Below are 57,352 nucleotides of genomic sequence, written 5' to 3'. Positions count from 1 at the left end.
AGCAAGACTGGCCTGTCTCCCAAGATCTGTGAGAGTGATGGGTCATCCTTCAGGATAGGTTGTAGATCCTTGATGATGCGCTGGAGAGGTTTTAGTTGGGGGCTGAAGGTGACGGCTAGTGGCGTTCTGTTATTTTCTTTGTTGGGCCTGTCCTGTGTATTAGGTGACTTCTGGGTACTCTTCTGGCTCTGTCAATCTGTTTCTTCACTTCAGCAGGTGGGTATTGTAGTTGTGAGAGTGCTTGATAGAGATCTTGTAGGTGTTTGTCTCTGTCTGAGGGGTTGGGGCAAATGCGGTTGTATCTTAGAGCTTGGCTGTAGACAATGGATCGTGTGGTGTACTCTGGATGAAAGCTGGAGGCAAGTAGGTAAGTATAGCGGTCAGTAGGTTTCCGGTATAGGGTGGTGGTTATGTGACCATTGCTTATTAGCACAGTAGTGTCCAGGAAGTGGATCTCTTGTGTGGACTGGTCCAGGCTGAGGTTGATGGTGGGATGGAAATTGTTGAAATCATGGTGGAATTCCTCAAGGGCTTCTTTTACATGGGTCCAGATGATGAAGATGTCATCAATGTAGCACAAGTAGAGTAGGGGCATTAGGGGATGAGAGCTGAGGAAGCGTTGTTCTAAGTCAGCCATAAAAATGTTGGAATACTGTGGGGCCATGCGGGTACCCATAGCAGTGCCGCTGACTTGAAGGTACACGTTGTTCCCAAATGTGAAATAGTTATGGGTGAGGACAAAGTCACAAAGTTCAGCCACCAGGTTTGCCATGACATTATTGGGGATAGTGTTCCTGACAGCTTGTAGTCCATCTTTGTGTGGAATGTTGGTGTAGAGGGCTTCTACATCCATAGTGGCCAGGATGGTGTTTTCAGGAAGATCACCGATGGATTGTAGTTTCCTCAGGAAGTCAGTGGTGTCTTGAAGATAGTTGGGAGTGCTGGTAGCGTAGGGCCTGTGGAGGGAATCTACATAGCCAGACAGACAATCCTGCTGTCAGGCTGCCAATGCCAGAGATGATGGGGAATCCAGGATTTCCAGGTTTATGGATCTTGGGTAGCAGATAGAATACCCCTGGTCGGGGTTCTAGGGGTGTGTCTGTGCAGATTTGTTCTTGTGCTTTTTCAGGAAGTTTCTTGAGCAGATGGTGTAGTTTCTTTTGGTAACCCTCAGTGGGATCAGAAGGTAATGGCTTGTAGAAAGTGGTGTTGGAGAGCTGCCTAGCAGCCTCTTGTTCATATTCTGACCTATTCATGATGAAGACAGCACCTCCTTTGTCAGCCTTTTTGATTATGATGTCAGAGTTGTTTCTGAGGCTGTGGATGGCATTGTGTTCTGCACGGCTGAGGTAATGGGGCAAGTGATATTGCTTTTCCACGATTTCAGCCCGTGCACATCGGCAGAAGCACTCTATATAGAAGTCCAGTCTGTTGTTTCGACCTCCAGGAGGAGTCCACCCATAATTCTTCTTTTTGTAGTGTTGGTAGGAAGGTCTCTGTGGGTTAGTATGTTGTTCAGAGGTGTGTTGGAAATATTCCTTGACGTGCACGGGCTGTAAAGTGCTGGAAATGGCCCACCTTGATTATCACTACAAAAGGTTCCACCCACCCCAAGCCCCGGCTCCCCTGCTGGTAATAGATCATCTTTCCTGGTCACTCTTGTTCCAGTCTGTATGGTAACACCCATTGTTTCATGTTCTCTGTGTATATAAAATCTCCCCACTATATTTTCCACTGTATGCATCCGATGAAGTGAGCTGTAGCTCACGAAAGCTTATGCTGTACTAAATTTGTTCGTCTCTGAGGTGCCACAAGTCCTCCTGTTCTTTTTAGGATTAGAGTGTTTACTTATAACGGCTGCAATGGTGTTTCAAAACTCACTACCATATGCTGTTTCACAGCATATACGACTAACTCTGAAGCCTGATTCACATTGGAAGCAGAGTAATAAAAACAGTAATGAAAAAATACAAACCTGAATAATTTGCCTTTTTCATTCTCCACCTAGGCAGAGACATTCAGCACATTCACTATGCCTGCAAAACACGGCTTGAGGAAACCTGCTGCATTTAGTTAAGTGAAACTGAACATTATCCATAAGCCCTAAAACCAAGAACTGGATAATGAGATGAAGTATGGTGACAGAAAACACTCACCTCCTCAAGACCAGGAACGGAAGCCAATCAATACTTTATTTGCAACAACCCAGAGGCCTCTCAGCAACTCAAGTGAATCAAAATTGAAAAGTCACACACATCCCAGTGAACACAATCTGTTTAGTTTTGCACAGGTCTAGCTGAGGACCCAAAAATGATGGAACTGAACAACATTACAAATATATTTGCAAAGTTCAAGATTTCATTTAGCATGTTTTACTGTACTCAGAGCTATACACAGAAGCTCAACCCCTTGAATGATTTGTAATAGTTAATGAGTGTCTCAATTATCTACTACTTGTACCTTGTTTTGAAGCTGTAAAGCACTGTAAATGCTAAAATTTAGGGATTGACTACACTAGAAAGTTTTGATGCTTTAACTATACTGATACAGCTAAAGCAGCAAAACCCTTCTTGCGTGGACATTGCTAGTTTAGACATAGCCTGAGTTTTTGCGCTCTCGGTTTCAACGGTGATAGCGAGCCAGTGAAAGAAAAGCGCTGGTTTGTGTACGCACTTACTTCCACAGGCGTCAGAGAGAGTTTACATTAGCAGCACTTCCATCCTGGATGAGAGCAGTGCTCTAGAGCAGCTATCCCACGGTGCAGCTCTCTCCAGTTTGATGATGGGTCTTGTGGGAAGGGGGGGGGTGTGTGTGATCACAGGGCACCCTGGGTCCCTGCACAGCCTCCTCTCCCCAAACACTGATCAGCTCCAGTAGCTCAGCATTGCTCCAAGCAGGGGATCCTTTGCTCCGTGGAGGAACCATTGTCACCTGGCCAGATGATAAGTGAGCACTTGCCAAGAAAACAGGAAGGGGAGTTTCAAAGTTGCTGGGGCTTTACAGGGGGCAGGGTGTATGTCTGTTTACTTGGCATCAGAGCAGCAGAGCTGCTGGCCAGAGTGGTCACCTCGGCACTGTGGGAGATCCTGCGGAAGCTAAAAACTCTGTAAACAGGAAGAACGTGTCTTCACTTGCACATCACTGCAAAGCATTACCGGTAAGAGCTGTACGCCTCTTGTGGAGGTGGTTTTCTTTTTGAAGTGAAACTTCTGAGTTTCACTGCAAAAAGTTATTGGCAAGTATAGACGCTCCCATGGTTTTTGCGCAAAAAAGGGATTTTTTTTCTGCTTTAAATGGCAAGTGTAGACATGTCCACAGTTATACTGATATAAGAGTGCTTATAGCACTATAGTTCATTCCAGTACAGGAACCAAAACAATTCTGGTACAATATAACTACATCCACACTGCGGCTTTTACTGGTATAACCATACTAACAAATAAATTATTAATATACATCTCTAACAGAGAGGTATATTGGTAAAACTTCTAAGTATAGACTAGCCTTTATTTCCCTTGGTGGGCTTGCAGTTCTTACTGCTGCAAAATTCTACATCACAGGACTATGTTGGCTACTGCTTGCCATTGCTTTTATTTTACTAGGTCAGACTGAACTGTTCTGGTGTGAAGAGGTACATGAAGGCCCACATGAGCCCCTTGGGCAACACATTGTGATAACAAGCCAACAAACAATCTGTTAGCTTTCAGAGCCATAAGTTCCGTTTCCTCGTCTGGGTCCTCAAGGATGTTGAGTTGCCAAAAGCCACAGGCCATGCAGCTGCCAAGAACCATCTTCACTTTGCTCTGAAACCCAGACAGGCCAGTAGGCATGTTGCTCCTGGCTACTGCCCTTTCCACAGTGCTCTGAAACTCCTGAGAGGTGAAGAGCAGAGTATGTGGGGCAGTTAATGCCCTTCAAGCATCTTGAACCTTCCACAGCTTCTTAGCCCTGGTCTACACTAGGACTTTAGGTTGAATTTAGCAGCGTTAAATCGATGTAAACCTGCACCTGTCCACACGATGAAGCCCTTTATTTCGACTTAAAGGGCTCTTAAAATCGATTTCCTTACTCCACCCCTGACAAGTGGATTAGCGCTTAAATCGGCCTTGCTGGGTTGAATTTGGGGTACTGTGGACACAATTTGACAGTATTGGCCTCCGGGAGCTATCCCAGAGTGCTCCATTGTGACTGCTCTGGACAGCACTCTCAACTCAGATGCACGATTGTTTGCCGTTCCTCTGACGCAGGGAGGGGCGACTGATGACACAGCTTACAGGGTTGGCTTACAGGGAGCTAAAATCAACAAAGGGGGTGGCTTTACATCAAGGAGTATTTCAGGCAGGACTTCACAGAGGGTTCCAATAAGAAATGGTGCACCTAAGTTATTGTTCTTATTGGAACAAGGAGGTTAGTCTGGCTCTGATTGATACATGGCTAGATTTACCTCATTGCACCTTCTCTGTGAGTGACTGCAGTGTGACCTAGAGGAATGAGTCCCCTAGACGGGGGAGAGGGGGTTTGCAAATGAGTACAAAACAAATCTGGTCTATTTCTTGTTTTGATACACTCCATCTACCTTTTACATCTTTGGCTGGCAGCAGACGGTGCAGAAGGACTGCATGCCATCCACATCTAATGGCTGCTCGGCAGAAGATGGTACAATAGGACTGCTAGCCATCCTCATCTCTTGCCTGCCCGGCAGAAGATGATGCAATAGGACTGCTAGCAATCCGTATCACCTGCCTGCTCACCATAAGATGGTTCGATAGGACTGACTGCAGGACTAAAGAGAATGACTTGATCAAGTCACTCCAAATTTAGTCCCTGCGCCCATGTCTGCCCAGGTGCTCCTGATCGACCTCACACAGGCAACCAGGAGCACTTCGGACATGACGATGATGGCTACCAGTCCTATTGCACCGTCTGCTGCCACAAGGCAATGGGTTGCTGCTGCTGTGTAGCAATGCAGTACCGCATCTGCCAGTACCCAGGAGACATACGGTGACGGTTACCTGAGTGGGCTCCATGCTTGCCGTGGTATGGCGTCTGCACAGGTAACTCAGGAAAAAAGGCACGAAACGGTTGTCTGCCCTTGCTTTCATGGAGGGAGGGAGGGAGGGAACGGGGGCCTGACGATATGTACCCAAAACCACCCGCGACAATGTTTTAGCCCCATCAGGCATTGGGATCTCAACCCAGAATTCCAATGGGCAGCAGAGACTGCGGGAACTGTGGGATAGCTACCCACAGTGCAACGCTCCAGAAATCGACTCTAGCCTCGGTACTGTGGACACACTCTGCCGAGTTAATGCACTTAGAGCATTTTCTGTGGGGACACACACACTCGAATATATAAAACCGATTTCTAAAAAAACGACTTCTATAAATTCAACCTAATTTCGTAGTGTAGACATACCCTTACACTCATTCTTCCACAGTTCTTGAGAGAGAGCCTTTCGCTTAGAGCAGCTCCTTTTCTCCATCCCACCTTGGCAGTGCCCTGTTTCACCCAGCCATGGGTTGCTTTTTTGTGGAGAAAGAAAATACATCTGCTCAGACAGCATACTGTGTTATCATTCCCCTCATCTTCCAGACCCCCAAATGACCGTCTGATGTTATGCATCCTTTCACACTACCTGGTGCCAGCAATGGTCCCTGCAGCTTTCAGTTAAGAGAAAGAGCCAGACAAACGGGATGAAGTTTTGAAAGTCAGTAGACAAAAGACAGACAGAGATAATCTCCTTATGGTTCTCCAGATTGCATTTAATGCCAAAAAGTCAGTCACTCTTCCAACAATGGGAGACAGACAGAAAGCAATGAGCCATTTCCTTTAGCTTCCCTCCAGAAGAGAATTCTTACGCAATCTCTCAATTCCATGCCTCCTCTAGCACCTTGACAGAAGTGGATCTGAGACTTGTACCTACACCAATCAAGACAATCACGTATGAGCTGGCAACCAGGCCTCAAGTCTTTACAAATGTGCAGCCTCAGATGCAAGGATCCTCAAGTGGTAAGACAGGAATTTGTTTTTAATCTTGACCTTGATAAAGAGAAAATATTTCCAAAGCGTAAGGGTTTTGTTGTTGTTGTTTGGGTTTTTTTGCAGCCTTCCCAGTAATCTTCTCCAAACGTCTGATTTTAAATGTATTTTTGTTACTTGCAAAGAAGTCCTACATGCTTGCTATGCAATCAGTTAACAGTGAGCAAAGAGGGTTCCTTTGGTAGGATTCTTCCCCGTAGGAAAGAAAGAGAGGTCTAAGGAGTTTAAAAGTAAATTTATTCATGCTACTGCATACAGACCAGACTCTACAGTTCTTTGACTCTCCAGATTCCAGAGAACACATAACTTGTGCTGCCTAATGTCACCACATAGGGCCATCCTAAATGCTGACCTGAACAAATCAGACATGAAAGGCACTACAATCCTATATGCCAACAGCTAGCCACACCAAAATCATGTTCATGTTAGCATTGCCTGTGTGCTAGAATAAGTGCATATAAAAGCCAGGTTCTCACAAACCAACTGGGGGAACTACAGTAAAATAGAGTCATGACTAATAAAATAAGGAAAGTTCTTTTACCAAAAATGTAAACAATTTCCTCTTGTGAAGGATATGGGAATTTAATAATGTTGCCGGCACCCAGTGCCGAGAGGCTGAACAACAGCTTGAGTTGGTTCGTTACCCGGTGTGCTGCACCCAATAATCACAACGGGGTGGAGAAGCAGAAAAGTTTATTTGAAGCTTCAAAAAGGTACAGGGAGATTTGAATCTCAAATCCTGTACAACAGAGCAGGAAGTTACACAGGCTTTTATACATCCTTTTTCCCAGCATACTTATCCAATAGCAAGCTGCCCCAAGTATCCAGCCAGCCAATCCAGTTCCCAGCTAGTTCCCTGATTCTCTGTATCATTTGTTAAACTATACATAAAGCTGCTTTATTCAGCATTGTTCTTCCATATCTGCCCTGTTTGGCCTTGCTTAGTTTCAGGCAGTCTGACTTCGCAGCATATTGTTGCAGATCCTCAGCATAACTGCTATGTGTGCCTCCAGGCAGGGGGGCCAAGGACACTTGGGCCTAGTACGCAGAGCTGCTGCGAGTGCCTCCAGGTGGGAGGGGGGGCCAAGGACACCTGGGCCTAGTACGAGGGGGCTTCATCGCCACTCGTGGTCTTCCATCCCCTCGAGTTACCTAGTGGCCATGCCCCAGTGTCCCCAACAATAAGCAGAAAACCACTTGAAGTTATAAGAGCAAGAAATATCTGTTTGTACTGATCATGGTAACTGAGTGAATTTTATAACCTTTTTTGAGGCATTTGATTTAGTACTACGTGTCATTCTGATTAAAAAATTTGCACTATAAAATACCAATACAGCACAAGCTAAACGGATGAAGAGTTGGTTAACTGACCAATCTGACAATAGTCAGGGGTGGAGGGGATGTTTCCACACATTCGTACTAAGTCTAACACTTTTCAACATTTTCATCAACGATCTGGAAGTAAATATAAAATCATTGCTAATAAAATCTGTGGAAGACACAAAGATTGATGGAGTCGTAAATGATGAGGACAGGGCAATCATAAAGAGTGATCTGGTTCACTTAGTAAGCTGGACTTATTCAAAGCAAATGTGTTCCAATAAAGTCAAATGCAAAGTTATGCATTTAGGAACAAGGAATGCAAGCTATACCTACAGAATGCAGAACTGTATCCCGGAACACAGTGATTCTGAAAATAATTTAGGGGTCACAATGGAAAAGCAACTCAACAGGTGCTCTCAGTGCAATGTTGAGGCAAAAAGGACATGCAATTCTTGAATGAGGAGAGAAGTGAAAAATTGTCAGGAGGTGATTTTACCTCTGTATATGGCACTGATGAGAACCAATACTGGAATACTGAGTCTAATTCTGATGTCTGCATTTTAAAAAGCATGTCGGAAAAACTGGAGAGGGAAAAGGAAAGAGCCACAAAATTATTTGAGGACTGGAAAAAATGCCATACAGTGAAATACCTTAAGAGCTCAATCTGTTTAGTTTATCAAAAAGATTGAGAGGTGACAGATTACAGTGTACACGAAGCTTCATGGGAAGAAAACACTGAATACTAAGTTTCAGAGTAACAGCCGTGTTAGTCTGTATTCGCAAAAAGAAAAGGAGTACTTGTGGCACCTTAGAGACTAACCAATTTATTTGAGCATAAGCTTTCGTGAGCTACAGCTCACTCGAGAGTGTAGCTCATGAAAGCTTATGCTCAAATAAATTGGTTAGTCTCTAGAGTGCCATAAGTACTCCTTTTCTTTTTGCTGAATACTAAGTGGTTCTTTAATCTCATGGAGAAAGGCATAACAAGAACCATGGCTAGAAGCTGAAGCCAGACAAATTCAAATTGGAAATAAGGCTCAAATGATTAAGTATTGGAACAAATTTCCAAGGGAAGTGATGAATTCTCCATCTCTTAATGCCCTTCTGAAAGATATACTTGAGTCAAACACAAGTTATCAGGTTCAGTACAGAGGAAACTAGGTGAAATGTAATGGCTTTAGCCTCGGTGAGTCTATGGTGGACATATGAGGAGCCATGAGTTTCCATCTTCCTTCCTATTCTTACAGTCATTCCTCACCCTACCTTTACTCCAATGTAAAAAAATTAACAAAACCCCAAAACATGTAAATTTGGTACCAATGCATTTGTATGTTATATCCTCTTCCCCTTCCCAGAATTAGTTCTGAATCAGACTAAGCTTCCAGGAACCAATTCTGAAGCACTTGGAGGAGAGGAAAGTGATCAGGAACAGTCAGCATGGATTCATCAAGGGCAAGTCATGCCAGACTCATCTAATTGCCTTCTATGACGAGATAACTGGCTCTGTGGATGAGGAGAAAGTAGTGGACGTGTTATTCCTTGACTTTAGCAAAGCTTTTGATACGATCTACCACAGTATTCTTGCCAGCAAGTTAAGGAGGTGTGGGCTGGATGAATGGACTATAAGGTGCATAGAAAGCTGGCTAGATCGTTGGGCTCAATGGGTAGTGATCAATAGCTCCATATCTAGTTGGCAGTCGGTATCAAGCGGAGTGCCCCAAGGGTCAGTCCTGGGGGCGGTTTTGTTCAATATCTTATTAATGATCGGGAGGATGGCATGGATTGCACCCTCCACAAGTTTGCAGATGACACTAAACTGGGAGGAGAGGTAGATACTGTGGAGGGTAGCGATAGGATACAGAGGGACCTAGACAAATTAGAGGATTGGGCCAAAAGAAATCTGATGAGGTTCAACAAGGACAAGTGCAGAGTCCTGCACTTAGGATGGAAAAATCCCATGCATTGCTACAGACTAGGGACCAAATGGCTAGGCAGCATTCTGCAGAAGAGGACCTAGGGGTTACAGTGGACGAGAAGCTGGATATGAGTCAACAGTCTGCCCTTGTTGCCAAGAAGGCTAACGGCATTTTGGGCTGTATAAGTAGGGGCATTGCCAGAAGATCGAGGGACGTGATCATTCCCCTCTATTCGGCATTGGTGAGGCCTCATCTGGAGTACTGTGTCCAGTTTTGGGCCCCACACTACAAGAAGGATGTGGAAAAATTGGAAAGTGTCCAGCGGAGGGCAACAAAAATGATTAGGGGACTGGAACACATGACTTATGAGGAGAGGCTGAGGGAACTGGGATTGTTTAGTTTGCAGAAGAGAAGAATGAGGGGTGATTTGATAGCTGCTTTCAACTACCTGAAAGGGGGTTCCAAAGAGGATGGATCTAGACTGTTCTCAGTGATAGAGGTTTTCAAGGTCAGGCTTGACAAAGCCCTGGCTGGATTGATTTAGTTGGGGATTGGTCCTGCTTTGAGCAGGGGGTTGGACTAGATGACCTCCTGAGGTCCCTTCCAACGCTGATATTCTATGATTCTATGATTCCAGGGACAGGGATTGTTTCATCTTTATTTGTAAGGCTCCAAGCACAAAGGGGCTCCCAAACCGAGTTGAAGCCTTTGAACTACTGTATATTGTAATATAAATGTTTACTAATAATCTAATGCAGCATGGCACAGACTCATTAAGCCAGGAGTAGAAGCTCCCATAGGAGCTTATTCCCATATTTGTAGCAGGTTACAAGATGTAACAGAGAACACTAGCAAACTAAAAACCTCACCTGAATCAAATGTAGCCCAGGACTTGAGTTACAGAAGCTGCAATGTTGTTTACACTATCAAGGCAAAAGAGAGTCAGCTGAACAGAGAGTTGTTTCACTTCTCTAGTGCCCGATTCTGTGAGATGGTGAGGGCACTTAATTCCCATGGACTGTGACAGAAGTTAAGGGGGTTCAGACTCTTTAGGATCTAGCCTGGATAATTTTATCACGGAGAAAGTTATCGTGGCTGATGATTCTTATGGAAAGATTTATTCATAATTATCAAATTATTTGATAATTCAGAATAAGAAACTATTCCTAATTGGTCAGAGTAAGTTCAAGAACCAGGGCACAATATCAAACCTAAGTGTGATTAACTAGAAAATGCAGGCGCTGCTATTTGTCACAGAGCAGTGAATATGCAGAAGTTAATACTATAAGGAACATAAAACCCAGTGGTATCAGTTTAAGAAATTGAGCTAATGCATTTCATAGGATTTGGAGTGGAAAGAACATAGTAAGGATAAAACAAAACGGATTTCCCTTATTTGGCCAGATCACTATCAAAAACTACGAAGTATTATTTATATTTGGTTGTGACCCACAAAATGACATGATATAGCAAAAACATCAGGCAAATCCTCCATTTAGGAATATATTCTTACTGGATTATTTCACAGCTGTTCATGAACGGTCATTCAATTTCCACATTATTCATTGGTTTCATGTTGGTACCATTTGATTAGCTATTCACACAAGTTTTTCACACAGGTGTTTGGGAAATGGCTGGTCTTTACACTGATTCCAATACCTTCATGCAAACAAAGGTATTTGTGCGGGAAGCCATTTGTTATTCTTCTATTTAGAAAGTTTCATTGACTGAATCAGGGAGCTGGAATGGCGTGACAAGTCACACCATGATTTATAGCCTGCAGCACATAAGGTAAAAATTTGTCATAAACTCAAAGTTATTCATCCAATTCAGGGTAAAATTCAGACAACTCACAGAGAAAAGTCAGGAAGCTCTGATAGCTACTGTTCCAAACATTACATGAAACAGACCTGTGCTCTTAGCATGGGAATTATGTATAAAAAGGGTTAATGTGCATTATGTGGGAGTTTTTCACAACAGCACAGTTAAGATTGTGTTACAGATTTCAGACTTTAAAACACTTAAATTTATGATTATGTGTGTTTGTGGGGAGGGGGTGGGTCTTTTTTGGGTCAACGAAATTCACCGCTATGCAGTGTCTACATTACTTCTGAGGTACCTCATCATCTGTGCATTATCTAGTAATGTATAGAAACAGGTTACTTTACTCGCCAGTAACATGAATAGGAAAATGGATAGAAAATTGCAGTGGGTCCATTGTAAGCAAAGCTCCCTCTTAAATGTAGCAGAGATAATCACCATGGTAACTTTTCAGTGCAGAAGCCATTAAACCACAGCGTGACCACTTATATCTGTATCTTTTTGCCTTAAGTGGCGTATTGTAGTATTATCTAGAAAAACTGAATAAAAGGATTAGTTACATGGTAAAAGCCTGTCACTTATTTAGTGGAGTTAGTACAGAATTTTTTGATGTTTTAAAGACAGACAGTTGCCAGGATATATCCTGTTGCAAGAAAGGGAAGTTTTAACAGAGGAATAGGATAGCGGACGCTCTTGGGTACCATATATTAATGTTAGTACTATGCCTAACTCAATATATGCACTTAGTTTCATGATTTCCAAATTAATCCAGGAATGGAAGCCCAGAACACAAGCAAGAAAGATTTTTTTGCTCACACTGTAGCTATATGAATAGCAAAAAAAATACACCTGACAAATTACCACAAAAACTTGCAACCTTTTGCCGTGGCTGTCTCAACTAAAGCAGATGTTATGGACCCGCGGTGGTTTTCATCACTGCTGAAGCTATCTGAAAAAGTCCGTGTATTCTACTACTTCTATTTATCTAGGCATCAGATTGCCGACTCATCGCCGCGGCACCTCCTGCTGGTCGTCCAGGAATTAGCTCAATTCCAGCCTCAGAGCGCCTCCTGCTGGCCGGTGTCTCTCCTGCCTCAGGCCCTGTATCCCTCCCAGACTTTAGTGCCCCTTTCCCTTGGGGTTCTGCCCACCACAGTACCCCCACACTCTGGGTCTCCCCTCCCAGGGGAACCCCCAACCCTCTAGGCCCACCTCACCTCAGTGGCTACTGCCACTCATCATCTAGCCCCCTTTCTTTGGTGCAAACTGCAGTCTGTGATGGCCACTCATCACTGGCAAGGGGGTTGGACCAGCTGCCTCTGCTTATCCCCAGGCTGCACCTCTGCAGCCCCAGGACCTGCTTAGGCCTTAAACAAGGTCTTAGCCTGGGGAGTTGCTAGACTGGAGCTCCCCAGCTCCTCTTGCCCTTCCCCAGCACTTTACACCGATTCCAATACCTTCATGCAAACAAGGGTATTTGCTCTGCCCCAGGTACCCTGTGCTCCCAGGCAGCTAGGTCCTTCTCACTCCATGACTGGAGTGAGACTGACCTGCCTTCTGGCCCCGCAGGTCTTTTATAGGGGCCGCCTGGCCCTGAGTGGCTACCTCCCAGCCTTTTCCTATTGGCTTTCAGCCCCAGCCCTCTGCCAGGGCTGGCTTTTAACCTTTTCATGGCTGGGGTGACTGCCCCACTACAGTCCCGCTCTAGAGTCAATACTGACTAAGCCGGAGCCTCCCCTTCAAGCACAAGTGCACCTGCACTGACCAAAGGGCGACATTCAGGACAGGCCACGCCAGGAAGCTGGTGCACACCTCAGAATCACAAATGAAGGGAGAACCTCAGCACTTTAAGTGAAACTTTAATAGCATCACTACTTCTATTTATCGGGGCATCTATGCTGCTCACACCAGCACAGTACCTGGGCATCTAACAAAAGGATTATCAGATCGCCAGTCTTAAGTTTGCCTCCAACTTCCACAACTCAACATAGTTCCTGAAAAATCTAAGCAAACATTTGCTTCCACCTTGTGCTGAATCAAATTAATAATAATAATAATAATAATAAAATAATAATAATAATACCCAACTAGTTGAGATATACATTAACAAATATTTTAGATGCAAGGTATGTGTGTGTAGTCTGTCAGTTCAACGATAACGTTTTCATGCTCTCTCTTTTCGTAGATTCTGGAGTGACTGACGTCCAAACCATGACATGCATGCTCATGAGCAAACGGGGCAGACAAAGTCATGGGTGAGCATCTTGGTAGTTATAGCAGTAGTATGACTGCTTTTCCCTTGCAGCTAACAATCGATTACTTGTGTCCTCTTCAAAGGCTTGGAAAGCTCTGAGTGTTGTGCATAGCCATGCTGATCTATGTAATGCAGCCTTCTCAAGATCATCCGGTTTTATTGCACCAAAGTGTATGCTGTTCTTGATGCTGTCCTTGGAGCGCTTTCTGGGGTGGCCTTGATTCTGGTGTCCTTGCACCAATTCTCCTTGTTTGACTCCATTTGAAATAGGAAAGGAGTCAGTGAGATCTCCATTTAAAAGTGCCTGGCCTTGCATCCCCTCATGAAAATAAATGAATGATCTTTACCAGTTTTGGTGGGCAACCAAGTTTTCTGAGAATCATTCATAATCCTTCTCTATCGACTGTATCAAATGCTTTTATCAGATCAATGAAAACACTGAAAAGACTCATGGTTTTGTTAAATACATTTTTCTTGTATTTGCCTGATACTGAAAAGCATGTCTATGGTGCTACAACCAGGGATCCAGGGTTTCCCTCTGTTCCCGGCGTGCCTGGGAGGCAGACACGACCGGGGCCACTGCCGTTTTTGCGTCCCCCCCCCCGCCCCCACGTGCCATCCCGGCCGCACACCCATGTTGAGCTCCCCAAAGCTCCCATTGGCTGTGGTTCCCAGCCAATGGGAGCTGCAGGGGATGGTGCCTGCAGGCTTGGGCAGCACACGGAGCCCTCTGCTCCCCACCCACCCCCAGAGGCTGCAGGGATGTGGTGCCGGCCACTCCCAACAGTGGCCTGGGACCAGGGCCTTAGCCCCACTGTGCCACTGGGCTGGCAATCCCGTGGGCCGGATTGAAAGCCCTAATAGCTTGGATCCAGCCCATGGGCCATAGTTTTCCCTCCCCTGGGTTAGACAAACACCTGGCAGGGATGGTCTAGATAATACTTAGTCCTGCCATGAGTGCAGGGGACTGGACTAAATGACTTCTCAAGGTCCCTTCCAGTCCTATGTGATGAGAATTTTGAACCAATTAGTGGTGAAATAGGCAAAGCAGGGAATAGATTTTACAATATGATTAATCTCCTTGAAAAATGAGAAATTTATGCAAATGAGATTTGCATTTTGCCTTGACTAATTACTGATTTTCCCCTGAGAAAACAAACCAATTTTACATGTTTTAAATTAGAAGTTTTAAATCAGAAGATTTAGTCTTTAAAATTAACTGCTTGTAGCTGACTGGGTACTTTAAGTAACCAGCAGTCAATTGGTGGAATTAATTAATTATAGCAGAGGGTCACGGTCAACCACTTTAGCAGAATTTAGGGACTGACTCATTTCCATGATCAATTTGTGTTTATGCAAATAACAGTATACACATGACAAGCATAGTTAAATCATGGTTCTAGGTAAAGTTCATCTGCATTAAGAGCTGGAGGCCCCCAGGGTCAATCAGCAGGGTAGATCAGAACCTTCACACAACTATTAATGATTCTTCTTGTAGAACTACAGACAGGGGGGTACAAGCCTAAAAGGTGGTTCGTCACAAGGCTTGAAAGTCTGGACAGCCTGTCAGATCTCTAAGACGGTTACAGGACAGTTACCTCCCCTAACCCATGAAAATTCAGTGTGCAGAGAGGACAACGGATTGACATGCTAAGGCCTCTTTATATGTGTAATTAGAGGATTCAGCAATGCAGGAAGACGGAAGAGCAAAGAGTAATAATTGTGCAAAGATGTAGCTGAGAAATTAGAGTTCAGGTCAGATCTCATTGAAAAGATTAAGTTTTTTCCCCCCTCACAAAGTTTTAGTTCTTAGGCACATATAAAAACTTGTATAAAATAGTTACTCAGAACTTAAGTTTCTCCTACCTCATCCAGGTTTAACTTACTGGCTCATGACTTGTTATTGAAGCCCTAACACCTGACATTGCAACCACTACACACTGTTATTAGTCCTACTCACATGAGAGCCCCCCCCCAAACTGAATGATAATACTAATAAATAAGGTTTACAGGATCTATGAGTTTAGGGCCAAAACTTACATTTGGCTTCCACTTTAGGTTCTGATTCTGCAATCCCTTGACTACAATGGTACATGCATGAGCTAATGAGGGTTGGCAGGAAGCGCCTACAAGATTGGGCACTTAAAACATGCATTCCACTGAAATGATGGGCTTGTTACAGAGTGCTGTAATTAGTCACTTCCAAGTTTGGAAGTCTAATGAGATTTATTTATACAGTAATTGAGGGAAGACTATTTGCTTCAGTTAATGCATCAATAAATTCCAGGCATAATTTAATGTATTCAGGCAATGGCTGTCTTGCTAATTTGATGGCACTGATAGCTCTCATTTCCCTACAGTCTGGTGTTTAATTCTCAGTGACCTTACTTAGCACTGAAGCTAGCTCAGTGACTGGATGGTGACACATTACTATCTTTTCTACAATAAAGCTGAATAGTGCATAAAAGGCTGTCGCTCAGTCCCAAACAATACTGGCTCTGTTCTTTCATCGAACAATCAACACTCAACAGTTGCAGACACTTGGAATTAGGCAAAAGCAGGGACATGATTTTACAAGTGGAATGAAAATATTTGACTAAAAATCAGTATCTAATTGTGACCGCTCTTGTTCAGTCAACGTTACATTTTTAGCAAAAAAAAAAAAAAAACATTAAGAAGATAGAAAGTATTTTTCAATGAAGTCCAGTTGACACTTTGAAACCAGTTTTACACTTTATGAAGTCACTAGTGTTTTTTAAAAAACCTGTATGTTACCAAGTGTTCAAGCAAACAGTCCATCTGGTTCTCCACTATCACATAATCCCTTTTCAGAGTGGTAGCCGTGTTAGTCTGATTCAGCAAAAATAACGAGGAGTCCTTGTGGCACCTGGACTCCTCATTATTTTTACATAATCCCTTATAATTCACCAGGCCCACAGCTCCCAACAACAAGCCTTTATTAATTGTTATTATTACTACATCCTTTCCATACCAATGTTGACACAAAGGGCAGACACTACTCTTCCATAACTAGAGTTCTTATGATAATTACTTTTAGCACTTGCTGCTTCTAAGCTAGTTCCTTGTTTCTCAAGTTCAGACTGATCTGATATTTGTATAGCCGTGCATAGAGTTAAGTCTGTGTTTTATTGTTGTTGCTGTGAAAGGTTCTTGTCTACAAGACCCGTAATTAACCTTTACAATTTTAGCTTTACAAAGTAGCCTTTACAATTAACTTTACAAAGTAACATTTACAAATTTGCAAATGACCACAAATATCAATTTTGGTAGAACTGTGTATTTCATGCTGGTGAAAGTTGTCATATTGAGGCTCTATTTCTCTTTCAGGGCTTTCCAGAGCAATAGGAGCAGGTGAAGGGAGGCAGAACCTTATCTCTTGCATCCTACAGATGGGATAACCAGGGGAGGCTGAGGGGATAGTTACTGGACGGGGAAGCATACTAGGGTTGCCAAAGGCCGGCATTAGCCCCATCAGCCCAAGTCCTCTTAGGCCAGCTGTGCTCTCTGGGGCAATGAAGATCACAACACCGCGGATCAGAGGTGGTGCTAGCCCAGTGGGGGCCCCATTCAAGAATATTATTGGGACCCCTCTGACCTTCACCCCCGCCCCCAATACACTAATTGCATTATTTCCACAAACCAAAAAATATGCTAACCCACCTGTTAAAATATCCACATTAAACAAGATGAATGGTATTTGGGGGGTAATACTACATCGGAGGCTCATTGAGCAGCTTGGGTCCCTAAGCCATTGCTTAGTCTGCTTATGTCTGGCACCACCATTGCTCAGGATGAAGGATGTGAGCTGGGGCAAAGTGTTCTCAGTCAAGTGGATGGGCTACAGATCCAACTTGCAGAGGAGATGAGAAGAATCCAGAGCCTGATCATCTTTAGGAACCTTGCAGAGCCATCCTGTCTGAGAAAGCCTTTCCACCATAAGTGACACTCATGATATGAGCAGCCCTTTTATTCCCCCCTCTCCAAAAAAAAAAACCCCAAATCTTAAAAACCTACCTCAAGCAGAGTTCCGACTCCATAAAGAGAGAAGTGCTGGAGACTCAGTGAAGGCACTGGGGAGCTAGCTCCTGATGCTGATTTTACATGGGAGAACCCAGATACTATGATGATGGGCAGCAGGATAAATCCTTAGACAGAGGAGAGATAAACAGATTAGCTCTGTCCTATCAACCCCAGGCAGCTCCCCAAAAGCCCCAGCTCTCCCAGCACCCCCACCTCCTGGGTTGGGCACTAAGTCTGACACTCCCCACCTCACCCCCCGACGCACACAGACACACACAGTTCCTCCATGTGGCTGAGTGAGAACCAGCATTGGGGTGGAGGGAAGGGGTAGAGAATAGGCACCGGTGGAGGCAGAGGCTGCAGGCTCAGCAGATGCCACAGCTGCCTGTGGTGGCCGCCAGGAGACACTACAGCTGGCATCCTGCTGCTGGTACCAAGCCCAGCTGGATGAATGACATCCAATCACAATGGGCCGTGGAGCTGCGAGTGACACTCTGCTGCCTCCCCCACGGTCCAGAATGTTGCGTAACTTAGATCGATTCCCCCCCACCCCCATGTAGACCAGGCCTTCCAGTGCTTCTGTGGCTGGCTGGTGCTTCCTTCTCTCCGCTTCTCTGGGCTTTCTGCCTCACCTTCACTACCACAAACCTTCACACAACAATACCCAGAGAAACCCCTCATCCTCCATGCGCACTGCATAGGACATTGTTTTGGGCAGTAACATTTGCCTGTGTACGGAGTGGAGGATGTTGTTGTTTCAGCTAGGTGGTTCCACGAAGGAGTTTAACTGTTTCTTAATCTATCCCAAATGAAGGGTGGCTGTTCTACCCATCAGTTTCAGTGAGAATTAACCCAAACCATAACACTACACAATAAATAGGCAAGTATTTTGCCCTGCATGTGTGGATATAGTAAGACTTGCCATCTGCCAATATCTCCTACAGTGCATAAGCAACTCAAAGGGTACACACTGCAGCTGGGAGCATGCCTTCTACCCCCCATGGACAGGCTCCAGCTAGCATGCTAAAAATAGTCATGTGGACATTACAGCTCAGGAAGCAGCTCTGGCTCTCAAGACAACCCATTCTCTTGGGTCTGAGTTTGGGTGGCTAGCCTGAGTCTGTGGCAGAATCGCAATGTCCACATTGCTCTTTTAAGTGCGCTAGCTCAAGCCAAGCTATCAGAAGTCTGTCTACCCAGTGTGGGAGCCGGAGGCTTGTTCCCAGCTGCTGTGTAAACATATCCAAACAAACAGCCAATGCAAAATACATTTATTTCAATTCCATAATCAGCTGTACTATTAATGAAACTTCATGCCAGTGTCTGATTAACTTAACAGTTTGAGAAAAGATGGACCAAGTTTGATGACTTCAGTAAAAAAATAAAATTACTGTCACTCAGAGGCAATACTGTCTCAGCTCTGCTGTCTTACCTCGCCCTTGTATGATAACCTCTTGCAATAATTGGTGGGAGGGGAAATCAATTCTACTGCCAATTGTCATTAATAAAAAGCTTGAAGGGTTGAAATCTCAGCAATTTTTCCTAATTTAAAACCCCTTTCTTAAAACTAGATTTTAAATTAAATAACCCCTTAGCAGGACTAGGGGGAATTTATCAAGGCTCTTTAATAGGGATTTATCTTTCCCAGAGAAAACAAGTAAGAGTATAACAGAGAGGACAATAGCTTGTCATTATATTACAAGTGTTTTTCCAAGAGTCTGGAGGCTTAAAGTGCTAATGTTCAGCCATCAATTTAACCACAGCCATCAATGTAAGAAGTGGTTTGTTAGGTACCTCATATTCCATGTAATTAGGAGATGTTACTCTTATTAACATTCACATACTAGGAAAATGATTCTGTACTTTTATTCACAGGCTGCCTGAATGCTACCAATATGATCTCAACTTTTACTACTTTTTAAACACAGGCATGCTGCTTTCCCCCTTCTTAATGTTGTATGCATTGTTATGACTGGGGGGCAGGGTATAGGTGCTGGAAGTAGGATTGCTGGGGGTGCTGCACTCCTTGGCTTGAAGTGGTTTCCATCATATACAAGATTTACAGTTTGGTTCAATGGCTCTCAGCACCCCCACTGTACAAAGTGTTCCAGCACCCCTCAAGTCCCCTCCAGCATGCCTTTTCTTGTTTTTAAAGCATCTTTCTCCAAAAGCTTTGTTCCTACTGCTAAAACAAACACATCTTTTGTTTTAAGACAGCTGTCTGATCTCCGAGTACCACTGGTCCGGCTCCCAGAGGAGAGAATCACAGATTTCCAAACTCATTTGGACCTGCAGGGTAAGAATTGTGGATGCCCCCGGACCAGTCTAGAAGTGGGAAATTGCAAAATTCCATTAAGATGGGCCTTATGCCTTTACATAACACCTGAGGAGATGCACTCAACCCAGAATGGGGTGCAGTTACCCCTGTAACTGTGACAGATGGGATGAAATCGAACAAAAAAACCTCTGAGGAATTATCAGAAAAATATCCGAGCAAAATCATCTTTTATTCTGAAGAGAAGCAGAAAGCCTCGCTCTTGGGTGATTTAAAATTAGAATGGACAAAGCCATTAAATACAAAAGGGAACAATCCAATAGAATAGACTACAGGACAAGTAACTTGAGGTCTTTTCCATGTCTGATTTACTCACCTTCAAAACATCCCTTGTATCAGGTATCCAGCTCCTAGGAAATGATTGCAAGGTTTAAATCTGCTGAACTGAAGACCCTTCATCCTAAAAACAAACATCAATTGCTTTAGCGCCCATTTAAAATTTCTCTTGTACAATAAATGCTAATATTAGCATCAACCACCTTTCATAATTAAGAAATCGTTTACTCTATTGTAGTGCTGCTAAGGAGCGCACCCCTTTACAGATTGCTCAGAAAAGCATTGTCGGATGGGGTCCTTCATGCTGAAACTCAAGATTTGTTACACACTTATGGAAATCAATGCATGGGAAAAACTGCACCACTCAAATTAAACACAGTCACTTTTTGAGGAGTTTCATTCACATAGCTGAACTGCCTCATAGCTGCTCAGGCATTTACCTCTCCTCATGTATACACTTGAGAATAAACTGCTTCTCAACTCCCTGTAACCTATATTGCTATTCTGATTCTAACAGTGTGCCCCAAAAGATAGCAGGACTATGCCATGGGCTGCCACTGTTAGTTGATCCTTCAGTGCAGTGGCGTTTTGCAGAACTCCATATCTGCTTCTCTGGCATAGATACTCCTTTGAGGGAAACTCATACTAATCCTGGACTCTTCCCATTGCTATTAAGGATAAGGAACAAGTTTCCCTGGTTCCGAATAACACCAATTAAATGTCACTGGGAACTTAATTCCTGATTGATCCAGAAAGGGAAGGGGATGCCAGCATTTCAGTGTGGGGTCACCAGGTTTCCCAATATGAGCTCAGTAATTCATTAGAGACAAGCCAGCAAAGCAAGTCAGTTCTAAACTGCAACAGTAACACGCCTAGAAACTAAGGGACCACATCCTTCTCCCAGTGAAATCAAGTTGCCATTAACTCCAGCACGAGCCTACCATGCTGGCACGTCTGTGTTGCATTGTGCAGGAGATCCTGTAGGTACTATCCATGGGGTGCAGGCAACGCTGGATCCTAACGGACAGAACAAAAATTTTAACCGCAATTTCCACTGCCTATATGGAGAACCAGAATTTGGTCCACCCAAGAAAAGGCGCTCCATGCTTCCAGACTTTTGTGACCCTGTTGCACTGAGGTCTGAATTTGTTTGCACTAGTAGCAGTTATGCCTATGCTCTATTTAGGTGTTTAGAATTTTGTGAGCATCCAAGAACTGTCAGAAGCCAGCTGCTCATTCTGGGTTTTTGCTGCACTTCTGCCAGGATGCAGCAAGGTCCAGCTAGTTTGTGCACTGGCATCAGGTAAATCCCTTCCCTTTTGATAGTGCAATTTAAGGGCTGGCAGAATCCAGGTTTTACAGCTATAAAATCCTGCTCTTACCTCTTTCTCTGTCCTTGCAACAGGTGTTCCCCAGCTCTACTCCTTGGGAGGGCCGTACAGATTTTCCCTGGGCAGCTGCTGATGGATCAGCCTCTTTAAATCAGAACTCATCTTTGCTGTCCTCCCCCTTCCTCACGTGCATGCCTGCTGGGGTGGAGGAGACCGGGGCTTCTCCTCTAAAGGAATCAGGGCCCGGGCAGCTCCCCGGTTAACTTAGCTCCATTGCTGTGAGCGCAGCTGGGGATGGGAGGGGGGGCGGCAGCTGGATAAGTGTGGGTGGAGAAGGGAGGCGTGGAGCAGAGGAGCTGGAGCAGCGCGGATTGCACTCAAAGCTCCCAGTGCATACGCAGCCCCTCTGGCATGTGCTCCATTCTCTAGTCCCTCTGCTTCTGGCACATCACCACCACCGCCAGCTGCTGCTGAGCCCCCTGCACTGTCAACAGCACCCAGGAGCGGGGTCAGAGAGCCTGAACAGAGCCCCAGAGAAGAAGCCCCCCAGGAGCCCAAACCCTGCAACTGGAGGAACCTACATTCTCTTCACCCCCTGCAGAAAGAGTCCAGGCAGAAACACCCCAGAAGGAGGGAGCTCTTTGAAGCAGGGCCACTGAGCACCAAATATCTCAGACAGACCACCGCTGTGGGCACTGGGAGTGGCCCCGAGCAGGCACCCCCAAGGATCCAGTCTCTCCCCTGTACCTACCCTGGCTCCATGGAGGAGGAGGAGGCTGTACTGTCTCCTGGGGCTAACAGCACTGAGTGCGGCGTCGGGGCTAACTGGACAGGCACCCCAGTGTGTTGGCTGCAAGTGTCGGGGGGTGGCCCCGCGGTCGTGATTGTGCCTGTGCTCTTCGGGCTGATCTTCATGCTGGGCATGGTGGGGAACACGCTGGTGTTAGTGGTGCTGGGGCGAATCCAATCTGGGGGGCGCCCTTCACGCAGCGCCACCAACATCTTCATCCTCAACCTGAGCATTGCAGATTTCTCATTCCTGCTCTTCTGCGTCCCCTTCCAAGCCACCATCTACTCCCTGCCCGAGTGGGTCTTCGGCGCCTTCTTCTGCAAGTGGGTTCACTACCTGGCCATGGCCACCATGCTCGTCAGCATCTTCACCCTGGTGGCCATGTCTGTGGACAGATACATCGCCGTGGTGCACGCCAAGCGCTCGCCCTGCATCCGCAGCAAACGCAACGCCTCCCTGGGCGTGGGCATCATCTGGCTGCTGTCACTGCTCATTGCCATCCCTGTGGCCCAGCACCAGGCCCTCATGAGTGGCCACCAGCAGGCACCCAACAGCTCCTTCTGCTGGGAGCAGTGGGCTGATGATTCAGCTGCCAAGCAAATCTACAAGGTGACCATCCTGGTGGTGGGGTACCTGCTGCCCCTGGTGCTCATTACCTGCTGCTATGCCAAGGTGGGTGAAGGGAGAGGAGGGGGAGGTAGGTGGCGGTCTTATAAGGGGTTCCAAAATTGCCAGTTTCCCTTACTTCCTACGCCAGGACTCATGATCAATCTATCCTCCCCATATTCCCGACGGATGGAAATAACCCCCACCACTCCTTGTTCCTTTCCTAAAGCTGAGGCTATCAATTCCACACCAGAGTAGGAGTGGGTGAAAAGAGGGGAGTGGGCAAAATTGGGGTAACATAACAGATCTCCAAATATTTATTTGCCTATTCCCTCCCCAGGATTGATGGGTGAGGGCACTGAAACAATCCCCATGTATGCCTTCTCCAGGATTGACAGAGACTTACCCCTTACCAGCCACCCCAACTCCCATGCTGATTTTTGTAGCTTTACAATCGTTTTCCTACTTTTGTAAAATGTTCCTCCCTGTGTTGCTGGGCGAGACCCACAAAAAAGGGAAATACTGTTAAGAGACTTTTTCTCAGACCGTTAAGCTACAGTATTAGGTAATGCTTCCAATTAAAGTGACTTAAGTTGCTGTCCCTTTAAGATTAACTGAATATTCTACCAGTATAACAAATCATCTTTTAAAGTGTATGCTTGAAATTTCAGTAATAGGATTTACATTAGAAAGAGGCCTTAACTCTTCTACTGTGTTTATACTGAAATCTCTAATCTCTGTCCCTGTGTGTGTGAGGGAAAAAAAGCCCTAATATACAATCTTTCAATAAAGAGCTTAGCTTCCCCTATGGTAGCTTAAATTGATGCTGGTTTCTTTCCAGTTCATTGCTTATGGTGTGTGTACTGGCAAATGGCATGCGAATGACATTTAATAGATGGATTTTCTTATAAATAATTGATTTAGGTACATTAGTCTCCTGGCTCCAATAGCCAGAGTATAATAATTGCCTGGTTACAGCACTGCTGTAATTGTGTTTTTAAAGGTTAATTTAAATTCTGTTAGCGCACTGAATAGAAATTATCTTCTTAATAGTTTGTTGGTTTGTTTTGTTTTTTATAGTCCTGCATCTCTTTGAAGTCAGAACCTACAGGTATGTCTACACTTAAAATGCTACAGCTGCCGTAGCCGTTCAGTGTAGACTCTACCTACACCAACGAGAGGGGTTCTCCCCTCAGGGTAGGTAATCCACCGCTCCAAGAGGCAATAGCTAGGTCAATGGATGAATTCTTCCATTGACCTAGCACTATCTGCATGGGGACTTAAATCGGCCTAACAACGCAGCTCAGGGGTGTGGATTTTTCACACCCCGACCGACATAGTGAAACTGACCTAATTTTCTAGTGTAGACCAGACCTAGATAAGTAACTTTAAATTCAAGTTTCAGAGTGCCCAGTTCATAGTTATGCAGTAAGTGCCCTATACTGACTGGATGCAGAACTGACAGTGAGGTACTGACCATGTTACATCTTTATGGGACTTATAAATGTAGTTGAGTTAACCTGATCCAAAGTCCACCAAAGCTGCCATGGACTTCAACAAGCTTTGGATCACGCTGTTTATGTATAATGAGCAACTCCTTGTCCAATCTTAGCTTTTTTCATAATTTTCCCCGGGAAACAAGCTTTTAGAAGAAACCTTAAGAGTTAAAATCTGGAGCTGAAAATTTCAAAATGTATTTAACAAAGCATTGAAATAGACTTTTGTTGAACTCTAACATCTTCGCAAATCAGTTCTTTTCATTCTTAAATGTTTCTACAAGCTGCAAGGCCATAGACAAACACACACAGCCTGTAATAGCATTTGTGCATGTGGTGTCTACTGCTAAATTATTATTATTTTTTTTTTAGGTTTTATATCATCTTCATAAAAAAGTGAAGAACATTTCCAAGAAGTCAAAGAGATCAAAGAAAAAGGTAAAATAAAAGTACTTCCTTAAGTCTGTGGAAGCAATTAATTATAAACTTTACTTCTAGCATATCCTGAATATAATGTACTGCATATGACAGATCTTTAAACTGACTAATGGCTCTATATGCTATACCTGTGATTAGACTGGGGGCAGTCCAGGAGCACAGGTGAGAAAAGAGTGGAAGGGGCAGGAGCAGAGAAGTTCAGCGCTCCACCCACTGAAGTGACACTGTCAGCATTTATGTAGGTGAATGGGATGCTCAGCCGCCTCACTGCTGGGCTATACACAGTGCAAGACTATGGCTTTACTTGCCTCCCTCCTTCCTGGAATTCCGTGAACAGGCAGTAGCAGGAGTCAAGCTCTCTTAATTTGCTGGGAAGCTGAAAGGAGAAATGAATGCGTGGCCCATCCTACCCCGGGGTTCCTGGAGAGGATTGCAAGGAGCAGCAGAGTTGCAGACCTGATAGGGCTCTGTCCCTCTCTTTCCTTCTGAATTCATTGGTGCTGCAGCAGCAGGAAACAGGCTTCGTTCTCCTGTCAGAAAGTTGAGGATGCAGTGAGTGGGAGATCCATTCTGCTTGGAGGAGCACAGGAACCCATACTGATAATTATATTAAAAATAATTCCTTATAGGATATATCCCTGGAAACTACGTGGGAGGCCTTTAAATCAGAATAAGGGGACACATTATCTCATAAGAAAAGAAAGACATAAGCAAAAACAGGTAGACTTTTAGGAGCCAATTTATTAGTTGGCAGAAGCAATATTATTTGACTAATAATGCAAATTTACTCCAAGAGATGAAGAATGCAAAAAGAGGATTTAAAAGCACTGATAACAGGAAAGAAAAACAGACAGCTCTCTTATTTGCCGACCAAAGGCTTTATGAATGAGGGAACAAATCTGGCAGACTACTAGTCAGACCAATTTCCAACAGAAAATCCAGAACAGCCTTAAGGACAAAAAATGGAATATTCCAAAAAACAAGGGTTCTTAACAAAGTGCTAGTGGAATATTGCTGAGAGAGAAATACTAGCAAATATGCAAACATGGAAGAACTGGGAGCATGTACTGCAGGATTTTAAAATGCCCAGACTGACACATAATGACAGAGTAGTACTACATGGCACAACAACACAGGAAAAAATAAAGATGGTAGTCTCACTACTAAAATCAGGGGGGAAATCCTGGACCAGATAGAGTCATGTTGAATTCTATAAAATGTTTAAAACATGGGTAACTCCATTGTTAGCAAATGTATTTCAGTCTTCCTGAGCAACAGAGTGCTTACCAAATATCTTCTATCAAGCAGATACAGTTTTGATACCTAAACAAAATAAGGGCTTATCAGATCAAGCATTTTACAGGTCCATTTCTTTAAATATAGGTAGTACTATTTTAACTAAAATATTAGCATCCAGATTAGAGACAATAATGCCTAAATTAGTACACCAAAGCAAAACTGCCTTTATAGAAAAGGAAGAAGCCCTTTAAATAACATAGAAAATTCCTATGTGGTATAGGGTTCCAAGAGTGCTAATAAAGAAGCCTGCACTCTAACTATGGATGCAGAAAAGGCTTTTAACTTGGTAGAACACCCATTTTTGTTTAGAAATATGATTTTGGGGAACACTTTCAGAAGTGGATTGAAATCTACAAAAAATCCTATAGCATATATGTGGGGAAATATCAAAAAGGCTGCATTGATACCATTCTACAGAGAAACAAGACAAGGGTGTCCCTTATCACTCTTATTATTTGAGGGACATTGAAGAAATTCAGGCAATCAGTGTTCTGGGAACAGAAAACAAAATTTCATTATCCTTATGCTTGTTATACAAGATATAAATAAAAGTTGGCTAGTATCACAAGAAATAATCAAAGCTTTTGGTTAGGAATCGACACAGACTAAACTATTCCAGATCAGATACTATTCCTGGGCTTCAGAAGATACCCAATAAATGATAAATCCCCACAGAAAAGTAGTGGATGATACTTTAATGACTAAATATGTAATTTTAATCACCATAAGTGTGGGGGTGGGGACTAAATATTGAGTCATTAATGAAAATTATTTAAAAAGACTTGAAAGGTAGGCATTACCATTGACTTTTACAGGTAGAATTGTGTATTTTAAATGAATATCTTGCCCAGGGTCTTGTCTCTTTTTTCCATGGTTCCCTTTACACTTCCCAAAAATTAGTCAGGAATTTTTTTAAAAAACCTATTCGAAGATTCCTGTGGTCAAACTGGAAATCAAGAATCAAAACAGAATGGTGGGAATGTCCTGGTGCTATCAGACTTCAAGAGATATTATAGGGTGACACACATTAGACTGGTACAAGAATGGATTTCTCAGAGAAAATCCATCACAAATACAGATAGAACAGAAAATGGCAAAACCCAATCGCATATAATTGTGTGCTGGACTCTTATCCCAAAATTCTGGCACCAATGAAATATCGCCCACTACTTAAAAGTGCACTGACTGGTTGGGCATATGTGAGGTACTTGACCAAACAAAAATAAATATAATAAATAAAATAAATAATAAATAAAAAATAGAGCTTTCAAAGCCATGTTGAATAAGGAAGATTTTAGATATTGGGGCAAAAATCTCTATAATAAGTGGAAGGATTTCTTTATGGATGGACAACCCTTAAAAACAAACAGATGTCACTGAAATATTTTCTGAAAAAGAATGTGCAATCAGAGGGGTATGGAGGGCGGGAGGGGGTTCAGGGCTGGGGCAGAGGGTTGGGGTTCAGGAGGGGTCATGGGTGCAGGCTCCATGCAGTGCTTACCTCAAACAGCTCTCAGAAGCAATGGCATGTCCCTGCTCCGGCTCCTATGCAGAAGCATAGCCAGGAGGCTCTGTGTGCTGCCCCGGCTGCAGGCGCCGCCCCTGCAGCTCCCATTTGCCAGCAAGTTGCCAGCCAATTGGAGCTGTGGGGGCAGTGTGCAGATCCTCCTGGCTGCCCCTATGCGGAGGAGGAACATGGCACTGCTTCCGGGAGCCATGCGAAGCCCTGGCATGCACTGAGCGGGGCAAGCCCTCAACCCCACTCCCTGGCTGGAGCCTGAGGGTTGGATTAAAACCTCTGAAGGGCCGGATGTAGCCCCCGGGCCATAGTTTGCCCACCCCTGCATTAACCTGTATGTCTTGGCCAAAAGCTCATTTGGATAGCTACATGCTGTTTTATCATGAAAATATCCCTGCCACGTCAATTGAATAGCTTCCTGCCCTAAACTGTCTAACCCAGGAGGTGGTTGCAGTGCAGTGGTGTAGGTGACCTGATTTCTCTGTATTATGTGCATTAAGTTAAACTCTGGGATTCATCAGGCGGAAAGTTGATGTTAGGAATACAGCAATCATGTTTAAGTGTCTCAGGCAACAAAAATCAGGCAATTCAGAGGCAAGATTGAACCATTGTTCAACCTGCACTTACTACATAATATTCCATTGTGTGGAGCAGAATATGTGAAATTATTCTGTACAGTGATTCTGGAGCTAATCTAAAGTCCACTATCTACACCATTTTTGGATCTGTGTGTGCTCCCAGTAGTGAATCCTTTATTGATCTTACCTAACCGGACGGAGAGACTGCCGAGACTCATCAAACCCTCGGATCGCTACCCCTTCCTGCTTCTCCACGTGGGCACCAATGATACTACCAAGAATGACCTTGAGTGGATCACTGCGGACTACGTGGCTCTGGGAAGAAGGATAAAGGAGTTTGAGGTGCAAGTGGTGTTCTCGTCCATCCTCCCCGTAGAAGGAAAAGGCCTGGGTAGGGACCATCGAATCGTGGAAGTCAACGAATGGCTACGCAGGTGGTGTCGGAGAGAAGGCTTTGGATTCTTTGACCATGGATGGTGTTCCATGAAGGAGGAGTGCTGGGCAGAGACAGGCTCCATCTTACGAAGAGAGGGAAGAGCATCTTTGCGAGCAGGCTGGCTAACCTAGTGAGGAGGGCTTTAAACTTTAAACGGGGGAAGGAGACCAAAGCCCTGAGGTAAGTGGGAAAGCGGGATACCGGGAGGAAGCACAGGCAGGAACGTTGAGGGGAGGGCTCCTGCCTCATACTGAGAACGAGGAGCAATCAGCAGGTTATCTCAAGTGCTTATATACGAAAGCACAAAGCCTTGGAAACAAGCAGGGAGAACTGGAGGTCCCGGTGATGTCAAGGAATTATGACGTGATTGGAATAACAGAGACTTGGTGGGATAACTCACATGACTGGAGTACTGTCAGGGATGGTTATAAACTGTTCAGGAAGGACAGGCAGGGCAGAAAAGGTGGGGGAGTAGCACTGTATGTAAGGGAGCAGTATGACTGCTCAGAGCTCCGGTACGAAACTGCAGAAAAACCTGAGTGTCTCTGGATTAAGTTTAGAAGTGTGAGCAACAAGAGTGATGTAGTGGTGGGAGTCTGCTATAGACCACCGGACCAGGGGGATGAGGTGGATGAGGCTTTCTTCCGGCACCTTGCAGAAGCTACTAGGATCGCACGCCCTGGTTCTCATGGGTGACTTTAATTTTCCTGATATCTGCTGGGAGAGCAATACAGCGGTGCACAGACAATCCAGGAAGTTTTTGGAAAGCGTAGGGGACAATTTCCTGGTGCAAGTGCTAGAGGAGCCAACTAGGGGGGGAGCTTTTCTTCACCTGCTGCTCACAAACCGGGAAGAATTAGTGGGGGAAGCAAAAGTGGATGGGAATCTGGGAGGCAGTGACCATGAGTTGGTTGAGTTCAGGATCCTGACACAGGGAAGAAAGGTAAGCAGCAGGATACGGACCCTGGACTTCAGGAAAGCAGACTTCGACTCCCTCAGGAAACAGATGGGTAGGATCCCCTGGGGGACTAACATGAAGGGGAAAGGAGTCCAGGAGAGCTGGCTGTATTTCAAGGAATCCCTGTTGAGGTTACAGAGACAAACCATCCCGATGAGTCGAAAGAATAGTAAATATGGCAGGCGACCAGCTTGGCTTAACGGTGAAATCCTAGCGGATCTTAAACATAAAAAAGAAGCTTACAAGAAGTGGAAGGTTAGACATATGACCAGGGAAGAGTATAAAAATATTGCTCGGGCATGTAGGAATGAAATCAGGAGGGCCAAATCGCACCTGGAGCTGCAGCTAGCAAGAGATGTCAAGAGTAACAAGAAGGGTTTCTTCAGGTATATTGGCAACAAGAAGAAAGCCAAGGAAAGTGTGGGCCCCTTACTGAATGAGGGAGGCAACCTAGTGACAGAGGATGTGGAAAAAGCTAATGTACTGAATGCTTTTTTTGCCTCTGTCTTCACGAACAAGGTCAGCTCCCAGACTGCTGCGCTGGGCATCACAACATGGGGAGTAGATGGCCAGCCCTCTGTGGAGAAAGAGGTGGTTAGGGACTATTTAGAAAAGCTGGACGTGCACAAGTCCATGGGGCCGGATGAGTTGCATCCGAGAGTGCTAAAGGGATTGGCGGCTGTGATTGCAGAGCCATTGGCCATTATCTTTGAAAACTCGTGGCGAACGGGGGAAGTCCCAGGTGACTGGAAAAAGGCTAATGTAGTGCCAATCTTTAAAAAAGGGAAGAAGGAGGATCCCGGGAACTACAGGCCAGTCAGCCTCACCTCAGTCCCCGGAAAAATCGTGGAGCAGGTCCTCAAAGAATCAATCCTGAAGCACTTACATGAGAGGAAAGTGATCAGGAACAGTCAGCATGGATTCACCAAGGGAAGGTCATGCCTGACTAATCTAATCGCCTTCTCTGATGAGATTACTGGTTCTGTGGATGAAGGGAAAGCAGTGGATGTATTGTTCCTTGACTTTAGCAAAGCTTTTGACACGGTCTCCCATAGTATTCTTGTCAGCAAGTTAAGGAAGTATGGGTTGGATGAATGCACTATAAGGTGGGTAGAAAGCTGGCTAAATTGTCGGGCTCAACGGGTAGTGATCAATGGCTCCATGTCTAGTTGGCAGCCGGTGTCAAGTGGAGTGCCCCAGGGGTCAGTCCAATATCTTCATAAATGATCTGGAGGATGGTGTGGATTGCACTCTCAGCAAATTTGCGGATGATACTAAACTAGGAGGAGTGGTAGATACGCTGGAGGGCAGGGATAGGATACAGAGGGACCTAGACAAATTGGAGGATTGGGCCAAAAGAAATCTGATGAGGTTCAAGAAGGATAAGTGCAGGACCCTGCACTTAGAACGGAAGAACCCAATGCACAGCTACAGACTAGGGACCGAATGGCTAGGCAGCAGTTCTGCAGAAAAGGACCTAGGGGTGACAGTGGACGAGAAGCTGGATATGAGTCAGCAGTGTGCCCTTGTTGCCAAGAAGGCCAATGGCATTTTGGGATGTATAAGTAGGGGCATAGCGAGCAGATCGAGGGACGTGATTGTTCCCCTCTATTCGACATTGGTGAGGCCTCATCTGGAGTACTGTGTCCAGTTTTGGGCCCCACACTAGAAGAAGGATGTGGATAAATTGGAGAGAGTCCAGCGAAGGGCAACAAAAATGATTAGGGGTCTGGAACACATGACTTATGAGGAGAGGCTGAGGGAACTGGGATTGTTTAGTCTGCAGAAGGGAAGAATGAGGGGGGATTTGATAGCTGCTTTCAACTACCTGAGAGGTGGTTCCAAAGAGGATGGTTCTAGACTATTCTCAGTGGTAGAAGATGAGAGGATAAGGAGTAATGGTCTCAAGTTGCAGTGGGGGAGGTTTAGGTTGGATATTAGGAAAAACTTTTTCACTAGGAGGGTGGTGAAACACTGGATTGCGTTACCTAGGGAGGTGGTAGAATCTCCTTCCTTAGAAGTTTTTAAGGTCAGGCTTGACAAAGCCCTGGCTGGGATGATTTAATTGGGGATTGGTCCTGCTTTGAGCAGGGTGTTGGACTAGATGACCTCCTGAGGTCCCTTCCAACCCTGATATTCTATGATTCTATGATTTTAACCCTGCCTCAAATTAATCTCTGCTGAACTGTTCACCCATGCTTTAATATTTACCCATGAGTATCTCAGCTACTTTGTGGAATTGCCCACCTACAGGAGACAGGACCAGATCCAAAATTTTATGAGGAGCTCACTGGAACTCAATGATTTTGTTACCTATTTTGAATAACTAAAGGCAGTTCACTGTAGCTTATACAAGATGATAAGAAAATCAAATTAAGGTACTTTTCCAAGACGTTCCTCCATCTCTTTGTACTTCTAATACTTTCCACCACAATATTGTCTTTCTCTAGCCAGTAATGCAGGCATTATTGTCCAATTTATTAGCTCACTACAAGTTACTATTATCAGAATACAGAGACAATGACCTAAGCTAAAGTGCTGCGGCTATAGCAATAAATACTGTGGCAGTATTAGAATCCAGCAAAAGCAGTTCTCCAAACATTTGTTTAATATCATTAAATTTAACATCCCTGTGGTGGGGAAAACACCACAGCAGCCCAACACTGTCACATTTAATTTCAGAAAGGGGGACTATGCAAAAATGAGGAAGTTAATTAAACAGAAACTAAAAGGTTCAGTGCCAAAAATGAAATCCTTGTAAGCTGCATGGAAACTTTTTAAAGACACCATAATAGAGCCTCAACTTAAATGTATACCCCAAATTAAAAAACATAGTAATAAAACCAAAAAAGTGCCACCGTGGCTAAACAACAAAATAAAAGAAGCAGTGAGAGACAAAAAAGGCATCCTTTAAAAGTGAAAGTTGAATCCTAGTGAGGAAAATAGGAACATAAACTCTGGCAAGTGAAGTGTAAAAATATAATTAGGAAGGCCAAAAAAAGAATTTGAAGAACAGCTAGCCAAAGACCCAAAAAGTAATAGAAAAAAAATGTATAAGTACATCAGAAGCAGGAAGCCTGCTAAACAACCAGTGGGGCCACTGGACAATTGAGATGCTAAAGGAGCATTCAAGGATGATAAGGCCATTGTGGAGAAACTAAATGAATTCTTTGCATCAGTCTTCACAGCTGAGGATGTAAAGGAGTTTCCCAAACCTGAGCCATTCTTTTTAGGTGATAAATCTGAGGAACTGTCCCAGATTGAGGTGTCATTAAAGGAGGTTTTGGAACAAATTGATAAACTAAACGGTAATAAGTCACGAGAACCAGATGGTATTCACCCAAGTGTTCTGAAGGAACGCAAATGTGAAATTGCAGAACTACTAACTGTAATTTGTAACCTCTCATTTAAATCAGCTTCTGTACCAAATGACTGGAGGATAGCTAATGTGACACCAATTTTTAAAAAGGGCTGCAGAGGTGATCTGGCAATTACAGGCCAGTAAGCCTGACTTCAGTACCGGGTAAACAGGTTGAAACTATAGTAAAGAACAAAACTGTCAGATGCATAAATGAACATAATTTATTGGGGAAGAGTTGCAGATGATACAAAACTACTCAAGACAGTTAAGTTCCAAACAGACTGTGAAGAGCTACAAAAGGATCTCACAAAACTGGGTGACTGGGCAACAAAATGGCAGATGAAATTCAATGTTGATAAATGGAAAGTAATGCACTTTGGAAAATAACATCCCAACTGTACGTATAAAATGATGGGGTCTAAAATAACTGTTACCACTCAAGAAAGAGATCTTGGAGTTGCGGATAGTTCTCTGAAATCATCCACTCAATGTGCAGCGGCAGTCAAAAAAGCTAACACAGTGTCGGGAATCATTAAGAAAGGAATAGAGAATAAGATAGAAAATATCATATTGACTCTATATAAATCCATGGTATGCCCACATCTTGAATGCTGCATGCAGATGTGGTCTCCCCATCTCAAAAAAGATATATTGGAATTGGAAAAGGTTCAGAAAAGGATAACAAAAATGATTAAGAATATGGAATGGCTTCTGTATGAGGAGAGATTAATAAAACTGGGACTTTTCAGTTTGGAAAAGAGACAATTAAGAGGGGATATGATAGAGGACTATAAAATCATGACTGGTGTGGAGAAAGTAAAAAAGAAAGTGTTATTTCCTCCTTCTCATAACACACCATCTAGGGATCACCAAATGAAATTAATAGGCAGTAGGTTTAAAACAAACAAAAGAAAGTATTTTCTCACACAATGCACAGTCAACCTGTGGAACTCCCTGCCAGAGGATTTTGTGAAGGCCAAGACTATAACAGGGTTCAAAAAAGAGCTAAATAAGTTCATGGAAGATAGGTCCATCAATGGCTATTAGCCAGGATGGGCAGGGATGGTGTCCCTACCCTCTGTTTGCCAGAAGCTGGGAATGAGTGACAGATAACTTGATGATTACCTATTCTGTTCATTCCCTCTGGGACACCTGGCATTGGCCACTGTTGGAAGACAGGATACTGGTCTAGATGGACCTTTGGTCTGACCCAGTATGGCTGTTCTTGTGTTCCTATAGTCAATCCCTAGCCCTTTATCAGATGTGTTTTTTCAAGTCACCTGATGTTTTGTCAATAGGCACCACAAGTGCTGGCAGAGCAGGTGTCACTACCCCACAGAGGTGCCCCAACACTGACTTGGAGGTGCCACCTTCTGGGATGATGGGGTCCTGCAAACAAGTATTCCAGGTGGTGTTAATGTTGGTGGTTGTTGCTAAGGAACTGGATCATTTACTTCAGAGACCACTGCACAACCAGCAGATGGTAAGGTAACAGAATTTAGGGACCTATTTTACCATTCTTATTCAAGTAAATCTTCCATTGATTTCCATGGAAAATGAGCCTCAGTAAAGAGTGTAAGATCAGGTCCATAGTCGATACAGGTTCAGGGTATTGAAAAGCTAGTGTCCTGGCTATGAAACGCCATCACTCATGAGCAGTCCCTGCACCTTAATATTGCATAAAATTTATCAAGTATTGTCCATGGTATTCAGTGCTTGCCAACACAGGTCTCTTCCAGTGGATCTACTTGTTCAAAAGCAGATTCAGTTTTAAATGATGGGCTAACACAGCAATACATCATTTGATGACACTGGTATAGTTATAGTGGAAACTCCAAGTTTATGAAGGCTTAAAACAACATTCTAGTTGAGTTTTAGACCTGTAACTCAGCATTTCTGCTGATTCAGACAGCAAAACCAGCTGCTGACTCACCAGTACATAATTTAAAGCTATTGCAGAGATTCTGCCAGTCTTTTATGTGAATAAATTGTTGAGTTGGGGCTTTAATACATAATCATCATAACCATTTTCATTTAACTATATGTAGCACTTATTATTTCCATTATATATAATATATATGGTTTTCCATATATTGTATTCAGTAGCAAACTCACCCAGTGTAGCTAGGTGCTGTACGTACATGATCCCTGCCCCGAACAGTTGACAATCCAAGTCTTAGTAAGTTACTTGTGTAGACTTTTACCTCTGTTATGTGTGAAATTGTGCAGATTTGAAGGGGTACCAACTGCAGCCAGGTTTGAAAATGTAATGCTGAGTATAAAATGACTTGTAAACATATCCTCTAGAAGTACTGTAATATACACAACCAGTTTTCTGGGAATTCTGTTTACCTACTGCTCGGTAATGAGAAACTAGCTTAATTTTCCAAAAGTGAAGCTAAGGAAGATCAGAAACTATATTAGAATAATTCTCCTTGGGATCTTTTCCCCCTCATAATTAGCTTTTAATAGCTGCATTAAATTGCTCATTTCAGATGCAAGCTATTTTCCCACTATTAGAAATATACTGCTAACTGCATTGTATTATCCATTCTATCTTAGAATTAGGTATTTGTTCTAATAGTGCTTTTATAGCCAGTCCTGTCTAGGTATTCAGGAACTTTCTTACTTACAAAAGTGAACTATGGTGGCAAGTGTAACAGTGACTGGACAAGTTTCTGACTTGAGGTATAGTTCCACCATTTAAAAGCTAAAAGACTCTTTCTTTTACTCTGACCATGAGTCTCTTCTCCTTACCCTAAATTTACTGCTCCACTCATCAGTCATAGCTTTGAAAGCTGAATCAGAAACATGAGTAAACAGATGCTATTCAGTAGGTGCCGAGGAAATACACAAATCACCTTGCCAATACTCTTTTTTATCCTACTCCTCTCTCCTCTGCTTTCTTACCTTTTGTCAACAGGGCTTCCATTTGCCATGCTATCATGGCAATTTGAAAAGGCTCATAGGACCGAATGAGGCTGGTTATTCTGAAGTTTCAAACAGTGACTGATTAAACTACATGTAGTGTGAAGAGTGGAACAAATAGCAAAGATAGGGTGTAGCAAATAGCAAAGACAGCAGTAAAATGCTCAGAGAGGCACACAAGTGTGGTAACGTCTCACTCTAAAAATGTGTGCCATACCACGGAGTGGCAGCAGTAGCTGCTATAGAAAGTCGTGGTGTGATTGCAGCGTACATCTTCTTGGTTATCCATCACTGAGGGAGCAAAAAGGACAGTGCTTTTGTACCCGTGAATGGTGGATCCCAGCCATGCGGGTTTGTGATGCTGGAAGATCGCTTTAGGTAAGAAACTACTTTAGACAAGGATTTTAGCCTGGCAAAGCTAAATTGAGACTCTAAAAAGCGTGTTTTGCTTTTGTTTCAGATGTAACTATTTCTGTTGCCACTATTAGCCCTACTCAATATCTCTTACCCTTTGATAATAAACTCACTAACTGTATGTCAATGCTCTGATGTGATAAAAGGACCTGATCCCAAATTGTACCAATCAAACGGTGTGTGTTCCATTCCCTTGGAAATAGCGAACCTGATAGGTCTTGTGAGTGTCCAGTGACAGGGGCTGAATATTACAGGGGACACTTCAGAGGTGCCTGAGGACTGGGGCACAACAAGTGTAAACCTGCAAGGCAAAGGAAGGGCTAGCAGATCCCTGAGGAGATGGTTTAGGTGGCTAACAGACTGAAAGTGTCAGGGAGCTGACACCCAGGTTAGCATCAGCAAGTGTCTCTCTCACAATGTGTGTGGGGGGGGGGGGGGGCGGGGCGCGGAAACAGTGACATACAGTCCTGGGCACCTTGAAAAAAAGTGTCACAAAGTGATCACCCATTTTTATGTTATTAGTACTTAACATGAAATCAAACTTACTCTTCAGTGTGAGTCCTGTCTTGTGGTATGACACCTTTTACTTTCTCATTTTGGTACTCTTCACTCAGCAAGTGCTCTCACATCTCCCTTCTTTTCACAAGCAGGATTGGATTGTCATTTTCTTTCCCAGTTTGATTCAGCCATTTCATTTCCCCTCATAAGCAGTCTCTACTAGGCAGTTCTCTCAGGCGTTCTCAATTCTTGCATGTTCTTTCAAAATGTATTTAAAACATGTAGAGTGTCAGCCACTGGCACAGTAGGTATTGCAAAGAACACTTCACAACAGGCCTTGACAGAAATTGAATTACTTCTTGTAGTTTTTATTAAACTACCTTCCCTCTTATATAACTAATTGGTCTGGTAGAGCGACAAGCAGATTTATTACAAACCTGGTCTTAAAAAAAAGCAACAACTCTAAAAGATGAACAGCTTTCACTTTACTATTTTGTTTCAAGCTGTCTGCACAAAGCTGCTTGCTTCATGTCTGAAAGTCTAAGAATAATTTGGAAGCTGCAGAACCTCTAGTTCTCTAAAATATGCTTATAATTTCACAGTGATCAAAGCATAATTGCCTTAATTTATCAAATGTAAAATTAGCATAAAAACATGGTCTCTTTGAATGAGGTGACAGTTTTATGTCTAGACTTGATTTGTATCTTCCGCTAGCACATTGAGATGGAAAACAAAGTGCAGTCATCTTAACTCCATGGTTAGTGGTTCAATCATCACTCCCTTCTGCCTTGCTGCCTGACTACCATAATTTCGGCCATTATTAGCTAGAGTGGTTTTGTTCAATGTTTTTTCCTCCCCTGTGCAGAACCAGCAAAAATAAAATAAAATAAATAATTTTTAAAATCCAACCATCCCTTTTGATTTTATGGGAAAACAAAGGGTTGGCTTTGTGAACCTTTACCCATGCAAGTCTCACTAACTTCAGTGAGTCCAGACATGATTAAGGGCTTCAGGATCAGGCCTAAAACCTTGCCATACTTACTAGAGCAAATCTTCACCTGAAGTGGTCAGGGCATAGTAGCCTGCATTACTGTTTAAAACAAAACTCATTGCTAAGTGTCAAGTTCCAATAGTTTACTTAAATGAGATGTTTAAACACTGTTAATCTTATCAATGTTTTGGACTCCAATGTCAGTGGATTCCATATGTAATATTCTTTCAGATTAGGAACACACTGAGGGCAGGATACAGCCAATATACCATAAAAGCACACTAAGGAAGATAAACATAAGGGATGTAAGGAGGGAAGCAGGTACCAATGGACACCACTCAGAGCACTTACCAGTGGAACTCCAGTCATTGCTGCCAGGAGCTCAGTGCTGGGTCAGAGACTCCCCTCTATGCTTTTCAGGGGCATTATCTAGCAGCCTGAAAATATCTGCAGCTGTCAGTGACCTTAGTGGAATTTGTGTTCATCATCCCTGAAAAGAAGGCAAGGAGATCAAGGAGAAGAGGCTTAGGCGGGATAGCTGCCTCCATCTCTAACAAAGGATCAGCCCCCTGCTTTGACTTAATAAGTTCATGTGCATGAATGTGTGCAGGAGGGGAACACTTCAAAGCTACCTAAAAACTGGGTCCTGAGCTGTTAAACTTGGCTCTCTAGCCAAACGACCTGAAAGATCAGAAAGGAGTTGAGATTTGGCCTCAGATCTCAGCTGGGCCTCGCCAGTGAAATTCAGATCACTATCTAAATCCAGATAGAGCAAATGTACACAAATCAGAATGGGAGAAGGTGTTTGATCTAGGGTAATTTTTAATAGAGACATTAAACAATTGATAAAATGGTTATTCATAAAATGCTGCTCATATTCTTCAAATAGGCAAGTAAATACTTGACTTTCTTTATTTTTTTTTACACCAGCTTGATAAACATCTTATGTAATAATGGAATTAAGTTGATATCAGTTGTGAAGTACAATGATAGTGCTGGACACTTATATCAGTGCAGACCAGCCTTCTCCCTCCACTATCACTTAAACAATGCAGATGGTTGTAGCAGTATATATCAATGTCCTTTAGAAAAATTCTACTTTTCCCTTTAGAAACTTTCTGGCACAGTCAATATCGCTAAATGTTTGTTGCTCATCCAACATATGCTGCCTCTTTCTGTTCTAGAGATTCTCCATCTGCTGTTTTGGCACCTTTCCTGAGTTCTTCCTCCATTACTTTGTTATTTGTTCTCCCCACACAATATGAAGTTCCATGGTCTTCTTGCGTCTGCTTCTTCACTGCTGCTCTTTGAATTGATTCTCTTCTTTGACATCTTGCCTATTATGTGCAATCTGCATCATAGCGGAGGAATAGTACCCGATATTTGGGCAAAGCTGTGCACAGCGGCAAATGTGCATTAGTTATATAGTTAGGGTTTATTTTTAGACTCTGAGATCATTTGAAAAACTAAAACTAAAATTGCTGCATACTTGAGGGCAGCTTTGATGCAAACCCTCTCTGTCTCCAGATTTATGCTTTATTTGCCTCATTGAAGGGTCTCTGACGTATACTGTTCATACAGCATTTTTGCCAACTCCTAACATTCAAAGAGCTAGAATCCTTTATGTCAATGTAGTAGAGAGCTATACGTAATATGAAGTACTCTGAACAAAAAATGGATCCTTATTGTACAAAGCTTGTTCATCATCCTCTATTCCATTTAGCTTCCAAAATGATTAGTGCATGCTCCCACTCATCAAATCATGAAGTAATTGAGAGAAGTTTTCAAATGTAATATTTATGAGCACTCTTTCAATTCACGTTGATGTTCAGGGTGTACTGCTGAAGACAAACTGTTTACTCAAACACCTTGAACCAAATATACTGAGATTGAGCTGGGTGGGAAGGCCTATGGAAAGCATGCAAAGCAGCAAAAGAGAAGTGGAGGCTGTGCTGAGTCCCTATCAGTTATCTACTAGTAGTGAGAGGAAAGACAAGGTTAAAAACAAAGGGTGAGGTGCAGAAGGTATTACTAGGTTTAGTTGTTTAAAAAAAAAAACCTACTTAGGTGACCTCATGTTCTCAGAGCGGGCAATGCCTGGATTGGGCGTGCCAGAGGGAGCACTGGGCTTCCCATTCAGAGCTGTATCCATTCTGCCAGTCAGAGTTGGCAGCAACAAGGGCCAGGTTCATTATCTAGGGGTTCCTTTTCAACAATACAACACAAAACCGGCTCAAACCCCCACCCAGTGACCTGGGACAATTACACACCACCCCCTGGGAACCTCTAAGAAGCAATACTTCCCCTCTTGTAAGCACGGAGTCTGAGTATAGCAAAAAACTTTTAATGAAAGGAGGGAAGTAACTCAGCATTAATTTGGGAAAACACCGAACTAGGGCTCAAACACAAACCATGAACAAAAGACCCATCCCCAAGTAAGTTGGGCAGTGTCCTTTTTCCCTCAGGTCCTTAAGTCCAGCAACCCAAAAGTCCCTTCTCTGCACCCCACTCACAGTTGCTGTCCTTGGTCAGTGCAGACTGAGAGTTCAGAGGTTCATCCGCAGAGTTCACCTCCCACCCTGGGTATAGGGGGAGTGGGTAAGGAGGTACCTTACATGCTCTGCTACTCGGGCACTCACTCGCTGCCCCTCTCCGCCAGCCAATTGCCATGCCTCTCTGTAGGGCTCTGTTCAGGCCCTCTCCACTGCTCACTGAGATGTCTTCAGGGCCCACCACTTTACAAAGCTCTTAGTGATTTCAGCTTTCAGTGGGGGAACCTCACTGCTGGTGCACACTGGGCAGCCTCTTGCATCAGAGACACTGTCCCACAGAAGGTCTAATGCTTTGTCCTCGATATCAGTGATTTCAGCTCTGCAGCCTGTAACAAGACTCTCAATTGAGTCTAAATTAGCTCTTTTATTACACAGTGGAGAGAGGAAGGGTCAAGTGGTGCCTATGACCCTTAAGCAGGGCCCACACCACCAGGTTCAAGTACCTATCCCCACCCTCTCTCAACTCACTAGGCTTTGGAACCCATGTCCCCTGCCTAGCAAGTGCCATTTAGTTGACGGTGAGTCCCTCCATAGGGATATGCCAAAACCAGTTCTGCTGCCCTCCAGCCAAGAATTTGTCATCCCGACAAATCACACTCCATATTATACCAAATCCATTAGTTCCCCCAAAGGGCCTCAGGAAACCCACTATGGCTTTCACAAGCCTGTGAGCTAAGTGTATTGGTTCTTCACTAGTCACCCCAGGTGCATCATAAGTTAACCATCTTACTGGCCTTATAACCCTGTCTCGCCTATGGAGAGAATGGAACAAACTAAAACTGATTCAGAGAGTGATGTACTGAATTACCACTGACTCTTTACAAAAGCAACGAACGCAATTAGTGCTACCAAAAGAGTACAGAACCCTGGTCATGAAGGCCCTGCATGATGATTTTGGACATTTAGGAATGGAGCGGACCCTGGAACTTATTCGTAGTAGGTTCTATTGGCCCTGGATGAGACATAAAACTGGGCTACTCAGCTATCCTATTTATGGTATTTCTATGGCCTCCATTACCATAGTAGTCAAGAGCCTCACAATCTTTAACACATTTAAACTCACAACATCCCTGTGAGGTAGGGCAGTGCTACTACCCCTATTTTACTGATGGGGAACTTTCTTTCCCCAAAAGACAAGCAACTTTTTCCACTTCAGCAAACTGTGCAAAGTCCCAGCACCGCCAGACTTTAGAACTTTGCAAGGTATTTGCAGCACTATTCTACCAACTCACCCTTAGAATCTAGCTTCGAGAGAGCTTGAGCATCTCTCTGGGGAAGGGAAAGCAATAAAGAGGGACTTGGAAGAAAAGCCATTTTATGTTCGTAAGTACAGTCGTATCAGAGGGCATAGCTATTGTTTTGAAAGGATAATACCAAGTTTGGATAATACCATGTTGTTGTGTATGGTATGTATAGGAACTCCCCCATTTACACAATTCTTTGTTTAAGTAGAGCAGTTCCACTTCATTATTTCCATTCATCTAACTGGATTTAGTATTTTGGTTAAACTGGTCACCAGAGCTGTAAATGCTCTACACATCTTACTGCTATTAAATCTACATTTTTCTTCATTAGTTTTAATTAGATTCCTTTCATAACCGTCGGGATTGACATTGTTCAAATATTTATCTCCAATTATCCATCCACCAAAACAAGTTCTTTGGGAATTCACTTTATTTGCCTGACCTATACTTGAAGGACTGCTCTAGAATTCAAGACAGTTGTCAGGTTATGATTATGTTGGAGTTTCATTCATATCTGAGTTTCTGAAGGTGCACACAGTATTAATACAGTCGCTGTGCTTTTCTGATCTGTGTTGCTTCCACCAACACTCACATAATTGAAACTGAAACATTCTAAACCTCTTAACGGTTCATAAATTTAACGTCTGTTTAATTCCCCACAACTGAAGTGTTTTAAACAGTGAATAAAAATCCCCTTCTCCTCAAAGGCTTAGTTTTTGGTCTTGATTTGCAAAGTCATAATTGCACTTGTTCTTCAGGGCCAGCAAGACCCAACTTTTTAAACATAAAAGACAAGCAAGAAAGTTTTTACACATCATGAAGCAGCAAAATCGGCATGAACCTTTTTTCCCCACCCAGTGAAAGGTATTTGTGAAAACCTGATCATGTTCCTGAAGGACAGAACATTCTCCAGAAAGTGATAGTAATGTATTATTGTAACCATCCTGACTGAATGAGGTCAAACTCAAATATAAGTCAGGTCTGATAACAGCAGCTTATTGTAAAATGTATTCTTTCCTTTACTTCTGGAGACTTTAGCTGTGGATCTTGCTGATTGTCAGAAAGTCCCTTTCCAGCTGCCCTCCTGCAGAACGCAAGTAAATCCTACAACTCTGTAACAACATATATCTATTATTCAGACCATGACAAGTCACTGTCTGTTCACCACCAAGTGGTCTGATTAGCAAATTGTGTGCTTGATTCTGCACAATCTCCATGTACATGTGTGTTGTACTCCCACCGAGTGCTTAGAGTAAGGGTCTTGTATCCAGTTCCAACTTTACTTTGAAACTAGCCCAGAGATGTGTTTCATACTGAATACTTGAGCTCAGCATACTTGACAGCATAAGTCCATCCATGGCTATAATGTAAGAGATACATCTCAAGGTTTTTCTATTCAGATACTTCATTTCAAACTTAGGGCACGGGGGAAACTTTGAAGGGTCTCACATGATGGATATTAGTCACTTTACAGTATTGATTTTCAAGTGTTTTCAGTCTCCTATTCCAAAAGGCAGCCCTCAAGCAGCAGTAGGGAGTCTCTGAGAAGTCACTCTCCTGTTTCATTTGGTGGCACAACCTGGTCCCAGCAAAAAAATAAAAGTCGAGGATCTCAGTTCAGTATGTTAATTTGCAAGTATCTTGAGCAGAGTAGTTTCACAGATCCACAGGGTCTGGTCTATGCCCCAGCCTGTAACCAGGCCCTTGGGAGTTACTCCCCTCCCCGGTTATTGTGCCAAACCCCAACGTTCACACAGCTCTACTGGGGCATGCCTGTGGCCTCCAAGACTGAGCCTAGGGGCTGTAGTACTCTGGCTTCACACCTTGAGCTCTGCCCAGTGGGTTCAACTGACACAGACTCCTGGTCAGAGGCTTTTACATTCTTCAGGGACCAATGAACCTCAGCAAGTATTTTCAAAACAGAATAGGATTTAGTCAACGGGAGCACTGCATCGGAAGGCCTTAGGTTAGCACAGAGAAATAAAGGTTAAGACATAATCCATTCTGGGCAAGCCACTGCAAGCAGCCATCCAAGCTGCCATGGACTCCATTTCAGGCTCTGTCTCTGTCTTTGTCAGTCCAAGGCGAGAACTCTGTGTCTCTCTAGAGGGAAGCATTTAACCGCACCATCAGACACCTTCCCCTTTCTTCTCAAGCTGGGACCTCAGTTCAGTTTCCTTGTGGAGAGGTGTGGGGGTGTAGGAGGGAGATCTCTTTCCACTTGGTTGCTAGATATGAGTGCTCTGGCCATTGTGGCTTCTGCTGTCTTTTTGGATTCTCCATTGACATGGGTCAGTTTTGAGCCAGTTGTTTAATGATCCATTCAGCCTGCCTGTGACAGTTACATGACAACAACTCTGTCTCCTGTTCAGCCCCAAGAGCAGATTTATCCCGTTTGCACTGACTAGGTAGCAATGCTAAGTACAGAGAGAAACTGAGGCACATACGGGCATAATAAATATTACAGAAAATTCTCACTTTGTCACAATAAGGAAAGCTCGGCCTCATGAAAGTTGGACTGCTCTTGATAACTACGTTTTCCAACACTTCCTGTTGAAGTATGTGATTTTTTAGGACTTATTGCTGCTGCTATATTAGTCTGCTTGAAACTGCAGATCTGCTTTCCAAATGCTATTGCTGCCCAAGAGAAAAGGAAGCCTCACCTCATTCATTATGGTTTGTTGACTAAGTGTTGTATCTGTTTTCCACCACATGTGACGAATACACCAATGCCTTGTATAGAAAACTAGCAGGATTCCTACAGATGCACCTTTAGTGTTTCTACCATTAGGCTTCTTCTCCCAGTATGGCTGGCCTTCCTTGGCGTCAGACACCTCGTGCTCAAGGATTCCGTTGTCTCTCTTCTATAGCTCTGTAAGCGGAGTCTGAATGAGCTCTCTGCTGACATCTAGTGATGAGCTGTGGAGGAGGACTTCAGGAGGTGATCCTGTTTGCATGGGCACACCCACCCTGCCTAGGTGCTCAGCATGATGGCATTGCTTGCCCAAATGATCACTTTTGGCTGGTGTTGGATCCCCAGTCTCCTTGTTGGGTGAACTGAGAGCAGCAGAACTGTACTTGGCATAAAACTTTCTTACAGACAGTATTATGGGTATCTGACTCCACATCCTTGTTCAGGAACAACAAAATATATACCAGTTAGTGTTCTATCAAAGTATTAATGGTTGCATCTTGCCAAAAATACCGCATTAATTTCTCTACTTTTTTGTAAGAAGGAACAGGTTCTGATGAGGATTTTTCTTAGCCGGTCTACAAATAGAGCTGTGCAGATTACCAATAAATCCTTCAATTTTACCTCTATTTTTCATTTAGCAAAGTACAGATGTGTTAGAGCTTCCAGACCAAATGCAATATCATTGCTCAGTTCAGTGTGTAGCAAGTAGGTGAGTGTTTTAGTAGCTCATTGTGGTAGGCACACAAATCCAGCAACTGTCATCCCTGTTTCAAAGAGCTTAGAATCAATCTCCACGGAAGATATACAACTGTCTCAGCCATGCAGTTGGTTTATGTGCATGTGTCACATAGCTACAGGGTTAAACTGACCTTGAGTGAAATGTCTAGAATCTGCACCAAAATGTTCATTGCTATTGTGAATTACCAGATGACATTCTAGCAAATGGAGCAAGCTTGAGATAGTTTCAGACTGCATCAGTCAAAAATAAGGGTAAAGAACAAGAACAAGGGAGGAGGGATAGCTCATGGGGGGAGGGATAGCTCAGTGGTTTGAGCATTGGCCTGCTAAACCCAGGGTTGTGAGCTCAATCCTTGAAGGGGCCATTTAGGGATCTGGGGCAAAAATTGGGGATTAATCCTGCTTTGAGCAGGGGGTTGGACTAGATGAGCTTCTGAGGTCCCTTCCAACCCTGATATTCTATGATCCAGAATCACAACAACCTTGATAAACCTGCGTATCCTACAGTGCTTAGCTCCTAACATTGTCACTTAGGAAAGGCAGAACATGAAAGGCTTGATCTAACTCCCCAGCTACCTCCATGAAATGATGAGCAGTAGTCTGGGATTTAACAAAAGGATGCATGTACTCCCATTCTGAACATACCAGAGCATAGTAGGTTTCTGGGGACTTGAGTGATCTGTTCTGCATATTTAATACAAGTTTTATTTAATGGGATACATCTGTTTGGTTTACATTCTTTGCTCTTTTGTCAGTTTGACGGGAGAGCTCTCCCGTCAGCTTAATAACTCCTGCCTCCATGAGAAACGGTAGCTATGTCAGTGGGAGGAGATCGATGGGGGACCAGGTAACAGTCTTCAAATATGTGAATATCCGTTATAAAGAGGACTATGACCAATTGTTCTCCATATCCACTGAAGGTAGGACAAGAAGTAATGGGCTTAATTTGCAGCAAGGGAGATTTTGGTTTGATATTAGAGAAAAAAATTCTAACTATAAAGATAGTTAAGCACTGGAACACACATCCAAGGCAGGTTGTGGTATCCCCATCACTGAAGGTTTTTAAGAACAGATTGGAACAACACCTGTCAGTAATGGTCTAGATTTACATCAGCACAGGAGGCTGGACTTGATGACATCTGGAGGTTCTTTCCAGCCCTGCATTTCTATGATTCCAGGTTCCTTCTGTGCCTCAGCTTCCCAATCTGTGAAATGGGGATAATGATACTGGCCTCCTTTAAGTGCTTTGAGATCTATAATTATGATATTATTTTCCTTGAAATGTATATCCAGAGCTAATCCAGATTTTCATCAGTAAATAGAAAAATCTGGTTCTTTGTCTTTTTCCTGGAGCCTGATACCTGCCCAGCCAAAGAATCCATTCCATGTTTTTCCCAAGACCTTGCTAGGCCAGGACTTGAGTTTCAGTGATTGATGTGGGCATTCAACCATGGTGGACGTGGTCAAATCTGACAATTCATTACATTAATAAATACTTCTTACAGTACTAATGGCTACCAGTGAGCTGGCGTACAACAGCCACATCCTTCCTAGTCCTGCTATCCTGACGTCAGACAGTCTAGGTAGGAGCAGGGAGGGTTTCAGAAAATTAAAATATGGCCATTGGCCTGCTGGATGACCTATGGATTTTACTAGTTCCACCAGTCTTGACTGAAACCATGATCAAGTCACCATTTGTAAAATGGGTGTCCAGCGCACATCACCTGAGTGACTGCCCTGTAGGAAGACTCCTTGAGAGTTGAGATTACCTTGAGTTCCTGCGAAAGGCTCACTCCTGTGGGAGGCAAGTAACGCTTGAACAACATGGACTGTAGTACACACAGTGCCTCAGACTTAGTGAGGCTTATTTAATGACTTTGTGACTTTGCACTTCTATCGCAGCTCTCAACAAAGGGGATCTCAAAATATTATGTTACCAAATTACATTGAATATTGCAGGATGGTGAAAGGCTCAAGGTTGACATTGGAATGCCACAGTCTCTCAGATCTCATCTATATGTGGACACAGTTTCATGACATGATTCCTTCCACTTAAATCTTCAGGAGAGCTAGTGCATGTGGGTGTGAGGAGGTCTACCCCTATGTGCCACGGAGCCCAAATCTGGGTGTAGACCTGCCACTACCTAGATCTTCTGCCATTGCCCCTTGTTCTAGTGTGGGTGGTAAGAACAGCTGTAGCAGCCAAGACCTTGGGGAAGAATCCTTTTGATCCCCCACAAAATCTCCCTGTGCCAAGTCCACCTATTGGAGCTTGGCACTGATTTGAACTTCTGGCAGGAGAGGAACTATTCCACCCTTATGTCCTTTCAATTCGGTTTAAGAGGTCAATTACTTTCTTTTTTCTTTTTTTTAAAAACACCACTATAAATTTGCTGTTAGGAACACGCTTGTCAGAGTTAAGTGTGAGAGCAGTTAGCAGTCACTTTCCCCACTACCACCATGTGTGTTCCTCTCTCTGGACAGACTGACACCTGTGCTGCGTCCCACTGCTCCCAGCATACTTGTAAATATAACAGTTGTGTTGGTTAGCAATAGGAGGTGTTCATGCGACAGGCCCTCGACAACTTTTTTGGACAACACAGTGCTATAGTCCCTCTCTTATCAAGTGTTGTAATCACGAAGCACAACGTTAATAGTCGGAGAGTAGTGCTGGGAGCTCAATAGGAAATTCCGTGGTCTCATCACAAGAATGAAATTGGAAGTCTTGCTTGCTTTCCCAGAAAGGCAGACCAGGGTGGGTTAAATGCTACTAAGGCTATGTCTACACTGGCAGAGTTACATCGCAGCAGTTACAGCGCTGCTCAGAGAGCGCTGAAGGGAAACTGCTGTTGTGTGTTCACAGTGAGCTGCCTGCGCAACAGTGTGTTCACATTTGCAGCACTTGGATGGGTATTCGGAGCGGTGCCCTCTGGCTAGCTATCCCACAGAGCACCTCTTCCTCTTTGGCCGCTAAGAGTTGTGGGAAGGTTGAGGGGGTCTTGTCCCAGTGCCCTGTGATGCATTGCTTCGCATCCCAGCAATCCCTGTGCTTCCATCTGCATTTGGTGTCATCTTTCAACGGTTTGTGTATTGCGTGCTCTGCCTCTTTGGTCTACAGGAATGGATCCCGTATTGTTGACCAATATGCTGCTTGCTCTCACTAACACGTCACGAGTGGCAGTGAAGTTATTCCTTAAACTACAAAGGCAGGAGGAGTTCGACATTGATCTCGCCACATGTAGTAGCTACGACACAAGATTGCTTGTGCATTCATGGAGATGCTGACCACAGTGGAACGCTGCTTTTGGGCTCGGGAAACAAGCACTGAGTGGTGGGATCACATCGTCATGCATGTCTGGGATGACGAGCAGTGGCCACAGAACTTTTGGATGAGGAAAGCCACATTCATGGGACTGTGTGAAGAGCTTGCCCCAGCCCTGCAGCGCAAGGACACGAGAATGAGAGCCCTGTCATTGAAGAATCACATGGCAATTGCACTGTGAAAGCTGGCTACTCCAGACAGCTACCGATCGGTCGCTGATCAGTTCAGACTGGGAAAGTCGACTGTTGGACTCATATTGATGGAAGTGCGCAGGGCCATTAATTGCATCCTGCTCCGAAAGACCGTGACTCTGGGCAACGTGGGTGACATTGTGGATGGCTTTGCACAAATGGGCTTCCATAACTGCAGAGGGGCGATAGATGGCATGGATATTCCAATCCTGGCACCAGACCACCAACTACATTAAGCGGAAGGAGTATTTCTCTAGGGTTCTCCAGGCACTTGTGGATCACCATGGCCGTTTCACAGACGTTAATGCAGGCTGGTCCAGAAAGGTGCATGACAAGCATCTTTGGAACACTGGCCTGTTCAGGAAGCTGCAAGCAGGGACTTTCTTCCTGGACCAGAAGATCACCATAGGGGAAGTTGAAATGCCCACTGTGATCCTGGGAGACCCTGCCTACCCCTTAATGCCTTGGCTTATGAAGCCATACACAGGGCACCTTGACAGCAGCAAGGAGCAGTTCAACAACAGGATGAGAAAGTGCAGAATGACTGTGGAGTGTGCTTTTGGCCATTTAAAGGCCTGCTGGTGCTGCCTATATGGGAGACCGGACCTGGCTGATGACAATATTCCTATGCTTATAGCCATGTGCTGTATGCTCCATAATATTTGTGAAGGGAAGGGTGAAAGCTTCACTCAAGGCTGGACTGCAGACGTTCAGCGCCTGGAGGCTGAATTTAAACATCCAGAGACCAGGGCTATTAGAGGGGTGCAGCGTGGGGCCATAAGGATCAGGGATGCCTTGAGGCAGCACCCATGGAGGTGGGGTCGCTCTAATACAGAGTATTTCAGTGGAGTTTAAAGGTCTGGCTCCTTTTTGTCTCCTCAAATATTTCTATTTAAAGATTTCAAATAATGGCAGGAACATAATAAGCCCCTGCCAATTTCACGTGAAATACTAGAGATTATAGTGATGCTGCTCCAGTGCGCTGAGGAACCGCTAGATATACTAGTACAAGTGGTGTCATTAAATCAGTTCACTAGAAAATTATCCCCTTTCTAGGAAAATAATTACATGTAATCCACTTGAACACATAATAAGGATCTGTGTTAACAAAGAACAGTGAAACTGGATATTGAAGTTGCATCAGGCCAGTGCATTAAATATTATCAAGCCAAAACGAAGGCTTGGGTTTACCTGACCTGGCTTTTTAACCAGCATTGTTTTGCTGCTACATCATTTTTTGTGCTCTTATGACAACTCAATGTCTGTCTGTATATAAACAATGTTGCATAAAGGTATTAAGGTGGTTTAAAAAGTGTAAATAATTATAGAATACTAAAATTATGCATTTGGAGGGGAAGATGCCCTCCATTTCCCTTTATGGGTTAAAAAAATTGGTTACTTTAACTTAATTTAGACAGCATGTGGTAGAAGGACTGTGGTGCTTTGGGGGTTCACCCAGACTGGTTTGGGGTTCTGTCACCGCCTGCCTTGTAACCCTGGGTGCTGTGCAGCTTTGGCTCAGAGCCCTGACACCAGCAGCCTGCTCACAGCATCCTCACACTGACTTCCACCACCTTGGCTATTCCTTGCAGGGTGACACCAACAACCCTTCCTGTCCCAAGCCGCCCCAAAACGGTCTCCCCTGCAGTGTCCATGCCCAAGAAGTTAAGTTTGCTTCCTCCAAAGTGACAGCACACATCAGCCTGTTAACATAGGACTTGAGTACCCAGAAAGATAATAGAGAAAATAATGAAGCGATTTGCAAACACCTAGAAGATAGTACGGTGATAAGTAACAGTCAGCATAGATTTGTCAAGAAGAAATTATGTCAAACCAACCTAATAGTTTTGGGTTTTTTACAGGGTAACAAGCCTTCTTGATAGAAGTGCTCAGTGTGGTATATCTTGACTCTAGTAAGGCTTTTTAAACCATCTTGCATACCTGCCCATAAACAAACTAGGGAGATATAGGCTAGATCAGTGTTTCTCAAATGCAGCCACCATGGCTGCATGCAGCCCCCGGGGCTTTTCTTGCGGCCACAGCCTCCTGGTTGGTGATGGGGGAGAAATGGAGGCTGCAAGGTGGATTTGGCTCTGCCTCCCCCCCCCACTTGAGCCACTAATGTAGGAGGCGGTGGGGCTCAGGCTTCCCGCCTCAGCCCTGGTGTGGCAAGCAGCAGGCTCTGGCCACACGGTGGCAGGCTCTGGCCAGGAGCTCCGACCATGGGGCTTTGGCTACACAGCAGTGTGCTCCATCCCCCGGCCCCTGGCCTTCAGGCTCACACACCCCCTTATCGCCCCTGGCCCCCGCTGCCATCCTTGGCCCCTCACCATCCATCCCATCACCCTGCCCCCACTGTCTTCCTTCCCACCTCCCATCCAACACTTAATTTGTCCCCCAGCTTGCCAGGGCTAAGTAAGTCTGCTCTGAAAAGTGATATTTGTGTAGTTGTTAATATCACTTTTCACTGCCTCCCAGCTAGCTAGCTAGCCTCTGCTGTGAAAAGTGATATTAACATACAAATATCACTTTTCACAGAAGCAAACTTACTAGCTAGCAAGTCTACAAAAAACAAACAAACCCCACAACCAAAAAAGCAAAAGAAACAACAACAAAAAGACAAGAACATGCAAAGCACCTTATTTGTGTTTCTATTCTGTTTAGGGCCAGTAAAGAATGGAGACAACTTTACGTTATTACTGAGACTGCAAAAACACCCCTATATAAATTACTGTGATTGGACATTTGTTTTCCCTAAAGTTAAATTAACTATTTTAGGAAAAAATTGTCAAAGCGTCCACCAGTGAGAGTCGGTGGCTGCACTCTGAGGCCACCAAAAATTTTGTTGTGAGAACCCCTGGCCTAGATGGAGCTACGGCAAGGTGGGTGCATAACTGGTTGGAAAATGGTTTGCAGAGACTAGTTAGCAGTAGTTCACAGTCAAGCTGGAAGGGGACAGAAAATGGGGTCCCATAGGGATCAGTCCTGGGTCCAGCTCTGTTCAATATCTTTATTAATGATTTAGATAATGGCATAGAGAGTATACAAAAAAAGTTTGTGGATGATACCAAGCTGGGAGAAGTTGTAAATGCTTTGGAGGATAGGATTAAAACTCAAAATGACCTGGAGAAACGGTCTGAAGTACATAGGATGAAACTCAATAAAAGGACAAATGCAACGTACTTCACTTAGGAAGGAACAATCAATTGCATACATACAAAATGGGAAATGACTGCTTAGGAAGGAGTACTGCAGGAAGGGACCCAAGGGTTATAGTGACTCACAAGCTAAATATAAGTCAACAGTGTAACACTGTTTAAAAAAAAAAAAAAAAAAAGCAGCAAACATAATTCTGGGATGTATTAGCAGGAGTTTTGTAAGCAAGACACCAGATGTAATTCTTCCACTCTACTCCACACTGATAAGGTTCTGTCCAGTTCTGGGCTCCACATTTCAGGAAAGATGTGGACAAACTGGAGAAAGTCCAGAGAAAAGCAACAAAAATTATTAAAGGTCTAGAAAACATGAACTATGAGGAAAGATTGAGAAAATTGCGTTTGTTATGCTGAAAAAGAGAAGGGGAACAACAGGATAAATTTTCAAGTACATAAAAGGTTGTTACAAGACCGAGTGACAAATTGTTCTTGTTAACCTCTCAGGATAGGACAAAAAACAATAGATGTAAATTACAGCAAGGGAGGTTTAGTTTAGCCATTAGGAAAAACTTAACTGTCAGGGTGGTTAAGCATTGGAACAAATTGCCCAGGGCAGCATCTCTCAAATTGGGGTCTGCGAGGGTACTCCAGGGGGGTATGCCAGCCCCGCTGATCAACTCCTCTTCCTCCCCAGTTACAATAAAACAAAACATGCTTTCTAGAGACTAAAACTTAACTTCAGCAAGTTACAATCTTTGTCTAAACAGTTGCTCGCTTATAGTCAGTTCCAGTTACTCTCTGGTTTTCCGGCCAAGAGGATCCACTTTTCATGAGCTCAAAGGGCACTGCTATCCCTTTGTTCTTTAGGTGATGGATGCCAAAATAGCTTTTTCTTTCTGCTTATATTTCACAGTCTGTCTGTTTCATGAGACAGGAAGGCTTCCTGGGAGTGTAAGCCCCATCTCCTCTTGTGATCATTAAGTGGTCTTCCTCCCCGTTCATTAACTTGATGGCTTTGTTTACCTTATATATAGATGTACTTTTCACCATTCTCTAAGGTATTACCTGGTTCAATTTACACTGAAAACACAGGGAAACAGGAGAAATGCATTCCTTTGCCTAGAACAGGCTGGGATTATACACTGCTTGCAAAATACCTATTAAGAACATATTTCCAGCACACATCTATAATTCTTTATTTACTACCCATACATACATCACTCAATAACATTAATGATCAGGGTATTATCAGTTTGTATATGATGCTGTATAGGACACCTTTTAGATACAGATTATAACAACAGTGTGTGGGGGGCAATGAATGTGTCAGGCCTAATGTGTCCTCTGCAGTTTGCACTGCAGAGCTCCCTGGGTCGCAAGGGCAAAAAACACACTCCTATATTTCTGCAAGTGTGAAATTCTTGTGGCTATGTTCTCACCACTGGTTGATGCAGTAGTGCAGCAATGACTGGAACAGATAACTGAAGATGGACATCATCGTGATCAATTTCTCAAACACCACTGCCCCTCCTATTTTTTTTTAAAAGACTCCTGAGGCCAGATTGACTGGCTCTGCGTAGGGGCTAATGGTAGGGAAAACACAAAGAGACCTCCCAATTCTCTGTACCCCTATACAGGAGTTGGCCATAATGTGGCTAGGGAGCAAAAAGCCTTCTGTTCCTTGCTAGCATTCTCCATTTGTGCTTACCTCAGGATGCCAATAAAAGGGAAATGTGCCCTCCCCAGTCTGTCACCATCCCCATGCTCTGCTCCCTTTGCATAAGTCTGAGGAGCAGAGCTCCCTGCCTGTAGAACTCCAGGCTAAGAACTGGATGTGAAGAGATCAGGGTGTCATTCTCCTTCCAGTGGACCCCTTGAAGTCTGTGGGTACAGAGAATCCCCAGTAGTTTCAAAACCTTCTGGTGGAAAATTGTTTCCATTGACAAACTTCCCAAGTGAATGGATAGAGACTTGAGAGGGGTCTCTGCGCAGGGAAAAAGGGCTAGTAACTTTTTAAAATGTAAGCTTAGGCATCTATTGATGTGTTCCCCCTCTGCTTTCCAGAACAGTTCCATAGTGACGTTAAATTCAAAAGTTAACCAACTAAATTAGGCTCCTGGTTCTGAACATTCGATTGAAATTAAAGAGCAGTACAATTTTAACTCCTCCCCCTTATTCATGTATTTTTGCTGCAAAATGACAAAATAGGTAGCCTTAAATCACTAAACACCTCTCTTTGTGTCATTAATCACCTACTTATCAAACTCAGGTTTTCTAGAAAAACTCTACCTCAGTCCAAGATATAAGGATGTAATGGTCCCTTCTGATCTTAAATGCTGTAAAATTACAGTACAGCAGATAACTACAGTAAATTTTTTAGAGCATGCAGTATTGTAAAATTCAAAAGCTTAGTAGAATATTTGACAGTTCTCAGGGTAGCCAGGACTCTGAGTCACCTTGTTACCCCCCTTCTCCAGCAGCAGGCAGAATTGCCTGTGCTTAAGTGGGGGTCAGCTGCCCGTGGAGGCTTGGAGCTCCGGGGACAGACACAGGCGGTAGGGGTACCCTGCAGCTCCGTGCGGCAGGAGACAGCTCCTGACCACCGCAGGCTGAAGACATGGAGGTCGCTGGAAGTCATGGATTCCGTGACTTCTGCAACCTCCATGACTAAACCGTAGCCTTAATTATTAACAATATTACATGATGTATGTATGGTTAGTGCACAAAGAGTTACATAAGTGTCCTGAAAATATGTTCCTTAAATATAGTCAAACTAAGCACTCTAAGTAGAGCGTATAAACAGGTTTGTGCTAGACAAAAAAAAGTGGATTCACCAGTCTACTGGGTCAAGCTTTGTAAGCCAGAGACAACGAAAACACATTTGCATCTAAGGTAAACAAAGTAATCACATCAGTAGGATGAGCTGGTTTTCAAGAAGATAACATGACCTCTGCACATCAGCATGGGAGAATTTTATCTGGTGACACACTTTAAAAGAATACATTTGAAAGGTTTACTGGACTATTAGAAGGGAAGAGAACCCCTCAGTTATCCATCACTTAAGGGGCAAGAGGCCAGCTCTCCTGCAATCCTTTAGCCAAGGTGGAGTGAAGATGCTGAGAATTGGTTGTAGATGAGAAACTGCCTGAGACCAGGATTGTAAACTGCTAAGTTTTAGACCCTAGAAAGCATTTTTTACTTTTGTTTTGTTTGTAACCATGTTTCTTTTTCTCTTGGTTAGTATCACTTAATATAGGATACTGTGAGCTAGTGAGGAAATATCTCCTTCTGCCCTGTCTTATTTGTAATTCAGAATAACCAACTTATTATCCATATCTTGTTTTCAGTGAGCTTAAGGATATTTCAAAGTTTTGGGGAGAAGTGGCTTACTGTACAGATCATTGCAGGCTGACATACCATATGAACTGCTATACTGAAACGGACCAATTCTCCTTGAAATCTAGTATTCTGTCTCTGACAGTGGCTTAAAGTAGATGTGTTTCTAGGAAAGCACCTTGTATGTTTTCTTGCATTTGTATGTAATAACCTGCCCATTAGGGCAGTAGGTTTCTTCCTAAGTTTATGTGGTTGGCTTATTTTATGATACAGGGTTGTATCACTTCAATTTTGATCCTACATAATGTAACTACAGATAGGATATTCCTGATGCTACAACTTATATAAAAGTCTCATCCTCTCAATCCTGCTAGGCCTTTGGCCTCTCACATGGCAGTTCCACAGGTTATGCATTGTGCAAATTATGTCTTCTCCTCAAGTCTTAATTTCTTGAGAATTTCATTGGGTGTTCATTGCCTCCGAGCAGCATGGGTGATGATCCTGCCAGATTTCACAGTAATTACTTAACACTTTTACAGCACCTTCACTGACACAGATCTCAAAACACTTCAGTTAGTTTATCCTGTGTCTTTGGAGTATTATTTCAACTTTTATAGACTGGTTCCTCATGTTATAGTTAAGTGACTGGCCTAAGACTGCATGGGAAGTTTGTGGCAGAACTGAAAACAGAATCTCTGTTACCCAAGTCCAAGTGTGTTTGGGCTAGAAGACCATCCTCCCTGTTTAAGGCTTTGTCTTCAATTCAAGTTTGTTTGTTTTTTATTTACAGTGAAAAAACACATAAGTGATAGAATTTTACAGTGAGCTAAGTGGAGACAACACACTGGAAGGGTTTACCTTGAGGTAGCTAAACAAGGTCAGCACCATACCTCTTTCTGGGCTTGACCTCATCTAGTTTACATGGCAGTAAAATACAAGTGCCTTGTCTTCTGTTTCCATAGAGGGCTAGCTAACACACAGTAATTATCAGCTGGTGCTAAAAAAACAAAAGCTCTGTTCCTGTCAGTGAGCCTTTACAAGTAGGAATGAAGATCCTGACAACTTATTTAGGAGGCAACCTGAAAGCATGAAGAAAGATGTGAGGGTGGTGGTCTATCAGGTTGCATTCTTCCTTCTGAGAATATATTGAACCAGAGTTCCAGCAGTGTATTAAGGGTTATGATGGCTTGAATTTCTTTCAGAGAATAAAAAAAAAATCCAAGGTCCTGACCTGAGGTAATTAAATCTCATTATTTAACCTGGGTCTGTTGGTCCACCTCAATTCCATTCCACCTATCCAAAATAGTGTTCCTGTGTTTCATTACACAGCTGCTGCATTTCAGTGATGGGTGAAGTGGTCCACTGCATACAATACCTATTAGTAAGCACTTCAGAGAGCTTTGAAAGGCAGGCACTATAGATCTGCATAGTGGTAACATTAATGCTCTGCAGAGTTCAAAGAAAAGCATGAAACAGAACTAAATGTGGTATTGTTTTTAGCATTTTGAAAGCATAGGATTTGTCCTACTGGATTTGATCACTGGTCCAGCAGTGGCCCGTGCTGCAGGCAAGGGGGAAAAGAAACCTTATAATTCATAGACAAAACAGCTCATCTCTAGCACTGGCTGTATCTAACATGTGGCTTTGTCTTTTCCAGACAGCGCAGACAGTGCTACTTGTGGTTGCTGTATTCTTGATTTCCTGGCTGCCGCACCACATTATCACCATGTGGGCAGAGTTTGGTCAGTTTCCCCTGAACAACATCTCCTTCACTTTTCGCATCATCTCTCACTGCTTAGCCTACGGGAATTCTTGCATTAACCCCATCATCTATGCTTTCCTCTCGGAGAACTTCCGCAAGGCCTGCCGGCAAGTCTTCACCTGCAAGTTCCTCCTGCGGCCAACTCCTGTTGAGAAGCTTGTGAGAATACGCCTGGAGAACTTTTCTACCACCCACTCAACGACTAATGTGTGACCTGGGCATAAAAAATGAAAATGCATTTCAGTAGAATGTACTGGAAAAACAGAGAAGATGGGGAGAAGGAGGACCCCACTTTTATAGATATGATTCTGGAGCAGAGTGCCTCAAGAGTGATTCATTCATCATGTCAATGGAATCATGAGCCATTCCCTAATGCAGCTGTTAGCATACTTCACACAGGAACAGCTGCTGCTAACCACTAGATTCTATATAGCAGAAGTGCTCAAACACACCACACAAGCTCCTAAATACTTCCAGATTCACACAAAGAGGCTGAGGCATAAGTTTAGATGGAAGGTGGAGTTTTATATCTTATAAGAAAATAATTCAGTTCTGTGTCCTGCAAAGAGCAGTCGAGCTGAACACAAACTGGGATGTGGTTTATTAATGATAAAAAGTATGGGGAGAGATGGCTTGAAGTAGTTAGGCAAATGTCTTGTTGCAAAGTCTCTAATGCTACTGTTGTATCTTAAATCACATCTGGATGTC

General features: G+C 43.7%; 1 protein-coding gene across 1 annotated transcript; it reads left to right on the top strand.

Moving 5' to 3' along the window:
* Positions 1–22,097: 22,097 nt before the first annotated feature.
* Positions 22,098–56,903, top strand: LOC140896201 (galanin receptor type 1-like). Its single transcript, XM_073307578.1, has 3 exons — positions 22,098–22,799; positions 24,602–24,667; positions 56,540–56,903. The coding sequence occupies exons 1-3, from the start codon at positions 22,098–22,100 to the stop codon at positions 56,855–56,857; spliced, it is 1,086 nt and encodes a 361-aa protein (XP_073163679.1). The 3' UTR covers positions 56,858–56,903.
* The last annotated feature ends 449 nt before the right edge of the window (positions 56,904–57,352 follow it).

The sequence above is a fragment of the Lepidochelys kempii genome, chromosome 12 (genome assembly GCF_965140265.1).
Source record: "Lepidochelys kempii isolate rLepKem1 chromosome 12, rLepKem1.hap2, whole genome shotgun sequence".
Lineage (NCBI taxonomy): Eukaryota > Metazoa > Chordata > Testudines > Cheloniidae > Lepidochelys > Lepidochelys kempii.
The sequence above is the reverse complement of the archived record's forward strand: the minus strand, read 5'-3'. Positions and strand labels throughout refer to the sequence as shown.

Bases quoted from the DNA above. Each gene is read 5' to 3' on its own strand.
- LOC140896201 (XM_073307578.1), top strand. From the start codon at position 22,098: ATGGAGGAGGAGGAGGCTGTACTGTCTCCTGGGGCTAACAGCACTGAG. The intron at 22,800-24,601 runs GTGGGTGAAGGG...TTTTTTTTTTAG, and splicing joins TTACCTGCTGCTATGCCAAG to GTTTTATATCATCTTCATAA. The intron at 24,668-56,539 runs GTAAAATAAAAG...TGTCTTTTCCAG, and splicing joins CAAAGAGATCAAAGAAAAAG to ACAGCGCAGACAGTGCTACT.